This window comes from Ochotona curzoniae, unplaced genomic scaffold, assembly GCF_017591425.1.
Source record: "Ochotona curzoniae isolate NIBS_2020 unplaced genomic scaffold, NIBS_Ocur_1.0 contig_3819, whole genome shotgun sequence".
NCBI lineage: Eukaryota > Metazoa > Chordata > Mammalia > Lagomorpha > Ochotonidae > Ochotona > Ochotona curzoniae.
Window position 1 is genome coordinate 29,883,003 of NW_024466004.1, and position 72,089 is coordinate 29,955,091.

At 38.3% G+C, this 72,089-nt stretch overlaps 2 pseudogenes; one reads left to right on the forward strand and one right to left on the reverse strand.

Annotated features, from left to right (window-relative positions):
• Positions 1-31,922: 31,922 nt before the first annotated feature.
• Positions 31,923-50,874, reverse strand: LOC121158460 (annotated as a pseudogene).
• Positions 50,875-67,539: 16,665 nt separating this feature from the next.
• Positions 67,540-72,089, forward strand: part of LOC121158461 — a 12,392-nt pseudogene continuing 7,842 nt past the window's right edge.

Sequence of the window (72,089 nt, forward strand, 5' to 3'; positions counted from 1 at the left end):
GCTGGCCAGTATCAGCATGATTAAATAGCAGGAAAAAAAAAAAAAACTTTGAATTTTGATTTACCGTTATTGTTCTTTTTAAATGTGATAATTATAAACAAAATTGTGATATCTATGGTCAAATTGGTGTTTCATATCTCGAAATGAATTGGGATTTATATTGAATATAGTTCTTTTCTCCTCTTATCTGTGTTGTGCTCTTTTGTAATTCACATTTTACTTAAATTGTGTGTGTGTGTGTGTGTGTGTGTGTGTGTACGCGCGTGCATGTGCGTACCTCCTTCACAAGCTGTTCTCAAATCTTTCATAAACATGTAAGAGAAGTGGCTGACAGCTTGAAACTTCAAATTACAAGGCAAGGGGCCCGGCCAGCGTGGCCTCGTGGCTAAAGTCTTCGCCTTGAACACGCCAGGATCCCATATGGGCGCTGGTTCTAATCCCGGCAGCTCCACTTCCCTTCTAGCTCCCTGCTTGTGGCCTGGAAAGCAGTCGAGGACGGCCCAAAGCCTGGGACCCTGCACCAGTGTGGGATACCCTGAAGAGGTCCCTGGTTCCCGGCTTCGGATCGGCATAGCACCGGCTGTTGCGCTCACTTGGGGAATTAATCATCGGACGGAAATATCTTCCTCTCTGTTTCTCCTCCTCTCTGTATATCTGACTTTGTAATAAAATAAATAAATCTTTTAAAAAATTATAAGATCAAAAAGTTCTAAATATTTTTCTTGTCCTCAGACCATCAGTCCATATCCACACCTATGATGACACAATTTCTCTAAGTAACTTAATGAGATTTAAATCAATTTTATCATCTATTCACAATGCAGTGGTTCTTCAAGTCCATAAATGTTATTCCAACAAAATCATATGTAAGAAAGACACACAAGGAATGAGTTAAGAAAATGTGGTTATTGAAATATAATGGTAATCCCTTAAAAAAATTTATTTCCTTTGAGCCCAGTACAATGGCCTAGTGGCTAAATCCTTGCCTTGCATGTGCCAGGATTCCATATAGGCATTGGTTCCTGTCCTGGCTGATCCACTTCCCATTCAGCTTTCTGCTTGTGGCCTGGGAAAATGGTCAGGAAGTGGAGCAACCTGGATATGAACCAGCTCCCATATGGGATCCTGGTACTTGATATGTACGGATTTAACCGTTGAGCCATTGCATGGGGCCCTGCAATGAGAATCTTAACAGGCTCCTGCTGTTGGACAGGTAAAAAACTATTACCAATGTGGTAACATGTGATTTAACTTTCTGACTCTTCTAAAGATGTATTTCCTCTTCCTGAATGAGCCACCATCCCATAGGGGCAATGCTTTGTTGCTGCTCCACCTGCAATCCAGCTCTCTGTTTAAGTCCCAGGAAAGCAATGGAGGTCCTTGGACCCCAGCACCCACGTGGGAGACCTGGAAGAAATTCTTGGTTCCTGCCTTCACATGGGCTCAGCTCCAAGTAATTACAGCCATTTGGAGAATGAACCAGCAGATGGAAGATCTTTCTATTTGTGTTTCTCCTTTACTGTAAGTCTACCATTCCAATTATAATTAAATATATTTTTAAAAAATCATTGGAATTGTGTTTCCATAACAAAATAACTGTAGATCATTAAAAAGGCTTTGAGACAATAATGAGAAATACAGTTAAATACACAACACGTGAAACTACAAAACCATTACATTGAAACTAAAACTACTATGTAGGCATGTTCTGGCATAATAATACGCTGCTGGAAACCTTCGGATACCTGAATCCCGCATGAGAGTGCCTGTTGAAGTCTTAGCTCTGTGTCTAATTGTAGATTCTTGTTAATGTACAATAAAATATTTGGGTCCCCACCACTAACTTGGGAGGCCTGGTTGTAGCCCAGGTTCCTGGCTGCGGGCTGGCTGACCTAGCAAATGTGGCAATTCTGGGAGTGAATCAGTGAATGGGTACAACTCTTTTTCTGTCTACCAAATACACAAAAATGCAATTTTTAAAAATAATAAAAACTATTGTAAAAAGAAAACAATCAAACAATAAAACCTGTCAGATCTCTTTTGCATGAGAAGTAAGCGTTACTGATTTGGTTAGTCACGTAGTATACGTTCATGTGCGGCTGCTTGTTATGGTTGTGCAATTCCGGTTATACTCAGCTAAGAAACTTGAGTGATTTCCAAAACGTTTTCTGTTTTACTACCACGGCAGTACGCTTTCACTTGTATCTCATGAACCCAGAGGAAGAACTTCTTTTCTAAGTTGTCACAGCAGAGGGCAACTCTTCCTAGTCACAGTGACAGTGGGGAGCCCCATCTTTACAGTCATTTCACTTTCAGTAAAAACCAGTGCAAAAATTTCCAATAAGGGTAGGGATTTTGCATAATAGGAATCTGAAAAGTTTTCTATTTAAAAAGACTTTTAGGAAAAATAGTGGCAATTTTGATATACCTTGGAAATAATCACAGAAATAACCAAAAAATGAAATCAATATAGAAAGAAATTTATTTATTTTTCTCACGGCTCAGAAGTGCTTCTATCAGTCCATTGTGAAGGTTATCCAATGTCCAATTTGTTTCAGGATTTGTGCCTGACTTAATTTGAATCTTTTCCCTACTATATTTTGATCCAGCCCTAAAAAAGCTTGGGGTCATTCTCTTCCTGGTATCATAAATGATGAGGTGTAACGTTTGGAAATCATCCACATACTCTGTCACGTGGTTAATATGCTTTGCAGCAAAAGAGAACAAAATTAAATAACTAAATACCAGTTACAAACTTGTCTCTCGTGGTGTTTCATATTCATTTTTTAAATTTTATGTGCCAATCTATTTTTAATTTATTCTTAGAGCCAATTAAAATAAAGAAATCAGTCTTCAGTATATTATGAAAGCAAATAATTTATAGTAGGTCAATTCAGATTTACTTTTACTTCATTAATTTTTTAAAATTTAGTTTAGGTCAGTTTAGTTTTAGTTCTATATATTTCTTCTTTAACTCAACTGATGCTTACTAGTATTTTTAATGCCTCAATTGTTTCATCTGTGAGTGAGGGGATTGGATGTTAGTTTTCAACTCAAATAAGGCATTGAGGTTCACCTGAAGCTTTCTTTCAATGTTGAGACTTCAATTCCTATACATTTTTTTTAATTTAAGCATTAAAGTCTATCATTTTTACAAAAAGATTTATTTCATTTTCCTTGCAAAGTCAGATATACGGAGAGACGGAAAGACAGGAAGATTCCCCATCCGTTGATTCACTCCCCAAGCGGCTACAATGGCCGGAGCTGCACTGATCCAATCTCAGGCATTTCCTCCAGGTCTCCCACACGGGTGCAGGGTCCCAAGGCTTTGGGCCGTCGTCCACTGCTTTCCCAGGCCACAAGCAGGGAGCTGGGTGGAAGCAGGGCTGCCAGGGTTAGAACTGGCACCCATATGGGATTCTGGAGTGAGCAAGGTGAGGAACTTTAGCCACCAGGCTACTGCACCAGTCCCAAAGTCTACCATTTTATGATTCAACTTGAATAGCTATCCATTATGTTAAATTAACTTAAATATGTTATTGAGATGAAAGATTGAAATTATATGATAATATACCTACAGTCATGCCCAAAATCTGAGAAACAAATTGTTAGGTAGCTTTGTTGTTGTTTAAACATCTTGTAATGCACTTACACCCCTGGATAAGCCAATTTCTGGTGGCTTCTTATGCAGTCAGAAGCATGGCAGCATTACAGTATCAACAATTTATTTTCTCAAAATTTTATGCATACCAGTGAAATAGAAACCTTTTGATTTGATTATTACTTATGTAGCTTGCCAACATTCCTGCTAAACTATAGTTTTTGTACCTTATTCCTGTTGAACATTTTGTGAAGCATTGAGCCTTTGATTAACAATGCAATCTCCAAAAGGAAAAATCAAAGACAAGGGAAGGAAGATAGGAAGGAGGGAAAGAAGGAGAGAGAGCTAAAAGAGAAAACAAAAGAAGAAAGAAGATGAGAGAGAGAAAGAAAGAAAGGAAGAAAGGAAGAAAGAGAGAGAGAAAGAAAGAAAGAAGAAAGAAAGAAAGAAAGAAAGAAAGAAAGAAAGAAAGAAAGAAGAAAGAAAGAAAGAAAGAAAGAAGAAGAAGAGAGTGAGGAGGAGAAGAAAGGAAGGAAGAAGAGGAAGAGGAGAAAGAAAGACGAAGAAAGAAGAAGAAAGAAGAAGAAGAAGAAGAAAGAAAGAAAGAAAGAAAGAAAGAAAGAAAGATAAGAAAGAAGGAAGGAGGAAGAAAGGAAGGAAGAGAAGAAGAAGAAGAAAGAAAGAAAGAAAGAAAGAAAGAAAGAAAGTTTGCCTCCTATCATTAGAATTGTATCTGTGAGGCCTGGCCAGCGTGGCCTAGCAGCTAAAATCCTCACCTTGAACGTGCCAGGATCCCATATGGGTGCTGGTTCTAATCCTGGAAGCCCCGCTTCCCATCCAGCTCCCTGCTTGTGGCCTGGGAAAGCAGTTGAGGACGGCCCAAAGTCTGAACCCTGCACCCGTGTGGGAGACCTGGAAGAAGTTCCTGGATCCTGGCTTCATATTGGCTCAACTTCAGCTGTTGTGGCCACTTGCGGGGGTAAACCAGCAGATGGAAGATCTTCCTCTCTGTCTTTCCTTCTTTCTGTATATCTAACTTTGCAATAAAAATAAATGAATCTTAAAAATAAAAAAAAGCATTGTATCTGTGGGAGTCAGCATTGTGGCATAACAGTTTTAGCTGCTACCTGTAATATCAGCATACTGTAATGATACAGATCCAATTCCAGCTCTTCTACTTCCAACCCTGCTCCTTCTTAATGCACCTAGGATATCAGAAGCAATGTCCAATTCCTAGTACCCCTCAGATGGGAGTAAACAGTGAAACTTTCGTTCATGTCTATGGCCTGGCCCAGCCCTCATTGTTGGGGCCAACACTCTCATTCTCTCTAAAATTTTATCTTTCTCATAAATTTAAATTAAAAAAAATTCGTAAATATGTGTGCTTTCTTATTGTTTTCATAATACAATTTGATACTCAGAGGATTTCCCCCACTACCCACAACACTTTCCACTTTTTCCTCCATATTATTACAATAGTATAGAGTCCTTCAGCAATAGTCACAAGTCCAACACTCTGCCATTGAACTCTATCATGTGATTATAGGTGTAGACCAAGGTAAATCTGGTATTCTATTGTCAAGATATTGTTAACAGCTTCACTTTCTGTCCCCCTTTTATTCAGGAGTAGAAATGCATACTATAGGGGATCTTCACTTCCAGTATATTAATCTCCATTATGTAGTTCATCTATGAGAATATATGTATACATAGGTTTACTTATATGTCTATTTATATTGTGGTTTGCATGGATTTTGCCTTATATCAGAGAGAACATATGATATTTTGTCCTTTGGGGATTGGCTTATTTCACTGAGCATAATGGTCTTTAGTTGGGACTTTGCTGTTGCAAATGGTAGAATTTCATTCTTCTTAATGGTTGGATAATATTCTATGGGGTAGATGCACCACAATTTTTTATCCATTCCTTTTTTATGGTAATATACGTTGTATCCATGTCGTCACTATTGTGCATTGTGTTGTCATAAATACATGCTTTGTTTGCATGTCACTTTCTCCTATGCTGAGTTTGCTTCTTTTGCATATATTCCCAGAGGTGGGATAGCTGAGTCATACAATAGATCAATTTTCACGTTTCCTAGCACTTTCCATACTGATTTCCATAGGGACTGTACAAGCCTACATTCCTACCAGCAGGGGAGTAGGGTAACTTTCTCCACATCCAGGCCAGCAGGTGTCGTTAGTGGAGTTCCTAATGCAAGCCAATCAATATCACTGGAATTAGTTGGAACCTCAAAGTGGTTTTCATTTGTATTTCCCTGATAGCTATAAAGCCTGAACATTTTTTCATATGTCATTAGCCACTTGAATTTGTTTTTAAAAATGCCTGTTCATTTCCTTAACCCATTCTTCACAGGGTTGTTTGTTTTGTTGCCACTGAGTTTCTGAAGCTCTTTGTAAATCCTACATATTTGTCCCCTATCTGACCTGTAGTGTGCAGATTTTCCCCACTTCTACTGGTTGCTGTTTCACTTTGTTGATCATTTCCTCTGCTATACAAAATCTTCTCATTTGCTATAGTCCCGTTTATTTATTTTGGCTTTGGTTGCCTGTGCTTTGGTAACTTTTTAAAGAAGTCTTTACCATTACCTACATCTTGGCAGTGCTTCTTGTGTTTTGCTGTAATACTTGGATGGATCTGGGGGCAGATTTAGGTCCTTGATGCATTCAGAGCTGATTTTTGCACAAGGTGAATGTGGGGTGGGGTGGGGTGGGGTGTCTTGCTTCTTCCCTCTTCCATTCTCCCATCAGCATTTGTTGAAGAGACCAACCTTTTTCTCTGAATCATTTTCAGTTTTCCTGTCAAAGATTAGCTGGCTATGTCTGTGTAGGCTCACTTGGAGTTTCCATTCTGTTCCATTGATCTTCTCTTTCTATACCAGTACCAGACTGTTTTGATGATCACTGTCCTGTAGAATGTCTTGAGGTCTGGAATTGTGATTCCTCCAACTTAACAGGATAGCTTTGGCTACTGGTATCTCTTGTATTTAAAAAAATTGTTTTGATGAATAATGTAGAGTATGTTTTCTTTGTATTAGCATCACATTAACACGGCAACTGTGACATTCAGTTGCTGTGATCCTGAGAGTCTAATGAATTAATAAGTCCCCTGAAAAAATAAAAAGCAAAAGAAACACAATAAACACAAGTGGAATGAGGTTTCCAGCATAACATGGCATGCTGTTTTACAGTAAACTATTCTTTTGTATGTATAAGCTATGAAGTTTAAAGTAACAATTACAGCACAGCACAGCAAATGCTCAAGACCTCAAGTATTACACATTGTGCATTATACGTGACTGGAAGCACAGTAGCTTTTGCTTACACCAGCATCAACACAAAGCAAGCGTAACATAATACACAACAGTACTAGGATGGCGATAATGTCAGTAGGTGGTAGGAATTCAGTTCCGTTATAATCAATGTGACCATAATCACCTAGATGTTCCCTTCTGAACCAAACATTGTTATGTAGCTCAAGTGTGTGTATATATGTGTGTGAGCTAATTTCTCCATACTTCAATGCTGTTAGTCAATTCAAAATTAGTTTTTGTTGTCAAATATCATAATAGCTAGAAGAGAATGAAAGTACCTTAAAGAAAAAATACAACATACAAATACTAGCAAAGCTGAGATTTAAAAATTGTGGTATTTAAGGAAAATTTTGCTATATAACTACAAGATTCTTTATAGAAAATAATATTCATTCCAATCATCTAGAAAGAATTCAGGCAGTTTTTAAGTGTGTATTTCATCTTAGAAAAGAGCCATAAAACAAACAAACTTGCTCTTTGTGCAGAGCCTACCAGAACTCCAGCCTTGTGTTGGTACCCTGCAAAGGTCAACACATGCATAGGTCACAGCCTTCTTTCCTGTTTCCTAACAAAGAAAATAGAGAACATCTATCTATTTCTGCTTTTCATCCAATTCTTGGTCATCATCTCAAATTTTATTTGCCAATAAGTGTGTCATTATTTTTATTAATAGAATCAATTAAGTATCAACAGGGTACCCCTTGTAGACAAAGAAAAATAACCAACTCTAAAATTAAAAATACAAACTCTGCCTTATTCTGAATTCATGAGGATAAAATATGTGCATGGAAATACACTCTTTTCTCTTGTCGAATCCATCGCTGGCTCATGGATTACACAGTGGCATCATTTTTCCCAAGAGCCTTTTGCGTTTCTTTTTTGTCACCCATGTGTTGGTTACTCAATGGCATGTTTTTTCATGATGCTGTAATTTGTTGTTGTTGTTGTTGTTGTCGTCGTTGTTGTTGTTGAGCCTGTTGTTCTAACTCATACCAGTGGTTGACCTTGTTTCATGGCTTTCAATTATGGAAATGTATAATGATGGAGTACTGGGGTCTACCATATCCAGATGTGGGGATATAATGCTTTCAAAGGATGGATTCCCAATGAAACTGTTGGACAAGTGTAGACAATGGCATGCGGACTGTCTGACTTTATCTGTACCAGCAATGTTGTGGTACATTTAAATAAAAGATTGATGGAATTATAATTCCTTATGAAGTATTATGCCATTGTAGTAAAATGAGGAAAATCTGTCAGGGGTGGGAGTTTGGGCGGGGGGAAATTCCAGTCTATACGAAATTGAATTACATAATTCAAAAATTAAAAATTAAAAATATATATATCAAAAAATGTGGATATCAGAAATATTCATACATAAATATGAGATGAACTACAAAGATTAAAACAATCAAACATAGAAGCAATTGTGTAATGGAGAATATATGTTGAGATTTTGAATTAAGTTTTTTCACTCTAATGCTTGGTGTAATTCTAACAGGTTGTTTCAACTTCTTAATTTTAAAATGAGAACAATGTTACCTATTTCAAAAAGCAATTGTAAGAATTAAATAGGTTTGTATATGCATTGTGTATATCATAATACCTACAGCAATGGTAAACATTAAGAAAAGGAATTGTCTTATCCAAGTCTACTTTGATAATAAGTTAAAGAAAATACATTTAATTTTTAAACAGGATTATCTTGAGAAAATTAAATAAAACAGCTTCTGTAGAAATTAACAAGAACAGAAAATAACAGCCAAGTCACTCACACTCTAAGCAAATATAATCACACTGGTTTCCTCTCTCCCTGGTCACATAGTCACAACGCGCACACACACACACGTATATATATATATATATGTATATATATATATATATATACATATATACACATATACATATATACATATATACATATATACACATATATATTATTCGTCTATTTGAAAAGTAAGAGACCTTCCATCCACTGATTCACTCTCCAAATGGCTGCAATGACTTGAGCTGGGCTGATCCATAGCCAGAAACCAAGAGCTTCTTCTGGGTCTGCTGTATAGTGCAAGGGCCCAAGTACTTGGGCCCATCTTCCACTCTTTTCCTGGACTTATTACCAGGAAGCTAAAGGACAAAAACAGCTCCCACATGGAGCACTACAGTGCTGGCCTCAAATCATACATTTTGAAATGTTGAAGAAAACTTTCAGCTATACATTATGAAGTTTCTGCATAGATGTGATTTTTTTATGGTGTTCACATATGCTACGCAGCAGAACTAGCCCTCTACTCTCTGTATTTCCGTAGACACATAGCACACTTTGTGGTGTGCTTGGTGTATGCTTGTCCTCTTTAAGAAGAATGAGAGTCCAGAACTCAAAACCCAGGCCACTGACTGCCAGCTTGATTTTCAAACTACTGCTTCTTCCATTTCCTGAAGTTCATAGTTGTTGCTTTCCTTATAGTTCACATTCCTCCCCTTAAGTTATATATAAATAATGTGCAAATATTCTAGATATCTATCAGTGTGCAACAAATTGTTCCAAGATTAGGTGCTCAAAACATCAACGGTCATTGCATTTGCTCACAATGCCTGTGGATCAGGAGTTTAGGAAGAGCTCAGGTAAGGGTTCTACCTCACAAGTTCTGCATAGTTGTAGATAAATGCTGGCTGCAGCTAGAATAAGTAACTGCTTATGTACCTATTTCTCTGAATGCAGTCTTACAGATTCTCCATTTGGGCTCTCTATTGGAGAATCTTCTTTGGAGTATCTACATGATACCAAGGACAATTGCACTACTTTCTGTTAGTTTGGGGTATTAATGATATTTCTGCATAACAAACTCTGCCAAGGAACATAAAACAACAAAAATCACCATCTACCATTTTTTAAATTTTTTTCTTAAACTTTTTTGAGATCTATTTTTATTGGAAAGCCATATTTATAGAGTGAAGGAGGGACAGAGATAAAGAGCTTCCATCCACTCGTTCACTCCCCAAGAACCCACAAGGTCGGTGCTGAACTAATCCAAAGCCAGGAACCTGGAGCATTTTTTGGGTTTCCCACATGGGTGCAGAGACCCAAGGCTTTGGGCTGCCCTCTGCTGCTTTCCTAGGACACAAGCAGGAAGCTGGAAAGGAAATGGAGTTTCCAGGATACAAACAGGTGCCCATATGGCAACCCCAAGCATGCAAGGAAAGGGCTTTATTCACTAGGCTACTATGGCAGGCCCAGTTTTTATTTTTCATGATACAGTTACATAGGCTCAGTGGTTTCCCTTCACCCCTCCCCATTTGTCCTCCCCTCACTGTTTTCTCCAATACTATTATTATAAGACCATCATTCTTCTATTTAAGTGTATCATGACATCACAGGAATAAATAATGGTAGTCTAGCATAATATTGTCAAGATGTATTTAACAGTTTCATTGGGAATCTCTTTTATTTAGGAGTAGAGGTGCACATTGCTCTATATCTTTCCTTCTCACTATGATAGTCTCTATTATACAGTTCCTCTAGATGAATATATACATACACATGTATATACATATACATGTATATACATATATATATTGATCTTGTGTTGCATGAAGACTGTGATATTTGTCCTTTGGGGATTGGCCTAGTTTATTGAGCATAATGATCTCTAATTGACAGCATTTTATTGAAGATGGTGAAATTTTATTCTTTTTTAATGACTGAGTAGTATTCCATATTGTAGTCATTACTTTTGAATGACTTTAAATTGCATAGTGTGAAATTGGAGCTGGACTAAGTGTGCTGAGATATTGGGATGCTAAGAGACTTCATTTTTAAGATCTCTCTCCCTCTTTCCATCTTACTTCCTCTCTCTCTCTTCTATTCTCTGCAAACTACCCTTCAAATAAAAAATAAAATAAAATCCTGTCTTACCGAATGATATCTTCTCATATGGCTGGCACATAAATACAGGTTCCTACCTGAGGTCTCAGCTGGGATTGGGCAGTTGTTTCCATGTGAGCCTTTCATCAGCTTTCTTGGGATTCCTCACCAAATGGTATCTGTGTTGCAAGAGGATATTCATATCCTGTGTAGTACACAAACCTAGTCTTAACAATTCAGATACTATAACTAATGTCACATTATCAGTCATGAGAAACCTTATTTATATGCCAAAATTCAAGCAAAAGTAACTAGGATTTACTTGTTAAGATTTAACTGGAGAGTAACAAGTTTCTGGAAGAATATGTGCAAGTCTTTGGAAAATACCTTATCTAAAATATTTAAAGCTGGATATGTTTTGGTATATTTAATCTTTTAACTCCCCAGTGCCTCTGGGGAAGGAACAATAATAAAAACATGAATTGTGTTTAGACTTCGGTGTAATACTCATTCTAAGTAAAAGAGCATTACAAAAAAAAGTGCATGAGTTTAGATCAGATATACCCATCAAATGAGTTTTCCAAGTATTAGCAACAATCCAAAATTTTCAGGGCTTTTTGAGCTTTATATTTGCATAGAAGTTGTTACACAACAGAAGTTTAGGAAGAGATTCACGTTCATGGCTATTTCTGATTTTTAAATTTTAATTTAGTTTTTAATTTATTTTGGGTGTTCATAGATTTCTCAAGGAGCAGTACCGATATGTAACTCTTACATCTTGTTGGGATGAAATGAAGAAAAAATGTTTACTTAACATGCAAGATTTCCAAGGACCAGAAGAAGAATCTCCAAACTCATTTTGACAACAAACATGAAAAGTGCCTTCTACTCAGACATAATAAATGATATAAAGAAGAAAACAATGATGTATTAGAATACCCACCAACATCAGTTTAATACAAACATGGTTTAGAGGAATCGCAGGAGCAACTTGTTGTTGACAGTGCTGAGAAAATATTGCTTCTGCAGTTTAATTTCTTTAGTATGCTTAACTATCTAACATTTTTAATGACAAACTTTACAGAAATTAAAATTTCAGGTAAAACTTTCACTTTCCTCTGTGACCCTTTATGTTATTGTATGATGCAAATATTTTCAGCTTCAACAAGACATTGGTTTTTAAAAAAAGGTTGAAAGGGTGAGAGTGAAAGAGAGAATTTTTCAGCCATTGGTTCACTGCTCAAATGCCTGCAATGGCCATGGATGCGACAGGTTGGATCAGAACCTCCATCCAGGGCTTCCACATGGGTGGCACTGATCCATTATGCACTGCCTTCTCGAGAGCATTAGCCAGAAACTGAATTGAGAAAATAGCAGCCAGTGCTTATAAAGGAGTGCCTGCCTCGCAAGCACTGTAGATTAACTCCTGAGCCAGACAGTCAGACTGATGTTAATCCCCAATCTTTCAGCATCTGACCAAAATGTGTATTTTATTTTCTCTTTAATACGAACAATCATTACTCATCATGTAAGAAATCCTGTTAATCACAAACGCAAGATCAGAGGAAAACACAATTTAATCTTCAATTATTTTCATTCTCCATAAATGGTGCTAAACTATCCATTTTATAATACTGCATAGTGTATTTTTAAATAGGTTTCCTTTAGATAAGACAAAAAACAATCATTATATGTTAAAGCCCAGACAATTTTACAGATTAATGCAATGTCATTTTATGTATAAAATGCTGAAGGCATAGGACAGTTGATTGATTTTCCCAAGCAAGTTTTTGTCAATGATACAAAAATTTTCCCCATTTCATTTTCATTAATAAATCTATTTAAAATAAGCCAAGTAAACCCCTTCATTATGGAAAGCAGTATAAGTTTTGCAATTGACTTACACACATACAATAAAAGAAAAAAATGAATTCTTTTTTCAGTTTTTCTTCCACAAAATATTTGTATCTTTCGATCCAATAATTATTAGCAATAAGCTTAGTTTTCCTGATAACTAAGTGGTCTTTCAGATCATTCTATTCACTATATTTAACAACAAAGTGCTGCTCTGAAAACAAAAAGCAATTAAAATACTGAGTGTTTAAAGTTCAAACTACAATAGGAAATACAGCATAAAAGAATTTAATTTTTCAATCTCCTAAATGGGTGTATAGGGATTTGTATTGTCTGGTTCTGATGTTTACCTAGGCAGAATCGAATGACACTTACACTCTATACTACTACAGTCTTATCAATAAAATATAAATTTTAAGCCACACACCCACTTCCTCCCCCAACTTCATTTCCCAGAAGAAAAACAATGTAAATTTCCCTTAGCTATGTCTGCAAGAATACAAAGTAATGTGCTTTTGTTTTGAGGCTTTTCTTTCCCCTTTGGAATGTGAAATATTAGTGTATGTCTCAATTCTGTCTAGAATTAAGCACCTGTTCTTTTTTTATGTGTCTTATAGAACACACAGTGTCTAAGAATGTGGCAGAGAAGCCCTTCCATGTCTTGGAATGTGACAGGGAACGTATTGTATCTATTTTTAAATCTTCAAAATTCTTGTAATAGCTGAAAGCTGGAAACTTTACTTGAATTATCTCATTGTTGGACCACACCTAACACCAAATTATCCTTTCCCTCATTTTGTATTCTTGGACATTGTTCCTGTCATTTATACCCTCCTCACCATCGTCATAGACCACCATCACCTCCACTTGCGTTCTCTAACTGCTCCGTACCACAGTACACTCACCAAATGATAACCTAGAGCTGGAAAAAGTTAGGGCAATTTCCTCAGGGCCAAAGCAAATTCCATTCAGTAAAGTAATTGAATGGTATCTTTGTAAGGCTGAATAGTTAAATAATATCTAAAAGTGTAGGAATGAAGACAAGCAGAATCTGAGTGGAGGGACAAACCAAGAAACCAGATCTTTACACTTTGGGGAGACAGTCTGAGCTTCTTGTTTCTTTGGCATTCATACACAGAGCATAACCTGAAGATGTCCATGCATTTCCAGTTGTATTTTCAGCTAACTTTTCATATAAACTTCAACTGAAGACAGGTTTATTGAATTCCTCCTACAAGAAAAACTTTGTCTTTATTGACTTTTGTGACAGGCTCTGTGATAGCCTCTAAGGGAAACAGACAAAGAAACTCAGTGCACTCCAACCTTAAAGGCCCCTCAGTCGATCAAGGGTAACAGACACTGGCAGATGTAAAGGAAACAAACAAACAAACAGCTGTATTAAAAATATGGTCAGAATGAGTTAATGGCTCATAAAAGGGACAGCAATCCACCCTCAATAGGAGAGATGCCTGGTGGGTGACTGCTGGTGTGTGATAGGTGAAGAGGGATAAGAAGAGACCATTTTAGGTAAGGCAAACAACGCAAATACAGGGTCCAGTAAGAGCACTTCAAGGACCAAAGAATTTGTGTGCTGGGAGCAGAAGCGAAACAAGGTAGAAGATGACATAAGCCTGGGACTTAATATTGTTGAGTAAGATCATGGAAGGTCTCATATTATCATTCATTAGAGTGTGGATTTTGTCTGCTGACAATGAGGAGCCTTTATGCCATTGAATCAAGGGATAGGAGAGATTTGAGTTGAAAAGAGAACCTCTGGAACAGGAAACTGATGAGTTAAACTTCTGTATAAAGTAAATGAAAATGGAGTACTAGAGATTTGAGAAGGATTCAGTGCTTTGTCATGTGATAGAAACAGAAAGGCATGTGATGACATTCATTTTTGTAACACACAATGCAAAAGAGGGTATTTGGGGAGAAAATGTATTTTAAAAAGATTATTATTTGATTTGGAAGTCAGAACAATAGAGAGTTAGACACAGGGCAAGATGTATCATTCCCCCAAAATTGCAATTGTTCTGCTACAGGCCAGGTTGAAGCCAGCAGCCAAGATCTTGGTGTTCCACTTGGGTGGCAGGAGCCCAAAGAATTGACCCATCTTCTGCTGCCTTGCCAGGTCCATGAGCATGGAACTGAACTGAAAGTGGATAGGGGATACAGGTGTCAAAGAAGCAACTTAACACACTGCACACAACATGGGCCCTAGGGAAAAGTATTTGGGGAGAGAAAAGCTTCGCTTTGATGAAAATAAGGTTGAAATACCCAGATTTGTCCAGGGAAAAGGTGACAATAGCTGAGTCTGTTCCTAGTTATTCAGCACCCCCCAAAATTATTTGGCACTAAAAAGTGAGTTCATGAAAACATGAACAAAGCACAGGGAAGTTCATGGTTACCCTTGGGATATGTTTTCATTCAAGAAGGCATTTGTTCTATCACATTCATCGAAGGCAGCTAAGGGACAAACTCTGTAAGGCTGAGTATGCTCAAAATGAGTAAAACTCAGGATCTAGACTCAAGGTCTCACAGATCAGGAGACAAATGCTGCATGCTCTCCCTCATACGTGCCCCACCACAAATATAGAAACTGTGTCAACAGAGCTAGAGGTTGGGAAGAAAAGCAGAACTAGAGGAAGTTTGGGTTACAAAAACAGGACAAGTTAGGTGTGATTTATATGTTGTGATAAATCTACCATACCAATAAGATATCAATAACTATAGTACCGGGCATTGGACTGTATGAGCAATCTTCATACAACTCCACAATTTTTGCAAAGTTAAAACTATTCTAAAAATTAAAGTCCCATGTGCCTGTTCTATTTTCTAGTAATTCTGCATTTTTGCCTACTTTTCAACATTATCTTCATCTTTCAGAACTGACTGAAATTGTCATCTTCCAACTGATGAACAATTCACCTTCTATTTTGTCTCTCATCCGGTTAGCACTACATGATTTGATTGAATAATATTTCTATCTTATTTTCTTTTTATTTTTATTGTGTTTTGTGTGTGTGTGTGTTCCAGTATTAAGGTTACATGGTATTGCCATCATACTTTATTGTATTGAGATTTCTTTCACAAAAAAAAGGAAAAAAAAACACTAGGTATGTTCAGTGGTTGTGGAGGGAATGCACCTGGAAGATTTGTATTGAATACACATGAAAATGAGAAAAAAAATAAGGAAGCTTCCTTCATAAACACGACATCTTACTCTAACTCTGCTACCAATGAAAACATAATGGAATGTATTGAACAGGGCTGAGCCCTCTGAAGCCATTCTTTCACAAATCATTTAACACAATATGTGTGCAAAGTACTAGTGCACTCAGGTCATCAGGTAAAATGTTCTGTCCCCACCTCTTTGGACACATGTAAACTTGAGAATGTCCCTGACCTCATCTAAGGAAATTTTAGAACGTTTTGTTTCAAGAGGAGCCAAAGGAAAACCTTGTTGCATTTCAAAGACCTTATTTAGACATTGAGTAGTAAATGTTTTATTTAGAAAAATGATTAATCACACTGCAAGACTTATGAAATACATCTGAAAGGGGGAAAAAAAAAGATCTTCACGTTGGAAAATTCTTCTCTAAGGAATTCCAAATTTCACAAACACACTGAACCAATTTTTTTTTCTCAAAAATTCGCTTTGCATCATGGCATATAAGTCACATCTGGGTTGCTGCAAAGGAGAGGAAACTGTTATGGTCCATCACGATCAGCGGCCAGAAAATGTTCAGCGCAGTCAAGCGGGGCCAGGGCAACAGAAATCACCAGCAGATTTCCACATCGGACGCACTTGAACCCAGCCTTCCATTCAATCCTCGGAATCGGGGCCAGGCCATGCAGCATTTTTGTGCGAATGCTTAGCCCCCTTTCCCACAGGACCGCCTGGAGAACGGTGACTTCAGAGTTAGCGGTTTCTATTCAGTTCATTCCCTCCTGCCAGTCTGCTTCTTAAACACTTTACAAGGTTAGGCAAAAATGAATGTATGTCTATGAGTCTCCTTAGAAGCCACAGAAAACACACTACAATCCTTTCGCGAAAGTGAGGGATTTACAACTTCCTCCCAGTAGTTCAGGTTTGTGTTCTGGACCTCAAGGCAAGATTTTAGGGGAAGCTTTCTTGCCACCATAGCCTGTTTTTGCTACATATCCTCCCACTGGCCTTCCTGAAAATCCTATCTTTCCAAACAGAAAGTCCTTCCAATTCTAGTCCCTGGGGGAAACATGGCCAGACTGGGAGGTGAATAAGACTTTTGTGGGAAGCTCTGCATGGATTAGAAGCAGGCAGGAGGTGAGGCACGAGGGGGAGGATGTTAAAGAATTGAATTGCGTTTTGCCAAACTGCTCAGCAGCCTGTCCAGTTGTGCTAAGCCTCTTTTTTCCTTCCTCTAATCCCCACATGGAAGTACTGCATTCCTTCGTTCCCTTTCATTTTAAATGCTCTGCATTTCAGCTGCCACAAAGAGGGAAATAAATCAGACTAGACTCCTGCCAGAAGAAAGACACTGCTGGGGAGAGTGCTGGGAACAAGAAGGGAAAACCAGAGGCCTGTCTCCCCCTGAGAAGCTGCCCTCCATTTCTGGGTCCCTCAGGGTTCAAGGAGGCACCACCGATGCTCTTACACTTTATTTTCACACTGACATGAGCTTTGTGGCTGTAAATATCAAGAGCCAGCGAAGGAACAGGCTTGTAGTGTAATGATTCAGAAACTTATGCCCCACGTTGGAGTGCCTGGTTTGATTCCTGCCTCTAGCTCCTCCTTTCTGATAAGGTAGATGCTGGAAGGCAGTGGTGACAGCTAAAAAACTGAGCTCCTGCCACTAACATGGGCGCTCTGAGCGGAAAGCTCAGCTTATGCCCAGCCCAGCCTTAATCATTTTTCATTAGTGGGAAGTAAACCAAGAAATAGGAGCATTCTCTCTCTCTGTCTCATATACTCTTTTAAAACAACAAAGCTAAACAAGGTCTTCCTCTCAGGAAACGTGTTCCATACTCACAAATAAAAGGAGGACTCCCAATGAAACTGTTAAACATATCTTGGCAATTGGATACTAGACTATTTACCATTGTCTATACCTACAATGCCATGATAGAGTTAAATAACAGAATGTTGGACTTGTGACTGTTGCTGAAGGACTGTACTATTGTAATAATATGGGGGAAAGTTGTGGTAGGGGTGGGGAATGGAGAGGCAGGAGGTGGAGGTGGGGGCGAGCACTACGCCTATAAAACGGTATCACAGAAATAAACAACCTCAACAAAAAAATACAAAAAAAAAGAAACAAGATCTTCTCAATGATTCTTCCGCAAAATATTTGTTGAGTGAACAGCCAATCCAAAAATAGTAATGCAATGGACTCGATCTTTGCAGACATTTTAAAAGATACAAGCAATTCTGGGAACATAGAGGATTAAAAAGAGAGCTTAAAATTAACTCAGGATTTATTTACTTTCATAGCTTACAATACATTTGCTTTTAGTCTGGTGGTTATTCTTTCCTCTAAAACTGAAAGACTACTCTATTTGTGAAACGACAGATGCTTGAAAACATTCAACTTCCACTGTCATGCTTTCGAAATTTACATCACACTGTCCTTCCAGTCCACTATATTTTTTATTGCTTTATTAGCAGTGTTGTTTCTTTTTCCTTCTGGCCACAAAATTTATTTATTTGTTTATAAAGATTTTGTTATTGGAAAGTCAAATTTGTAGAGAGAAGGACAGACAAAGATCTTCCATCCACTGATTCACTCTCCAAGTGGTGACAAAGGCAGGAGCTGAGCTGATCCAAAGGCAGGAGCCAGGATCTCAGTAGTATTCCATACAGTTGACACACCCCAGTTTCTTTATCCATTCTTCTTTTGTTTTTTTTAGATTTATTTTTTTTATTAGAAAATCAGATATACAGGGAGAAGTAGAGAGAGGAAGATCTTCCACCTGATGATTCACTCTCCAAGTGAGTACAATGGCCAGAGCTGAGCCGATCCGAAGCCAGGAGCCCGGAGTCTCTTCCTCCAGGTCTCCCATGCAGCTTCAGGGTCCCAAGGTTTTGGGCCGTCCTCGACTGTTTTCCCAGGCCACAAGCAGGGAGCTGGATCGGAAGTGGGGCTGCCGGATTAGAACTGGCGCCCATATGGGATCTCAGCCCATGCAAGGTGAGGGCTTTAGCCACTAGGCTACTGCAGTGGACCCTGTTCCCTATTTATTGGGACATCCCACATACACAATTTCTTGAAAAGTTACAGGCAATTGGGGCTTACAAATTTTAGTTGGTAAATTCAATCTTATTGATATTTAAGTTTATAGGCCTTTTTTGGGAGAACTTTGTATTATGTTCAAAGTACTTTCATGTTTTCCAGTGACTTCTTTTAGATTTTACATGATTGTTTTAAAGTTTTAAATTTCATGCATATCTATAACATGTCTTGGAATGAGTTGCAACTTTATAAAGACTTCAATTTAATATTTCTCCAGATTGATTATCCATTACAGAAACACAATGTTTTCCCAGTATGAAGTGCCTTCTTCACCTGATAGAAAACTGACCATTTGGAGACCCAGTTTTCTTCTATGAATCTCTATTTTCTTGCAACAGTTTTCTTCTAATCATGTATTCGCCAGCTTTTCTTGAGTGCTCACTGTGTTCCAGGTTCTTTTGTTTTGGACAATGCAGATACAATCATACAAAATATTTTTAAAACAATAATAGTGATTGTGAAGAAATAGGAAGATGTGGGGAATAAAGGAAAGGAAGGAAAGGAAAAGGAAAAATAGCAAGAGTGCCTCCCCCACCCCTTGGCTCTGGCATTCTACTAAACAGAAACAATAAAACAAAGAAATAAAAAATACTAGAAAGTGCAAACTGTTGTGAAGCAAAAACAAAAAATGGAGGGGAGAGAAGGAGTTGAGAACGTAGCTGCACTAATGTGTTGATAGGTAAGGCTTTACCGACAAAGAGGCATTTCAGCAAATGCCAGGGGGCAGTGAGGGAGTACACAGTTGGATTTCTCAGAGAAAAAGTTAATAGCAACTGACTGAATAGCTGACAAAGAATAACAAAAGCAACGTGGTTGTAGTGGAGCCAGTGCAGAAACCTAGAAGGAAAGGATTTGAGAGGGATAGAAGAGTTTAGAATGTCCTGAATTACAGAGTGAAACAGGACTTTATTCAGGTCTCTAAACAAAGAATCTGTATGATATGCTTCACACATTGGAAGTGTTACTATGATTGACATGTTAAGAATAACAAGATAGGCCCCCGCACGATAGCCTATTGGTTAAAGTCCTCGCCTTGAGTGCGCTGGGATCTCATATGGGCGCCAGTTCTAAACCCAAAGGCCCAGCTTCCCATCCAGCTCCCTGCTTGTGGCCTGGAAAAACAGTCGAGGACGGCCCAAAGCCTTGGGACCCTGCACCTGTGTGGGAGACTTGGAGGAAATTCCTGGCTCCTGGCTTAGAATCGGCACAGCACTCACTTGGGGAGTGAATCATCAGATGGAAGATCTTCCTCTCTGTCTCTCCTTCTCTCTGTATGTCTGACTTTGCAATAAAAGTAAATAAAACTTTCAAAAAAAAAAGAAAAAAGAATAACAACATAGTGTTAAAATGCAGAGAGGGAGAGATAGAAGCCATAAGAAGATCAACAGTAAAAGTACTGGGTGTTAAGTGGTAGGAATAGTGTGGATACATTTTAAAGGTTAAAAAACAAACAGGATTGATATCAAATTGGACGGTGTATTTCAGCAAAGGAGAAAGTGGAAAGAGAACATAATTTTTCATCTCCAAATGTATCAAGGACCTAAATCTGCACACAGAAACCAACAAAATTCTAGAGGAAAACATAGGAATGACTCTCTGAGAAATAGGAATGGGGAAAGATTTCTTGGAAACAACACCAAAAGCACAGGCAGTCAACACCAAAATAAACAAATGGGACTACTCTAACTAAAAACGAAGCAACAATGGAATGGAAGAAGATCATTGTACACTATACAACTGATAGGAAATTAATATCCAAGATCTCCAAAGAGCTCCAGAAACCCAGGGGCAGTAAAAATAACAACCCTGTGAGGAAATGGGCAAAGGAAATGAACAGACTTTTTTTTTTCAAAAGACGAGATTCAAATTGCTAACAGACATATGAAAAGATGCTCAGGCTCCCTAACCATCAGGGAGATGCAAATGCAAACAACATTGAGATTCCACCTAACTCCAGTGAGGCTGGCCTACATTCAGAACTCTACTAACAACACCTGCTGGCATGGATGTAGGCAGAAAGGCACCCTTCTTCACTGTTGGATGAAGTGTAAACTAGACAACCACTATGGAAATCAGTATGGAGAGTGCTTAGAGAACTGCAAATAAACCTCCCACATGATCCAGCTATCCCACTCCTAGGAATATATGCAAAATGTTTGAAATCTGCATATGAGAAGGGGATCTGTAATCCTATACTTAGAGAAGCACAATCTACCTTAGCAAAGACAGCAACAACCCAGATGCTCATTCAGATAGTAGTGGTTAAAGAAACTGTGGTTCAGCTACTGCATGGAATACTACTCAGTCATTAAAAAGAATGAACTTATTCAATTTGCAACCAAATAAACCCAACTAAAAACCATTATTCTCAGTGAAATAAGTCAATGACGAAAAAGCAAATACCATATGTTCTCTCTGATATAAAGCAACCTGAATGCAAATTATAAGATCAATAGCCCTTTCCATACTGTTTTTGCTGCAACCAATGGGTTTTGATATTGTGTTTACTTTCATTTCTTCAGAATAACTTTTCTCTTATTAAGTTCTTCACTGACTCATTGATCACACAGTAGCATAATTTTCTCCAAGAAGCTTTTGTGGTTTTTTAAATTTTTTTTTTCATTTCTTCAATGACACATTGGTTATTCAGTGACATGTTACTTAATTCCATGGTGGTGCAAATCTTTTGTTTTTGTTTCATGGCTTCTCTTAATGGAATGTACAGTAACTGTGCAATAGAGGCTATCATATTCAATTGTGAAGATACAATTCTGTACGCATCTCTACTTCCAAATCAAAGATGGACTCCCAGTACAACAGTTGGGTGTATCTTGACAATAGGATGCTGGACTCTGCCATTGTCAGTGCCAAAATCTCAGGATATACTTAAATAAAATGATGGACTTACGACTGCTTATGAAGTACTGCACTACTGCAATAATATGGGGAAATACGTTGGGGGAAGGGAATAATTGGGAGACGGGAATCCCAGAGCTAATTGAATTGTACCATAAAATTAAAAATAAAATAGAGGGGAAAAAAAAGTAACATGATTCTTAACCAAGCAGCAATACTAAAAACTTGCCATTAAGTAAATTAGAATATGGGCAAAGTAAACTTGGAGGAAATACCAAATTGCTAAGAATTCTTATGTATCCCTTCTCTGTGTCTAAAGAAGAAGGTTGAAACAGGAGAACTAGAGCTACCTGTCATTTAACTACAGTGATTATGCTAGTCCTTCAGAACATTAAAAAGTAATACAATTTTCTTACTGGGCATCTGATATTACAGTTGTCTGTTTTAGTTGAAGTCAGGCATGGTCAAATTGCTTTGTGTGGCCAATAAATGTTAGTCCCAAAAAGCCTCCATTATCTGAGATCTTTATCAATCTGAATTCCTGAACAACTATAATGAACAAACTTTTATGTTATACATTCAGCCAGACCAAAGAAATAAATAAGTAAACTCTTTCAGACTAAGGTACTTCAATTTTAGAGACAATGTTATTTCATCAATTTTTAGTGAGTGCTACCTAAGATATTCTGATTGATATAAAAATTAGCACCTAATGTGAGGTGCAATCATATTAATTAATATAAAACCATAAAAATAAAACATTGCTTAATGATCCAGGGGTAACTACAAGAAAATTCCCACTGAAAATTAAAAGGTTATGATCAGTAATATCATCCAAAGATACTTTCCATCCAAATGTAACCTGTAATGAATTTTCATGAAAAAAAATTAAAAATGTTTTTATTAGTGTGTGGCGGTTGCTGCAGGGTTAATTTAATAGGGCATATGTGAAAGAGAGGAGTTTCAGAATTTATTTCAGGCAGAAATAAAAATTGATAAAATAATGAAATCCACAGAAAAATTTAAAAAGAAAGAGAGTTTTTCAACTTATGTAAAAAAAAAAAAATCTTCAGAATGGCTTAGAATGATCAAGTTCATTTAGAATCTATCAAGAATAAGATCAAAACTGTTATTAAAAAAAAATCTGTAGGTGAATTAAAGAAACAAAAAGTATAAGGTACAACCGAAGATTTATTACCATTTCTTTTTATTGGAAAAATTGCTTAGGAGAAAAGACAAAATTCTGGTAAGTTCATAATTAACTCAAGGTAAAGTCAGAAGAGAAATAAAGCAACTCAAGTTAATATGTCTAAAAATGAGCTATGTGAGGTTGTTGGTACATAGTTCTAACAGCAGATAAAAAGTCCAGAATCTACCTTAGATTTTTCTAAGAGTTATGGGGATCGTGGGAGGGGCACTCCTCCCAAAAAGTAGAACTGGGATTTGATCAAAGAACATATCGCACAATCGAACAGGCCTGGCTGAACTTCAGAATCGCTCTTCCACATTTTGGTTGCCCTGTCTCTCTTCCACCATTAAATGGGTACAAGGGAGGTAAACACTTTCTCCTTTTACATTTAGAGGTCTGCAGACTAAGAGGAGCTGTCACCAGACCTGGCAGGGACTACAGAGCATCACTTAGAGATCTCAGAACGGAGGCTGACGCAATAAATAGATTTAGTTTGGGAGATCAAAGAACTGACTCTGTAGGGACCAGAGAGGGGAGGTTTGGGCAGTTATTAGCACTGCTTAAAGTATCTCTATTCTTTTCCTGGAACCTACACTCTAAACCCTGGTACATACAATTTACAACCTCACACAACCTGCTTTGAAGGCAGGCAAGAACATGGTGCACTGTTTGGCCAATAAAACCTTAATGAGTCACTCCTCGATGGCAGCTTTAGCAGTGTGAGATTCAGCTCACTCCTGTCTCTATCTGGCAATAAGGAACACTCTGACAAATTGTGTTTTTTACTGTCTTGGATTCCTGACAGACTATGACAAACAAAACCCTCCTGATCATCAATGATGGACATGCAAGTGAATACAAAATAAACACTTCAAGAGATTTTGCAAATTTTGTTACTGTAGCATAATCTATCCTATTGTGCCTCAACCAAAGTTTTTTGTTTTGTTTTGTTTTGTTTTGGCTTCTCAGAAGCCCAAAATCGCCATCCATGGCTGATATTGACTATACAGACACAGGAAATACCCAGCCTCCATACTCAAGTAAGCTACAGTCAATCAGAGCAATGTCTGGTCTTAAGATGTGTGCAGATTTGCTACTCAGGAAGACAGGCTGTGGACTGAAGCAACTCCAGTGAAGTCTGAAAGCAGTGGGAAGAGCTGGAGTTGCGACCAGATCTCCCACATCAGAATTGCCACTGGGCAATGCTGGTAGCAATGCTGGTCATCGCCAGCACTGCAAGACCGGCAACAGCAAGTCACTACTAGCCACAGAAACGGTGATGACTAACCACAGTAGCTGAGTACTAATGTGGCTTGCTTTCCCTCTTTTGCTCCTTGCTCCATGTACAATGAGCTACAGGCTAGAGAAAAGAGAAAAATCATCCCTCGAGGAATTCTAGTTCCCGTCATCCTTCCTGACAGTAAAATAGAAATGAAGAGCAGGGCCCAGCACAATGGCCTGTAGCCTAAAGCCCTGGCCTTGAACACGCCAGGATCCCATATGGGTGCTGGTTCTAGTTCTGGCAGCTCCACTTCCCATCCAGCTCCCTGCTTGTGGCTTGGAAAAATAGTCGATGATGGCCCAAAGCCTTAGGATCCTGCACCCACGTGGGAGACCTGGAGGAAGTTCCTGGCTCCTGGCTTCAGATCTGCACAGCACCAGCAGTTGCGGTCCCTTGGGGAGTGAGTCAGTGGATGGAAGATCTTCCTTTCTGCTCTCCTTCTCTCTGAGTATGTGACTTCCCAATAAAATTTTTTTTTTAAATTTTCTAAAAAAAAGAGACGTAAAGAACAAATCATGCCCATTCCTTATTCCAGACACTTTTGAGAGAAAGGAGGAGTTAAAGCTTCAATCAGATGGGAGAGTAGATTCTTTTTTTTTTTTTTTTTTAAAGATTTATTTTTATTATTTTTTCATTGGAAAGGCGGATATACAGAGAGGAGAGACAGAGAGGAAGATCTTCCGTCCGATGATTCACTCCCCAAGTGAGCGCGACGGGCCGATACTATGCCGGTCCGAAGCCAGGAGCCTCTTCCGGGTCTCCCACGCGGGTGCAGGGTCCCAAAGCCTTGGGCCGTCCTCGACTGCTTTCCCAGGCCACAGGCAGGGAGCTGGAAGGGAAGCAGGGCTGCCGGGATTAGAACCGGCGCCCATATGGGATCCCGGGCGTGCAAGGTGAGGACCTTAACCACTTGCGCCACCGCGCCGGGCCCGGGAGAGTAGATTCTTAACATGTACTTACTTTAAATAATCAAAAGTGATGTAAACTTTAATCTAAGTTGTTGTTAAGATACTAGAAAGATTTATCTGAGCATGGTACCCATCAGGGATTGGGTTTCACGTTTATTTTCCAATAACTTCAGACTTTGCAAGAAAGTAGTGACAGCTCTGATTCTGTTGGAAAATGATTGTGCAAAAATGAGTGCAGACTCAAAAAAATATATATGTATGTGAGAAATAATGGTGGATGTGATAGGACGGAGCTGGAAAGCATATATGGAATGCTCTCAATGCTCAAGGAGAGTATAGTACAATACTAAAAAAAAATGTTTAGAAAGAATATAAAAATGTGTGTAGGTTTGACAGTTTTCCCCCAAAAATGGCTTTTTCTGTCATTACTAGAGAAATGCCAAAAATGGAGCAGACTGGAAATGTATGTTTTTAATTTATTTCTTTTCTCTTCTTTTCTTTTCTTTTTTTCGTTAAAGTTACAAACAGAGATCTTCTGTTTTGTGGCTCACTCCTCAGATGGCTGCAAAGAACAGAGTTGGGCCATCTGCAGCTGGGAGCTGGAAGCTTCTTCTGGGTCACCCACAAGGCCCAAGTTCTTGGACATTCTTCTGCTAAATTCTCAGATCAATAGCAGAGAGTTGGATCAGAAATGGAGCAGTTAGTAATAGAATGAGTGTCCATATGGGATGTCAGAGTCACAAATGGAGGATTCGTTTGCTATGCCACTTCCCTGGCTCAGGAATAGATCTTTAAAAAAATTTTTTTATTTATAAAAAGGATACAGATTTAATGTATCCAGCCTAAAAGGCATAATACTACTTTCATCCTGCATTCCCTCCCTCATTCCTACCCTCCCTCCTTCTTTTCTCTTGATTTTCCTTTAAAGATACATTCCTTTTGATACAAAAATTAAACAATGAAGAATTCATTTCATTTTCCAAGATTGACACTATCATTGTAATCAAGAGACATTTGTACTGGGGCTAGCATGAGCTATCAAATGCTTTAGATAGGCAGTTGATGAGATGTATTGAGAAAAATCGTATAAATGTTCATGCTCTCAAAGCCATTACTGCTTTAGTAAGCAAGAATGAATGCCTCAACTTAATAAAATAAACTTTTGTATTTAGTTGAATATCTAAAAACATATTATTTCATGATTTTGGTTAAACATAAGCAAGCTGATTGAAAAAGTATCTGTGTATTGATAGAGGACCTAGCTGAAAGGTTCTGGATAAGGGACCTGCCACAGATAAAACGTTTGTGTCACACAGACAGGCCTGTAACAGATTGGATTATAAACCTTTAACAGGCTAAAACCAGTGTTCTCTGATTTCACCACATGAAAATACAGTGAGAAGACAGCTGTCTATAAACCCAAAAGTGTCCCTCACCAGATACCAAGTCTGCCACTTCCTTAATTTTGGAATTCTCAGCCCCAAGAACTTTGAAAAATAAACGTTGTTATTTTGAAGTCACCTGGTGTATTGTAACCTGTTATAGCAGCCCAACAAGCATAAAAGAATTCCATCAGCTCAGATGCTATGGATGAATCTCTTTAAAACCAGTGTAGTAAGGATGCATTTGGCAGCTAACTTCTTCTTGGGCTCAATCTGGCTAAATTTTGACTCTTCTTTCCTGTTCAGTTAATGCAAAATCAAGGCAGGAATAATTTAAAATAAAGTCAAGCCAGTTGGCTCTTGAAAACCGCAAACTAGCTAGGGAGAGAAACTGCCAGGTCTTACAAAAAGCTAGCCTGTGGCCATGTTGGGAAAGAGGAAAACCCCGATACCCTCCGTAAGGACAATCCTGGGTGGAAGAGAGTGTGATTTGCAAGCATCAGCCACTCTCAGACACAGGAAGACCATGCTAGGATCACAACGTGAATTCTGTTGGCCAAGAAAGCCACCTTGGTGAAGAAAGGGCATCACAGCCTGAAAGACAGACTCCCTTAACCAACCTATTGGGATTCTGAGAATATAGAGGCCATGAACATTTTGTTAAAACATTCTAATTAGAAGATCAGCCCAAAATTTCATTCAAAATTAAATACAATGAGAATTCCACCAAGACAAGGACCCTTTTTCTTCATGTCTGATGGAATCAGAAATGACATGGGAAGCAACCATGAGAAAGCAAAGGGCTCAGAAAGTCATTGCCCTAGTTTCCTAAACAGTTCAACATGCCGAATGCTTGTGAAGGCTTCAGGAAGAACAGAATTCTCTCCAAAAAGTGGAATTATACTTAGATTTCCCACTAATAAAGCATGATGGCTAGAGGCGAGGCTAAGATGGAATAATAGAAAATATTAATTTTAATTTGTCTCACAACTCAATTTCAAGAAACTAAATCATGCCCAAATGTGCATGAGTATAAACATAAGAGAGTCTCTAATCACAGACTGTTCTTTGAAACAAAACTATTTTTGCAACACTTGAAAACTGTGGGCTGACAAAGACAAAAATGTTAACAGGTTTGCCACTAAAATTTCTCACCATTAATGACTATTTGGTATATGATTTCAGCCAAAAAAAAAAAAGACATTCAAATGGATGAGATAGCATTATGTACCTCCTAAAATAAACATTGGAGTTGCTCAAATTTTGTTATGCTTGCCCAATCCTACTATTTAAAAACCAATATAGATTCTGATAACTCCAAAAATTTGATTTCCTCCTAACCTTGCCTCAGCTCCATGTATCCATTTGCCCCCCCCCTTTTTTTTATCTATACTCGGTGTTCACAAATCTAACTTTATACACACAAATGTCCTCCTACACTTTTATTCTCCACCTTAGCCAATGCCACCTTAACTATCGACCCAGTTGCTCAAAGAGGAATTTTAGGAATCAGAATTGGTATTTTATGATTGCTCATTTTATGTAAGAAAAAAAAATCCAACGCAAGTATCTCTAGTACTATACATTAAACTGAGTTCAAGTACATCCACTTTTCACCAATTTCACTGTATCAATCTACTTCCATCGTAGGGACCACTGCAAGTCTCCTGACATGCCTCTCTTCTTGTTCTCACAAGACTTTCTATACCATTCAATACTATTTATCTGTTACTTTGATTTTTTCGTTCTCTTTATTATCTCCCAATACTTTCTATGACTCATGTCTAATTTATACCTTTAAGTGATAGTGAAGTAGTACATGGGAGTTCATAGTGTGGAACAGCATGTAAAGTTACCATTTGCAACGCCACCATTCCATATGGACACTGGTTCATGTCCCAGCTTTCCACATCTGATAAAACTCCTGCTAATGGTCTGGGAAAGCAACAAAACATAGCCCAAGTGCTTGGGTCTCTGTACCCATGTTGGAGACTCAGACAAAGCAACTAGCTTCTGGTTTTGGCCTGGTCCAACTGTGACCATTGCAGACACACAGGGAGTTAACCAGCAGATCTCTCTCTCTCTCTCTCTCTCCCTCTCTCTCTCTTTCCTCCTCCCTCTCCCTACATCTCTCCACAGCATTTAACAAAGCTTGCCTGTTGGTTAAAATATTTTTCACAAGGGGGAGGCTGCAGTAGGTTAAGATGCTGTCTGAAACAGAGGCATCCCATATCTATCAGAGTATCAACTTGAGTCTACACTGCTTAGCTTCTGATTCAGCTCCCTGCTAATGCAGCTGGGCAAGCCTCAGCCGATGTATCAAATATGTAAGCCCTTGCCACATTTAGAGGATAGCTAGTTGGTGTTGTAGGCTCCTGACTTTGGAACAATCCAGCCCTGGCAGTTGTAGCTATCTTGGGACTGAATCAGCAAATGGAAGAGCAGCTCTCATATTCTCTCTCTCTCCTCTCTCTGTTAGTCTGCCTTTGAAATAAGAAAAAATTAATATTAATAATTTCCTAGAATGTTCTTTCAACTGAATTCACTTTATCATGGTGTTACCAGAGTGTTCAATATTTATCACATAAATGAGACGATATTCATCCTCCTAGAGCTCTCACAGCAATAATGTTGCAAGAAAATGTATAAGCTATTTCTTCTAATCCATTTGTTTCAGGGAATGGAATTCAAAAGGAATCAAATGTCTTTGTCATTGTTACATAACTAATCAAAAGACTGACCCAGAGATTCTGGTCCTTAGTTCTGTGCTAGGTTTTACTACTTAAGCATAATTAATCTTAAATATTAATCCAGTACTTCTTTTCCTTTTTCTCCCTAGCCATTCCTTCAAAACTTACAGTGTTGGCATGAGAATCGCAGTGAAGAACAAGATAGACACTGGTGTAATAAAGCTTTTGGTTCATGGAAATGTGTCTTTAGAAGGAAATTTTAGATAAACAAGCATATTTGTAAGAATCCAATAATTAATTGGTAGTTCACATGAATTTAATAATAGTCTATGTCTTCAAGTTGTAATTTGTTTTAACTGAATTCCAGAAAAAATTAAGTTTAGTGACATAATTAAATATGACCATTAATGAGATTAAGGCAACAGCCAATCGCATTTTTACTGTCTTACCCTAGAAAATCAATAACATTTATTATAAAAAGGAATATTAAATAATCACGTGAATATTTTATTACTTTAAAGTCTTTGTTATCATAGTAAAGGATTATCTAAGTTCAGAAATTGCAATTGATCATCATCTGCACATTTTAGATCACTTAGGATTCTAATTTTTTTTTATTTGTAAGATCATTATGTCCTCTCTTTGTCTTCTGCTTAGTTCTCAACTTTTAGATTGCTGGTTCAACTGCTTACAAATCTCTCCAGAAGATAAAGTTTCCTCCTTCATATAACAGCTTATCTTATGATTATTTTTAAATGTATATTTATTTATTTGAAAGAGTTACAGGGAGAAGAGATCCTCTAGCCTCTGCTTTACCCTGTAGGTGTCAAAAATAGCTTGCAATTTGGAAAGCGAAAGCCAGGAGCCAGCAGCTTCACCCAGATCACCCACATGGACAGCAGGAAGCCAAGCAGAGACCACCTTTCACAGCTTTTTCCAGTGGATGAACAGGAAGCCTCATCAGAAATGGAGCAACTGGAACACAAATCAACTCCCATTTGTGATGCCAGCATCACTGATGGTGGCTTTACCCTCAGGTCACGACTTCACCTTGTTCTTTGACACTTATCTTTACTCTAAGAAAGTTGTTTTAATAGAATCTGCAATGTAACTCCTGTTGCAGAAAATGTTAGTAAAGAAATCTTTATCATAGATAGTGATTTTGACTTTTAAAACCTATAAAAAAACAAACTCGATATATTTTGCAAATTTCCATAATTTCTGACTGCTAGTTTCATTGAAAAGCAAAACATTTGCACATTAGAGAAGTTTGCCAAGAACAAAGAATATGCATTGCATTCTAAGAATATTAAATAATTGTATGAAGTTTGAGACTATATTTATCTGTAGATTTATACATAATCATGTATAACTTTATACACACACTTCAAAAGACTTTCATTAATAGGATAAATTCTAAAAACACCTAATAAAATAAGATGTTTATTTATGAAAACACTTTCTTTGAATTAAATCCAAGCAGCTAAAGTCCACAAGGCTGGAAATGATTAGCCCTGGTGGATGGTTGGCATGGTTTCGTTAGAGGACATTTCTCAACATATGAAAAATGTTCAGGGAATAGAAATATTTGTCAGCCTTAGAATGGAGAAAAAGAAACATTCACAAATTTGAAGTTGGGCAGAAGGCATATAACAGTCTATTTCAGTTTTTGAGTTAGACTTTGGTCAGCCTATTTTAGCACATGCTTTGCAGAATCCCCTCGTGGCAAACTCATGTGAACTGCTTCTTTAACATCTTTGGTGATAAAACCCCCAAAAGTAGAACAGAACAGGACACAAAGATTCACTAGTGAACTGCTACTGATGTGGCACCATCAAAAGGAGGTAAGAAGAGAATCCAGCTGCTAGATTTTGAATTAGAAGAAGAAACCACTGTGGACTGTTTATGGAAGCACAGATGGCCAAGAGGAAAACAGCCTCGCGAAGCCAGCTTGCCAGGAGCAACACTGCAGGACACAGTTGCACTGTGTGAACCTTGCTCTCCACTGTGAAAGGGTCCTGATTTCACTGCTGGACAAGAGTTTATACCTTTCATATAGGACTTGTGTATAGACTATGGCAATATAAACTTGAACTGAAAACATCTGGAGAGAGAAAAAAGCGCTTCACCTAGCAGGAGGTCAGGGCACACATTGACCTTCTGGAACCCTTAAAAGGATTACACAAGTTTAGGAATGGCCAAACACAAAATGGACTGCCAAACATGGCCAACGTAATTCAAAAAGCGTGGTGAGATTATAGGTTATAAAAAATAAAATCAGAATGAAAGGATCCATTTGTGAACATTCATGATAACTGCCTATCAAAACAAAAAGAAGGACTCACACTGCAATTTATGTTACACAAAAGCAATTTGTTTCAAACAATCTAGATAATTTAATCTCTACTTCTTAATGTTTAAACTTTTAAAAAGAGTGATTAACACAGCACAAATTAATACAGCATTATCTTTGTTCAGCTTGCTCTCATAGGAAGCGTTTTCTAACAGACAATAGCCCGATCAGAATTAATCTGTATAAATAGAGAGAAAGGTTACAGTAATAATTCTTTATTGGCTTTTAACTATCACAAAAGTTTATTTAACTTAAAAATGTACATGACCCAACTTTCACATCTTAGCAAAATAGACCCTTTGGAGAAAGGACATGGATTTTTCTTTGCCAAACACTTATTGTACTTGTTCCCTGGTCTCTAACATGATGATGCTCTTTCTTCATATTATCACCATTCCAGCATTGCTCTGCTGTCCATTATTTGCCAACTCCACGCATTCGCCCATCACAAGATTCATAAAGATATCAAATCTTCACAGTATTCCCTGGTCATGTCTGGCACTAATTAATTTCAATGACAACTGCCTGTCCACAAATTTTTTCAACTTGGAGAGAGTTTTGCTCACGGCGTCTGCTCAGAGCATTTGTGATTCCTGAAGACAGAAGGCACAGGTTCCTCACACTCTCTCAGCCAGCCCAGTGTTTTGAGTCTCTGGGATAATAATTCTAAATCTTCCAGTGTTTACTTAATTTTATAATTAGAGTTGTTCATAGACCCTAGTCTCTGTATGAGAGAATGCAACCTCGTGCGCACACAGACACAGCCCAATTAGAGGTGAAGATCATCTTCCAACTGAGTGTCAGACACAAAAGGGTTTTGTTTCCATGCATGATTGCCTTTTCCTGCTGTCAGTCTGCCTGAACAAAAGAATGTGGAGACATGCGACATGTAACCCATCCTCAACCGTGTCCTCTCAGGTCTAAGTTTAATTACATCAGTAATGTTTTATTAATCTATGTTAATAAATGTATATTCAGTCAACTGTGACACTAAACACTTAAAAAACAGTTTCAGAAAATCATTTACAAAAGTGATACTTAGAACATAGACTCTACACTGATTTTCAAGTATTGTTTAATTTCTCCCTGCTCAGAGATTCTTTCAACCCATGTATGATATTCTGTGTATCAATCTCTTTTCATTGATTTTTATATGAAAGCAGCTTGTTGATTCTCAAATTCCATTTTGGTGGTGCTAATCACTCTACTAAAGGCAAAAAACAAAATGTGTTTAGTTTTCAAGATGTTACCTTTTACTTCTCCAATGTACTTGATTTCTGACTATACTGGTGCTATATTCTTCTCTGGACTTAACTTGAATAGTTTAGGGCAATGAGCTTATGTATGTTCCAGGGCATCAGTATCAACATCACGTGACTGAAGTGTGAAGTGGCCAATGGAAAGCCCTGAACTCCTTTTGATCACAGCACTTATACACCAAGAGGGAAACAGGTGTGCCTAAAGAAAGGGCAGATGCAATCGGATGCATCAGGGGGCTTTGGGTATTGTCTGGTGAGTGTTGCTGTCAATCTGGGGAGGGGGGAGCTTTTGTAACAGAGAAGGAAACAAATAAGCACCTGAAAACTGAAAAATACAGGATTTAAGATGCACTTAATAGTGTCTGGTGCGGTAGCCTACTAGCTAAAGTCCTGGTCTTGCACATGCCAGGATCCCATGAGGTGCCAGTTCATGTCTTGGTGTCACCACTTCCCATCCAGCGCCCTGCTTGTGGCCTGGAACAGCAGTTGAGGATAGCCCAAAGCTTTAGGGCCCTGCATCCATGTGTGGGAGACCTGGAAGAAGTTCCTGGCTCCTAGCTTTAGATCAGCTCTGGCAGTTGCAGCCACTTGGGGAGTGAATCAGTAGATGGAAGATCTTTCTCTCTGCTTGTCCTCCTCTCTGTATATCTGGCTTTCTAATAAAAAAAAAAAATTTTAATGCTCTGAATAGTATGAAGTGGAATAAGGAGAAAGGATAATGGTGGTTTTGTTTGTAACTGACGGCCGAGACAGAGTTGGTCAAAGCTTTGGCTCTTCCACTTGCTAGCTGGCTGACCTGGGGTCAGCCATTTTCTCTGCTGATCCCTAAGTGCCTCATCAGTAATAATGTTGTCAACATAATTTCACAAGCGAGTTAAATAAGATCATATATAATAAGGATTTGCCCAAAAGCAGATGCACAATGAGTGCTCAGTAAATCTCACTCTAGATTTCTGGCCTAATTTTGAAAGAAGGAATAGTGGAAGAAAGAAGAAGTAGAAGAGAAGAAGAATAAATCTGGCATTAATACACTTCTGAAAAATAAGCATTAGATATTTGTTACTGTAACAAGATTATTTCCCCTTCTGCATTCTTCACAGATGATGGTATTTTTGGTACATGGTCTCTTTTCTATGAATTGTAATATACATAAAGGATGCTTAGTCTTCTTCCCATATAACCAATCTTGAGCAAAGTACTTCTGGATTTTGTGAACTATTTGTTAGGATCCTCCTATGCTCCTCTGTGTTACCACTGCTGCTTTCTCATTAAAAAAAAAAAAAATGACCATCATTTCCCTTGTGCTCAGGTGGTTTTACACACGCAAATCCCTGGCTGTATTAGGGTTAGGGTATTAGGGTTAGGGTTAGGGTTAGGGTTAGGGTTAGAGTTAGGGTTAGGGTTAGGGTATAGGACCATGTTTGTCTCTCCCTTTGAGCCCTTTGAGCAGTAGTGTTATCAATCTTTCTATTCTCATTCTCCAGCCTAGCACTTGGTACAAAAAAGTACTTCACAACTTTATTTCTATAAAAATAGATATTTGACTGCCAGATATAAATGACAGTATCTTCTTAAATCATCTTAAATTTAGTCAGATTTGCTATGTACCAGAAAGTATAACAGAGACTCCAAGGAAAAACGTGTGCTGCACGTTTTTGAGGAACCGAGAAAGCAATGCAAGAGGTAACACATAGATATATGAAACATCAAGTAGCAACAGAGCTATCAAAGTCCAGAATAACAATGACAGTTATGTCGTAATTCATGATTTCCCAACGAATTAGTCACTGAAGGGAAGAGCTATAAAAGATCAGAACATTACTCCCATCTACCATGGTTAAGAACAGCTTTGCAGATGAGTAGAATTGACACTGTCTTGAGGAGTTTATGGATTTGGATGGATCGAGAGAGGAATTACACAAAGAACTTACTCCAGGTAAAACAAACAGAATGAGCCAAAACAGAAGGGCACAAAAAGATGGAAAAGCATAAACCAATTTTCATAAACTATAAAGGATCTGGCTGGCCTAAGTTAAACATTCCAGTGTGCAGAGAACAAATTGCTGAGTTGGTAGCAGAGGAGGAATCTTTGTGAGCCAACGAACCCTAGGTAGTCCAGGAAGGAGAACAGTCAGCTGGAAGTTGCTTAGTTAGACTGACCTGATGGCATTACACTTGGAAGAGAGGGGAGCAGCCAAAAGGAAAATAATTCAGTTCATCATCTTAGCTTTCCCTTTCAGGACCTGGTTGTGTGCCGTGTAATGCTTTCCACACATTATTTTTACTATTTGCCCCAGACTTAAAAAAATGAATTTACCAGCCCATTACCCAGGCTGGTAAGTGAGAGAGAATTTGATCACAGGATGTGTGACTTCAAAACCTGTTTAATTATGTCACATTTACAAGTGCTTCAGACATCTTTTGCAACGAAGTGGATGGAAACCATTATGCTTAGCAAAGTAAGTCAGTTCCAAAAGATAAATATCCTGTAACTTTTCTGATCTGTGGCAGTTAATCTAGAATACAAAAGATAAATGGGAACAAAGTGGACATTTTATTATTTGAATATTATTTAAGCCTTTGTTTATACTTCTGCGGAACTACGGTTGAATATTATGTTTAGTGATACATTAGCCTGTGATTATGGATAGAGCTGGCTGAAATTATGCTTTTGCAAAAATCAAAGAAAAAAAACAAAGAATGAAAGGAGGAGGTAGATAGAGGGCAGATGGAGGGGAGACAATATGGTTATCTTGTCAGAACTGTGCTATGAAATATATCAGATTGATGTAAATAATAAGAATTAAACGTTTTTTAAAATGTATTAAATTAATTTAATGCAGATTTTTAAAAAGCTACAGCTAGAATAACGGTTACAAGGGACAGACACATGCTGTAGAAGAGAATGGAGGAAAAATCAATAGGACTTAGCGACTCATTGTAAATGAGAAAAAGGCAGTCAAAATTAATTTCAACACTTCCTGTTGGAGGGATGAGAAACTGATGGTGAGATTCGTATGCTAAAAAGAAATGGAATAATTTTGTAAGGGCAGCGAAAAGGTGAGTCCAACATTAAGTCAGTTTCCAGGCAGTGTTGAGGTCTTCAAGACGATATGTCCTGTAGCTGAGAATTCTGCGTGAGACCTGCTTGTGCTTTCATCAGCTACAGTCAATATTCCCGCGGTGGCCACACAGAGACAGAAGAAAACACCTGTGAAATTGAGTCACAGTCTAGGATCTCAAGATCAGCTTTGTTCCAAATGTTTCCATTGAAGCTTACTTTTAAAATATGGACGATTGGGGCGGGGGGAAGTGGTGTATATTATTCTGAAGAGCTCAATCACTGAATTCAACAGAACAGACTTTTTTCAACCAACCAAGACTTTCCTGCTTTTGGATGCCAACTTGGGCTCAAATACTTTTTTCCTCTAACAACCTAAAGTGTGAAAACATATGCTTTCCTTTGCCGGCACCCAGTCCCCAGCACATCCTGTAAAATTCCACCCTTGAGCGGCTAACTTACAGCTTTAGAATGATACCAGTCTAAAAATAAAAGTTTGAGGGCTCAAGGAAAATGTTGGGCTCCAAATGTAAATATAACACGAAGCCAAATACTTCAGAAGCTATCCAACTTCCATAGTTTCACTGTCCTTCAAGGAAACTTCTGAAAGCTACTGCTTATTCTTTAACATTAAAAAAATATATATATGAATGTTATACAGCGATCATTTGCCCTAGGGCTGCAAATATAAGAAAGCTGTACTTGGCCCACAAGCAAAGGCACGCAAGTCTTAACTTTTTGGAATACTCTGGAAAAAGGAATCATTTTCTAAGAAGACAGTGCGGTGTTGGAATAAGCTTAAATAACAAATTTAATGTATGCCTCACTCTGGAAGAGAAAAGGGGAAAAAAATGTTAAGCCTTAGTAATTTTTTTTTCTTTCTAGTATGAATATGATCCAAAAGTATATAGCATGGCGTTTTTCAGTAGCTGAAAGTTAAAAGACAAAATGAACCACAGCCAGGCAATTCTGTATGTACACTACAACCACAGAAACCATCCAATGAGTAAAATGAGTGTGGGGATGACATATTCTTTCAAAACCTGTAATAATGAAGGTGGTAGGCTGGATGACAACTGCAATTTCAGTGCAGGAGGATTTAGTTAGAGGAACAGTATTTTTCTGTATCCAGAAATTACAAGAGAACATTTTAGATCTTGTGAGTGGAATTTAGTTTTCATCCTTTCTGATAATTTTTTTTAAAGATTTTTGTTTATTTCTATTGCAAAGTCAGATATACAGAGAGGAGGAGAGACAGAGAGGAGATCTCCCATCTGCTGGTTTACCACCCAAGTGGCTGCAACAGCTGAAGCTGAGCCAATATGAAGCCAGGATCCAGGAAACTCTTCCAGGTTTCCCATATGGGTGTGGGGTCCCAAGGTTTTGGACTGTCCTTGACTGCTTTCCCAGGCCACAAGCAGGGAGCTGGATGGGAAATGGGGCCTCTGAGATTAGAATCGGCACCTATATGAGATTCTGGTACATTCAAGGTGAGGGTGTTAGCCACTAGGCTACCGCGCCGGGCCCTCTGATAATTTTTAAAAATTCATGTACATTTTCAACAATTGGAGGTACTGACTCTACAGACAAATCCAGAATGCTCACAAAGTGGTATTATGTATGTAAACCATTTTAATGTTTAAAATGGAGAATTTTTAAAACTTACCGCATTAAAATGCTCATGGACAGGTATTATATGAAGAGTTCAAAATAATATAAAAATACAAATGTGGAGAGGAATGAAGTACAAATATACAGTGCTTTAAGAATACATCCTGGCTCTCTCTGAGTGTCATTCTGTCTTTACAATTATTGTTTATTTCCACATAAGGTTTTGGAAGCCTCTTGGCAAACACAAAGCAAATCTCATACACAAGAAGTACTCTGCAGGGAGCTGACGTACGCTGCTGGAGAACAATCACTTGGCAGCGCATGGAAATGGCGAGGGGCGGGGAGACAGAAAACACTAGACTAATGTCACTGTTACAGTAGTAAGGCGCATGAACAATCACCCTAAATATCAGGGAACTAAATCCTCCAATTAAAAGAATGAATGGATTTCATAATATCTGTAGACCTACAATGTCAGGATACACCAAAATAGCAAAATGATGCAGTTGTGACTGTTGATGAAGGACTATACTACTGCAATAAAGTAGGGGAATCAGTGGGGGAGGAAGGGAACTACAGATGGGGAAGGAGAAGTCCCCTCGCCTATGGATTCATATTAAAATAAATCTAGAAAATAAATGAATAGGAAGGAGAAATATCCTGGTCTACAGAATTCTATTAAAATCAATCAATCAATCAATCAAATCTGTAGAACTAATGGATTTTTTAAAGACTGGATCTAATTATATGCTCCTTAAAGAAACTCACTTTGTATTTCAAGCACACATACACTCAAGCGCTTCGCCGATCATGGATATACAGAGTGAAAGGGTGGAAATCAAAAGAAAACAGGAGCAAAAATTACTCAATAATGTTAGTAAATCAAATATAACAACACAAGGATCATTTACTTAGACCAAGTGGGATTTATCCAGGAATGTTGAAATTGTTAACACATACAAATTAATTAATGGGATACAGAAAACTAACTGAAGGATAATAACTATTTGATGATCCTCAATAGGTGCCACAGGAACATTTGATAAAACACAATATTACATGATAAAAATATTTAAAAATTTGGTATACAGTCCAGTGCAGTAACCTAGCAGCCAAAGTCCTTGCCTTGCACTCTCTGTGATCCCATATAGGTACTGGTTCTAATCCCAGCGGTCCTGCTCCCCACCCAGCTCCCTGCTTGTGGCCTGGGATAGCAGTCAAGGACAACCTAACGCCTTGGGACCCTGCACTCACATGGGAGATCAGCAAGAGGCTTCTGGCTCCTGACTTCAGATCAGCTCAGCTCTGGCCAGCCAGCCCTTTGGAGAGTAAATCAACAGAAGGAAGATCTTCCTCTCTGTCTCTCCTCCTTTCTGTATATCTGACTTTGATAAAAATAAAATGAATCTTTAAAAAATGTTGGTATGCTAAAAGAGGACTTGGTTGCTGACAGGATTTTCTGGGTGCCCCAGCGGTGGCTAGGGCTTCTAGGGGCAGCCCTTCATCATGGGGCTATGGCTGCGTTTGTGCTAGATCTACACCTGTCCTGGAATACTGTTCCACTTCGGAGAACTTAGGGATGTTTAATTTTGTCCTATCTGATATTCACTCTCTTGTATGATCATTTTTCCATTCTGTGCAGATCAACGCATAATTTTTTATGAAGCTGACACATTACTTATTGTACCAACGAGGCACTCCAAAAATGTGAAATCCTTAGAAAAAGTTCTCCTAATTCCAAAATTTAAAAACTAAAATGTAAAAACTACTAGACATCATGTTATTATTTGTTCATTTACTCCTTTCCTCTGTTACTACAATTGAATGTGTTGTTTTGAAGAATGGCAATTTGTTGAAAAGTTTTGAGGCCTGAAGTTTCAGTATGTCATTTATTAAATATTTTAATAAAAGATTTACAACACATTTGAAACAAAACTCCAGCCAATATTTAAAGAATGCATTACAAAATGTGCAATGCCACATTCAGGTCAGTTCAGTCTCAGCAACTCTGTATCTGGCTTTGGCTGGCAGCACAGATGCACATTTAAGGATGTTTTAATGCAATATCATTTTCCTATAACTTGTTTCTGTTTTTATGGAATTTGGATCAGAAACTTTGACAAAAATTCCTAAATACAGGTGTTTTCTGTACATGTCTGAATTTCGTAACAACACTATGTCTACAATAACAGGCTGCACCAAAATCTTCATTTATAGTGTCAGATATTCTATATTCAATGCTGAATTGTTTCTGCAAATTTACATATGTTTCACCATGGAAACTATTAGCTAAATTCTAACACAACACTGCCTATCCAAATTCTTCATCAGAACCTTGCTTCAGCAGAATCTGGAGAAATCCTTAAAATTACTTTTATGTTACTATAAAAAGTTTGGATTTTGTGTTTATAGCAAATCTAAGTTTTGTTTTCTTAAAAAATAGATAAATTGGAACAATGTTTTAACTTGACCTTACCATAGGTTTTTCATTCTTCTTTACAATTTAACTGTTTGTTAATGTTTCTTAAGCTCTTTAGAAAGAAAACTTCATCTGAAACCCAACTACTCTGTTTAGCAGTTGCTTTTTAAAGTAACTAAGGTAGAAAAGTGCATCGCGATGGGGCCAGCACCACAGCAGAGTAGACAAAGTCTCCACCTGCAGTGAGCGCCTGTATCAATCAGGCTGCCAGTTTCATTCCTGGTTACTCTAATTCTGATACAACTTTCTGCTTATGGCTATAGTTCTGGGGCTCCCACACCCACATGGGAATCCTGGAAGAAGCTCCTGGCTCCTGGCTTCAGATCAACTCAGTTCCAGCCACTGCAACCATTTGCAAAGTAAATCAGCAGGTAAAAGACCTCTCTCTGTCTCTCCTTCTCTCTGCAACTCTGCCATTCAGATAAAAAAAAAAGTAATTCTAATAAATAAATCTTTTAAAAATGAAAAATAAAGAAACTATTGTTAAAATACTTCGGGGTTGCAAGTAAAGCCAAATATTTGCTACAATGTAAAATTGAAATAACTAAATCTGCCCAAGAAATAAATTTGAGATTAAAATTAGTAAGCTTATACTAGCATGGGTCAGATTTAAAAACTTTTTTTGTAATGGGTCAGATAAAAGACACATTTCTGGAACGGAATTATTTTTAGCTATATTACATCTATATATAAGTATTGTGTGTGTATGTATGTGTGTGCTCACGAATTGTGTGTGTGCTCTTACTTAATAGGATATTTCATATTGCTATTTTAACTCAAAACCTCCTCTATATTTGTGGTATAAGAAATGGTCTCAAGAAAAAAAAATGTAGACCCCCACTCTAGTGAGCATCAGTAACTCCCCTTCCCCTCTCAGCACAAATATTTCTTCAATCATTTGTCACAGTGGTCCAAGCTTGAACAAGCCAATGTTCAGGCACTCAAGGCTTCCACACTGCATATGGCATTAACTACGGCATGACACCCAACCTCTGTCACCACGGATCCTGATTTACCACGCAGCTTCCCTCTGTTCCATGTTATATCATATGGCAACGTCCCCACTTTTTTCCCCATTGCTTGTGTTCTCTGCATCAATGCCATCTTTCCCAACTGAGCAACTAGCTGTTACTCGGTATTCAAACATAATCTCCTTTCTATAAAAAAAATCAAGTCTTCATTTATAGTCCTCTAATGCCTGATTAGGTAACTATTCTGGAGACTCTTTGGAATTTTAAATATAATTTATTTCTTTAAAGGGTTTATGTATATATTTAAGAGAAAGGGAGGTGCAGGAAAAAAAAGAGAGAAACAGAAAGAAAGATCTTCCATCTGCTGATTCATTTCCCCAAATACTCTCACAAAATCTAGGGCTTAATCAGACGGATGCCAAAAACTGGAAACTCCATTCTGGTCTGTTTCATGGGTGGCAAGGGGCTGGACCTTTGGTTCGTCTTTGACCATCTTTTCAGGGACACTAGCCGGAAGCTGAACTGCAAGTAGCAGCAGCATCCCAAATCAGGATACTGGTATGGCAAGCAATGTCTTAACTCATTGTGCCGCAACACTGACATCTAAAGATTGGTTTTAGATCATAGCCTGGTCATGCAAACAATAAATTTCCTGAGGCAGGGATTTCTATGTATCGATTTTTAATTCCAGTTGCTACTCATTTTTTTTCTTTGTTTCAGCTAAGTAAATAAATGGTAGAAGTTTTTCTCTGTTTTTTTTTTCTTTAGAAACTTAATGGTATGCACAAAGTCGAGGCTCAGAGCAGAGACTCCTCACTAATAGGTGGCATCAATGGTTGCAGCAGAGTGTTACAGAATTGGTCATTGCAGATTTCAGTAGGTAATGTAGTTTCTGTTTGCTTGGCTGATTTCATCCATTCCAAAGGATTAAGAATCTTATAAGGTCCTCTAAGTAAAAACATAGTGAAGATGTCAAAAATACTTTCGGATTAAGGGATAGAATTATAAAGGAAATGAAGGCAAAAAAAAAAAAAACTAAAAATAGTCAAGTATGATGAATACTACAAAGAACGAACTGTGCAACAGCGAGTATAAATTTGGAGACAGAAGCACAAACTGTATCAGCAAAAGCTGTTCCCCAGCTTTACAGTGATAATGATCCAAAGAATCAAAATGTTAGTCCCATGGGGCAGAGTCCACAGTTTGTTTTTCAGCTTTGTTCACACCGTCTTGCATACAGTGATCAGTAAATATTCGTTCAAGAAGCGAATGAGTCAGTCAACCAGAGATGAGAACGTGAAGCAAGCGCAAAGGCATGCTAAGAGCATGACTACCAGCACCGGGAAAAGCCGCTGCTGCTCACAAGCTGTGGCTACCCAGGAGTCACTCACTAAGCCCAAGGTCCTGCCAAGTTTCCAGGACAGGGTTGTGTGATAAGGCATAATGCCCAACACTACGGAGCTCGTTAGCACATTAGAAGAAAGTGGCCTATGGGAAGGTGATCATACGTCTCACTGTTGTCCCTTACTAGAATTACTGAGTTTTGACAAACTGGAAAAAAAAAATGTTGTCAACAAGAATTGCAAGACTACATTGGTTTAAAAGTGAAAAATTATTGTCTGCATTTTCTCATAAATCCTCACCCCAAACTGGAAAAGAGAGGCGAGGTGCTAACCTTGTGTGCTAGTGGTATTTCTAATTCTTCACGATAGACAGTAGTTGAACTGGCAGATTTCATTGTGGCAGAGAAACAGCAAGGCAAGCATCCAGCTCTCTGATTTCTGGGGTCCTCCCTCCCTGGTGCAGTCCTTGTCAGCCTGGTGACTGACACCCTGAGAGACCCTCAGTAGCTGCTGGGTCTTGCTTGAGCATCGTTGTGACTCAACTCTACTTCAGTTATTACTGGCACCACAAACCTTGTGTGAGATTTGTCTACAACGCCCAATCAAATATTTTCCCAGCTTATTTGGAATATTAATTTATCTATAACAAATAATCCCCTCTGGAAAGTTTATCATTCAAACTGTCAAAAACGATTCAGCTTTCTCCTCAGCATGTGTCAGACTATTGGGAGGGCTTTCCAGAATATCAGATTCCAGGATTATCTTGAGATAACAGTCTGATTTATCCAGGCATGTCCTGCTACCGCTGCACTTGGGTGCAATGTCATTGCATCCTTGTCATGTGTATCTGAGACCATATCAGAAGCAGGGCTCTTTCTAAGGTTATTGAGCAGCAGTGATCTAAAGTATTCTGCTTCAAGTTTTCCTCCTCAACTAAACACAGTTTTCCCTGTGAAACTTGAGTCCAGAGTAGGAGGTCTTCCTTTTTTTACAATCCACTAGAAGAGCAAGTAGTTCCCTATTTCCTCTTCCTGTCCAGTAGAACTTTGTCTATGTCTTGCCCTCCTTCTCTAAAAAGAAGACACATCTCACTCTTCAATAGAAAGTTATCATTTGTAACAATTAGAAAAGAAAAAATGTGATCTGGATTAGTCAACTAGGTGCATTCAAAAAAATTGAATGAGAATTATACAAATTAGGAGTGATGGCTCCACTAGCTAACTCTTCCTTTGCAAGCACCAGGATCCCAAATGTGCAACAGTTCATTTTCTAGCTACTCCAGTTCCCATGCATCTCCTTGGTTGTGGCCTGGGAAAGCAACAGAGGATGGTCCAGAGCCTTGGGACCCTGTACATGTATAGAACTGGTGGAAGAAGTTCCCGTACGGCTTTTGATGGGCTCAGCTCTGGCCGTCGCAGTAACTTCAGGAGTGAACTAGTAAATGGAAGATCTTTCTCTGTCTCTCCTCTCTGTAATCTGCCTTTTCAATAAAAAAAATAAATAAAACTTTAAAAAGAAAAAGTAGAATTATAGAAAATAGTAAATGTATAAGTCAAATATCTGTAAGATGTTTGTCCTCTATGTTGCAGTTTTAAAACAGAAAAACAGCTCTCACTCTTACTTGGCATCTAGCCTGCAGTAAAAGGAAAGCTCTTTGTAAGTGGTACAGTATTATTTGTGAAATACAGGACACATAACTGACTTGATAGCTCAGAATTTACTATATAAAATGTAAATAATATCTAATTGCTTTTTATTAAGTCAGAAAACTAAAAGTTAGGTGACCTTTTATTCAAACAACATACATAATTACTTTTCAGTTGTGTTTATACATAAACTATGGAGAAATAAATGATGTTGAAAGCTTTGGCTATGATATATGGCAATTTTTTTTTAAAGATTTATTTTTATTATTTTTTCATTGGAAAGGCAGATATACAGAGAGGAGAGACAGAGAGGAAGATCTTCCGTCCGATGATTCACTCCCCAAGTGAGCGCAACGGGCCAATACTATGCCGGTCCAAAGCCAGGAGCCTCTTCTGGGTCTCCCACGCGTGGGTGCAGGTTCCCAAAGCTTTGGGCCGTCCTCGACTGCTTTCCCGGGCCACAGGCAGAGAGCTGGAAGGGAAGTGGGGCTGCCGGGATTAGAACCGGCGCCCATATGGGATCCCGGGCGTGCAAGGCGTGGACCTTTAACCACTTGCGCCACCGCGCCGGGCCCGGATATATGGCAATTTTAAAATGTGTACAGAAAAACATGTGTAGTAAAAATTATCCTATCAGGTAACCATTTACTAAATAGGTCAGTAGATGCTCAGGGTAATAAATTATGCTTCTATTAAGAAATTCCTTAACATAATTTCTAGCTTATTTTAACACTGAGACATTAACCCATTAATGAAAAATTAACTCTTAAGAATGTTTTATAAATTTTACCTGTTTTATTGATATTCTATGCTTCACAATGCATTTTTCATATTTCTTTCTCTTTTGTTTTCATCCTGTGCAGTAGATAATATGTGTAAATTATGGATAGTTTAAACTTAATAAAAACAGACATGCTCTTTTTGATTCTAAAAAAAAAAGTCTTACTATCTTACAAAAAAAGATGCCTATTCACATCACTTTAAGATCAGCACAATGCTAAGAGTTGAAATAGAATGATTTTTGAAAACTCATTCTTAGTTAAATAAATTAAAAGTAAAATTTAAAAATTTAATATAAGGGAGTTAATACATGAAAAATAGATGGCAGCCCTCACAGACAACACTGTACTAAACAACAGCTCAGTGTCTGGCTGCAAAGGAGAGGCCGCTGTGTCACACATAGAGGTGACGATCTGATCTGAGTTCTCTCATGAGTTCAGTAAATTACCAGATGGAAGATCTAGGGAAGGTCCTTAGATGACTCTGGGTCTGTTTGCTTTTCCATAAAATGAAATCATAGCACTCTTTGGGGTTAAATGAGATGCCAACATGAAGGCTTATTCCCAGTGATTGGCAAAGATAAAACCTTTTCTCTCTGAAGGCCCTGCAAGGGTGACGTTCTCCACCTTGCCTTCTCCCCAGCCTCAGGGAACCCCGTGCATTAGCAGGCTGGCTCTCAGATAACTCTGCAGCTTACTTGTCTTAGAATGTATTTCCCTTTAGATTAGAATAGAGGAAATGAAGCACCAGAAAGAACACGACCAAATAGATTGCAGAATCAGCTGGTTCACAACTGTTAACTTCTGCTCCAGAATCATACACAATGTAGTGCTTTATTTCTGTGTCAGAACAATGTAATAATCAAATACATAATTTTCACTAAATCACAATTTTTATACTACTTCTATGGGTTAAAGCCTTTAATCTGTTGAGCTATTTCAGAAAAACAGTTCAAATATATATTTTGCCACTTTCTTAGCATGTTTTATATGGAATCTGTTCATTTCTGTTTTTCCCATCTGGGGACTCAGGGAATTTAGCAAGCGAATTTGGGTTTTTAAGTCTACTTGTTCACATTGGTTTAATCATGTAAAAATGTCAGAAAAAATACATCACTGCATAAAACGATTTAGCCACTTTAAAATTATACAATTAATAAAATATATTCCACTTACTAGTACATATAATTATATGTACTATAAAAATTATTGACTTGTAAAATTATAGGCAAATAACATTTAAATTAATTGAATGAAATTCACCTTAATAAAAACCGAATCCGGTTGAAAACAAAGATCCAGAATTTGCAGCCTAGAATAACAGCAATGACTGCCATTTGAAAATGCCATTCTTTTTTCCTCAAAGTGGTGGTTTTACCACCCACTGTCTGACCTTATACACGCAATTCCAACAGCTCCTTTAAAATAAAAATAAAGAAGGTAGGAAAGATAGATTTATATTCTGTTGAGTTACCTGGCTTTTTTTAGACATCTTAAACTTTTTTCATTATGACAGCAATTTCTAAGAAAAGTGGATATATGTCTGTCTGTATGCGTCCATCTAAAAGATCTTAAATATGTTTAGAGGAAAGGTCTAGAATTACCTTTAGCTCTTAACAGTGCTCAACTCTGAGAAACAAAAGTGCTATAGGAGAATAGTTTTATTTCTAATCTACTGGTTTGTTGTTCATATTTTTCCATAAATAGTACACTTACAATTTTTGTAATTTCAGAAACACATTTTATTGTGCTTCGTACCACACCTCTCCTCTTTCATTCTGTCTCACCTGCTGTTCATTTAACACATAAAGCTCCTCTGGTATGCATTAATGTTTGGTCACAGGGACTACTATCACAGATTAAATGATTTAAACAATAGAAATGTGTTATTCTCTCACAGCACAATGGATCAGGAGTGGAGCGGGTCTGACTTCTGAGGCTTCTCTCCTTGTCTCGCATAGTGCTGCTATGTCCTCACACAGTCCACTGCCTCATTTCTGTGTCCAGATCTCTTGCTATATGATATGGGTCATATCATCTTATTTTACTTTACCCATCACTTTCAAAGCTCTATATCTAACAAGAGTCACATTCTGCGGGCCAGGGAATACACATACATTTGGGGAAACACCATTCAGTCATTGAAAATAAATTTCCTTGGCATCAACTCTCATACTTTCTTGTATATCAATTCCTCTTCTACACAAACGTCTTCTCTTCCTACGTGGGTTTTTCCATCCATTTACATCAGCACATATCCCTTCTTCAGTCTATGCTTTATCCTACTTTTGTTTTCTTCATAACACATCCATCACTTTGTTGCAAAATACAATCTTTTAAAATTTCCATTGCTTCTTCACCCTACTTCAAGAGTACATGCACAAACTCACATTCCCATGAATCTGCACACTCATGCAAACACACTTATCCACGAGTACATGATTTATGAAAGTGGGAGCTTGTATCTCTCATTTCTTTCTGTAATCTAAGTAGAATTCTAAGTACAACCTAAGTAGTAGAATTGTAAAAGGGTTTTGTAAGACTCCTGCAAATATTTACTTAATGAGTTCATAATATTTCATACATGTAAAGAAATATCTACAACATCTTTTTAATATCAAGAAAGCACAGTATGAAAAACAACTAGCAATGAATAAAATCAGAATTAAATGTTATTGGTAGTCATTTTTCTAAATGCAATATTTGTTAAAACTACTAAATAACATAATGTAGTGCATTGTGATCAACGTAGTTTATAAATTGCGTGCCAAGTTATACTATCCATCCTCAAACAGGGGCAATTGTCTTCCCCCACAAGTCACTTGAGAGTGCCTGCAATATATTTGGTTGTCAAAACACAGTAATAATATTATTGGCACCTAATATTAGGTGCAATGGGTGTTGTTAAATATCATAAAATTCAAAGGAGCACCTCCCATAATGAAGATTTATCCATCTCAACATGTCCATAACACTGAGATTGAAAACCCCTGCCCTAACAACACTTAAAGAAAATACAGTTCATCCTAATTCAATCCATGTATTGTTACATAAACAATAGTTACTATACAATAAAATGACCACATATCAGTACAAGTTTTAAAGGTAATTTCTATGCAACCCCAGACAAAATTGGAAATTGGTGGAACTTGTGTTTGGAAACTTTTTGTTCATCTTCTCTGCTTTACTGCCCGTTTGATGCTTCTGTATCCTTTAGTGAGCTCCCTTCCAGATCAGGTTGTCTACATTTGTGATCTTATTCCCTAGAGTGCAGAGCTTTGTCCAGATACCATATCAGAATCTATCCTTACTCAGGCCAAGCCCCACCCTGTCCATCAAGATTTGTCACAGCTTAAGTTAACTCAAAAGGCTACAACACTGTGAAAATACGTTAAAATGTTGCAAATGAAGAGGCAGGTTTCTTGCACTTAATTTTCAGCAACTAACTTTCTCCAGGACAAGGCCAGGGAGATGATTTTGCTCAAGTTCAATTTGAAAAGATTTGGAGTATTTTATTGACTTCTCCAAGTGAATGCTATACTGGGAAGTTAATGCCTGGATCCAAGAATACAATAGGCCAGTCATACTTGAGTTTTAAAGTAATACCTGAAATACAATAGAGTAGCGGTTAAGGTCCTCGCTTTCAATGTGCCGGGATCCTATATGGGCGCTGGTTCTAATCCCAGCAGCTCCACTTCCCATCCAGCACCTTGCTGTGGCCTGGGAAAGCAGTCGAGGATGGCCCAGAGCATTTGGGCCCTGCACCCACGTGGGAGACCTGGAAAGAAGTTCCTGGCTCCTGACTTAAAAGGATCGGCACAGCACCAGTTGTTGGGGCCACTTGGGGAGTGAATCCTCAGACGGAAGATCTTCCTCTTTGTCTCTCCTCTTCTCTGTATATCTGACTTTCCAATGAAAATAAATAAATATTTTTAAAAAGTAATACCTGAAATACATAACAAGATGGATTAGATGGCCACAATGATGTGTAAGCATCCAATTCCAGGAGCACATTGACAAATATCTATCGTCAGAAGAACTACTGAAATTATGGGAAATCTCAAAGCCATATTTTGCATGAATAATTATAGAAACTTGAAATACTGATATTGTAGAAGAGTACACTTAGGATACACTATATGATCCCTAAGATTTCTTTCAATTTTAATTTTCATGATTCTAACATGATAAAGTCATTACCAAAACTACTAATATTTTTCTAGAAAGTTCCCAAGGGTTAAAAAGATAAGAAAGGTCAGGAAATTAAGGAGAATAATGGTCTTTAAGGAGTGGACATTATGATGGACAGAATAAAAAGCTGTTACTTGGAAGACTCACATCCCACATTGGAACGGTTGGTATCAAGTCTCATTTGTGCCTCAACTTCCAATCCAGCATTCTTGATGATGTGACTGGAAGGCAGTTAGGTGACAGGCTAAATGTTTAGAATCCTGCCACATAGGTAGGCTGGGATGGAATCCCGTCTCCTGGCTGGCCTGGCCCAGTCCCAGCTGTTATAAGCATTTAAGGAGTGAACCAGCAGATGGAAAAGTCTCTTTGTAATTGTACTTTTCTGACAATAAAAAACAAACCTTTAGTGAAAAAATAATACTCTGCAAATTTTTGTTCAAAAACTTAAGAAAAATAAAGAAGCAAATTACTCTTTTTCTACTTCAGAGAGAATTACAGGATTGGGAGGGAGTGGGAGAGTGCTGATTTAGGCGTAATATGGGAATTTTTATGGCATCTTGGCAAAAAGCACTGCTTCACAAATAGTATGTTTCTCATTACTAGAAATATGTAAGCAGAAACCACAAGATTGCTTCTTGAGGACACTGCAGGAGACACTCCTATTTGGGGCAGATAGAATAGGAATAAGCACAAGTACTTCCAATTCTGGAATTCTATGAAGCCAACCATTCTTTTATTAAAAACCAGATATTTGAATAATCCAGGAAAATATGTGAAAAGGAGTTTTTTTTACCTTAATTCTCAATCGTAATAAGAAATTTTTAAAGAAAATTATTATCTACCACATTTCAAACACTAGATCACAGGATTAAATAAGTATCCTAATTGGAAATTATAAAAATTTTGACACAAAAACAGAGCTTACTTTAGGCATTAAGAGTATAAATATATATATATATGTGTGTGTGTATATACATACATATTTAAAATACAAATTTTACTATCAAAACTTTGTTCCATTTGCCTATTTTATTTTAAATGTTCTCTTAGAAATACATTTTTTAGATGGATATGAAAAGTTTCTTGAAGAGTTACTAGAGAATAATGAAAACCAACCAGACACCAAGAGATAGAACCCAAGTTCTGGCCACTAATAACCATGTCCTCTCCCCAATTAATAGCTCTGGATTATATTTTCTTCTTTAAAATTAGATTTTGGGACTAGAAGATCCCTACGATTTCTTTTAATTTTAGTTTTCATGGTTCTATCATGATAAAATTACTGTCACAGTGATTGGCATTATAGAGAAGCCAGGAAATCATGCAGAAGAACGAATCCTTACTTTTTCTGCACTCTGCTATTTCATGTGCTACAACTGATATTTAAAGGTCTAAACAGCACTGTGATGCTAGCAATTACATCTGTGAAAGCTAACAGTTCATGCAGTAATCAAGAATAATATATTACACATGTGAGTGAAATATATACATCTGTTTTTTTTTTCTTTTTTCTTTAATTCTGGGTTTCCCAAAGATTTCTACTCTGCTGCATTCAAGAAGAACTGAATTTCTCTTTTTTTTCTAACAGTATTTCATTAAAATTCTTTTCTTTATTGACAGAAAGAGAGAGACATTTAGAAATCTCCCATATGCTGATTCACTCTCCAAATACCTACTTATGACATCCAGGAATAGTTTAGGCCAAAACCAGGAAGAAGGAATCAAATCAAGTCTTTTACATGGTGGCAAGGATCGCACTACTGGAACCATCACCTGGGTGCACCTTATCAGGGAGGTGGAATTGAGAATGAAGCCAGAATTCAAACCCACTCTAACAGAAGATACAGGCATCACAATTAATATCAAAGTTACACCAAATGCCTGGCTCAAGTACTGGATTAAGTGGCCAGAGGAAAAAGCCGTTCTGAAATACTTACAGAAGACCATCATGTCGAGCCACAGCTAATATTTGTTGGAATTACTGATAACTGCTTCACATTTGAAGCTTTTCAATGCCAAATCAATTCACTGTAAAATTACAGAGTGGCCATAGCCAGTGTTATGAGTTGGCTGATAAAATAGAAATTACCATTAAAGCTGTTGTTTTTCCCTTCTTTGCCTGATCAGATAATTTTTCTTTGATCATAATATAATTTCAACTTATTTCCTTTGGCTTTTTAAAATTAAAAAGTTTTAATTGGGCTCTTGAAATTTTCTCATTTAAATCACCCTTATATTATTTTATAATATCTTATAACTTTTTATTTTTTAACTATTTTTATTTATTTTAAACTCAGAGAAAAGGAAAGACTTGAGGGAGAATGAGATCTTCTTGCACTGGTTCACTCCCCAGATGGCTAAAACTACCAGGTTTGGATTTAGCAGATGCTAGAGTCAGGAGCTTCAACCAAGGCCATACTCCACTATTTTTCCCAGGTCATTAGCAGGGAACTGGGCAGATAATGGAGCAGCCATGGCATGCACTGGAACCCATATAGAACACTGCATCACGGATATGCCTTTACTTTCTGTGCCACGATGCTGACTCCCAAGTTATACTCTTGACAAGAACAAGTTACCTTTTCACTTTACCAATTTTTTTCAACCTACTTATGAAAAAAAAAATTGTTTTTTTTCCTACCAAGAAAGCCTGTCACTGTTATTTCAACATGTGCCTAATGCTTTTAAGCAATGATCTAACATTTGCCAGCATGTGATATGTTAGGAGCATTGCTTGGGACTGAGAATTCACATCCAAAGTCTGGACATGCACTGAGTACCTCAGGTTGTATGTCTCCTGAACGCCAGGTGCCTGTCAGTATGAACTATAACAGTGAACTTCAAGATCTGGTTTCCACTGAGCTTACCAATGGAGTGTCCTGGAGGGTTACAGAAAAGAGTAAAATAGACTAAGCTGTGTATTTCCCTACTTCCCTCTATGCTAGGTCATTTTAGGTTGGCTACGACTGCCCACTAAAGGTAGCCTATGATGGTGTTTCTGCCCAATTTTGTCTAATTTCTGATTATAGATTCCTCTCCTGGTCATTTTAGGAGCAAGTGATGACAACAACTCTGCTATTTATAGCCTGAAACACTACACGACTCCTTTTGATTTTTTCAACTCTGTGAGCCTGTCTCAATATACAGAAAATGTCATTTTCAATCTATCCTGAAACTGTTTTCATTTGAATAAGCCTTATCTTGTTTGTTTCTGCTATAGCCTGTTCTCAGATAATTTTGGAAGTTTAACAGAAGTGTGTAATTCTCTCTCAAGGAAGTGGGAACTAATTATCCTTTTAATGGCTTTTATGTTCTTTTTCAGTAAGTTTAAGTTTTTATCAGTTCCATTTTCAATTTCTCTTGGTTTATTTTATTGTTCTTCACATTTATTTAGGTGAACAGCTATTTTATTCCATCGTGAGATATTTTAAAATGTTATTTATTTTTTTGTGAAGCAGAAACAGAGGCAGAGGAAGCATGTGTAGTCCATCTGCTAGTTCCTTCCCCATATACCTATAACAGCTGGAGCTGGGGCCAAAGATAGAGTGAGAAACTGAGGCAGCCCCTCAGCTCTCCCACAGGTGTTGCAGGAACCCAGTCCCTGAAGCTCCCACCTCTGCCTCCCAGGCTGGGCATTCAGAGAAAGCTGGAGGCAGAAACCAGAACTGAGATTCAAACTCGGGTTCTCAAGTGTGGGCTGTGGACATTGTAAACAATAGGCTAAGCATCTGCCCATGCTGCTTACTTAATAATCATGCTTGGTAGCTATCTACATTTGTGATTGGTAACTGTTTACATTTTTTTCCTCTGGATCCTACTGTTCTCTAAATTTCCTTGGAATTGAAAAACAAAATCCTTTTCCCATGGACTTCTAGAGTGCAAGTAAGGGAGAGTGACTGGAAGAAAAATGAGAGCTTAAGAGACTATTAACGTGAGCTGCTTCACAAACATGCATTTCTGAACTTTATCTTTTAAACCAAAGTAGCACCATCTATCTTTGACTTGGTTAATTCTGTCCATACTCAGTACATGTAAGGATATTGCTTTTTATTGTTTTTGCTTCACTCCATTGATTAGTACTAATTCATAATGTTTCCCAACTTTTCTCCCCTTAGGGTTTTTTTGTTTTTTCTTACTGTAATTAAACAACTACTCATTCCTCATTCCCTCTGTTAATTTAAAAATGGTTCTGTTATGTTTTTCCATTCCTTTAATGGGTGCAGTCTTTTTCCGTGCTCTCTCAGACATGTATGTTGCTATGATTGGTTTACAAACAAAAGTTTCCCTGATCAGCATGTTATAATCCTACCTGCTTCACCACTTCTCCATTATAAAAAGAATTTTAAAGATACTATTATAGCTACCACATTCTTCCCTACAACATATTCCAGCCTTTTGGAATACCTTTTTCCCTACTTTCTTCTCAATGTATATTGGTAGTATGCTGAGATTGGAAATGGTTCAATATATATCATATCAAACTTTTCCATACAGAATGTCTCTTCTATTTCAAGAGACTGACATTCACATTATAAATCCTCAGATAATATTTTCTTACACAAATATTTAGCAGAGCAATGAGATTACATTTATTGAACTTGCATTATATGCTAACCTTCTTTTGAATGTTTCACATTTATTCACTCAATTCTTTACAACCAAACTCTACCATTATTTCCATTTGTTGTTTTGTAAATGGAGGAAAATGAGGCAAAGAGATGTTAAATACTCATTTAATTTCACACAAGAAATGAGTGTCATAAATCTAAGTACATATCTCAGGTCCTGTACGAATGTCTATATTATTATCAGATTGAGGCCTTCCTTGTGTTTGCTTGGTGTTCATATATAGTCATTTCTCAAGCTTGTTGCTTAGATGGAGAGTTGCGGTTGCATTCTTCTTTCAGCTCTTGTCTGTCTTTTTAAAAATGTATTTATATTTATTGGAAAGGCAAATGTGCAGAGAGAACATAGACAGGGAGAAAGATCTTCCATCTGCTGGTCCATTCACCAAATGGTTACAACAGCCAGAGCTGGGCTGATCCAAAGCCAGAAGCTAGGAGCCAGGATCTGCTTCCTGGTTTTCCACCATGGTGCAGGATCCCAAATCTTTGGGCCATCATCCACTGCTTTTCCAGGCCATAAGCTGCGATTTGGATGGGAAATGGAGCAGCCAAAAACACGAACCAGGGCCCATATGGATCCTGGTACTTGCAAGGGAAGGATTAGACATTTGAGCCATCATGCTGGACCATCAGATTATCTCTTTAAATTTTACATCTGAATGAATACTGCTCCATGTAAGAGTTCAAGGTGATGGGCATTTTGTTTTCTTCAAACCTTCTTCACCTTCATTTAGCTAAGAAATTGTGGGACAGAAGATACCAGAGAGACTATGTCCAGGAAACCAACAACATCCTGTCACCCACAGAATTGTAAAACATATCACCAAGGCAGATTTTCTAGCAGTTCTCCCACCATTTCAAAAATTGGGTCCTAGTTCCAGTGTTGGTAGGGAAAAAAAACAATGTTCACCCAAGAAGCCATCACAGCCTAAAAGAAAAAGACCTGGCAAATAATTTGATACATACCACAGGAACTGTTGCATGAGACAGATAATCATCTGAATAAAAGTTACTGCTGAATGCTTAAGGTGATACAAATACAAAGTAAATGATGATTGTAGCATTTTAAGGCTAATACAACTCAGTAGATAAGTGTCTGCCCACTGTTGAACCAATGTCCTAATTAAAAAAAAAAAAACTTAAGACACAAAAATATTGCTAAACCTTTACCACACAGAAAGTAGAGGTCATATATATTATAGAAGATCTGTAAAGCAAATAATTTGTATTTTTGAAAGAAAAAAAATGGTACAAATACATGGAAAACTAATATTCATCAGTGTGGGAAGGATCTGAATCTTTACATTAAAAGATGCTGAGGCCTGTTCTGCTTTGGTGAAAAAAAATATGCATGAAGGCATATTCTGCTGAACAAGAAAATTATCCTTATAAACTTCTTGATATGGGCCCAGCATGGTGGCCTAACGGCTAAAGTCCTTACCTTGAATGTGCCAGGATCTCATATGGGCACCAGTTCTAAACCCAAATGCCCGCTTCCCATCCAGCTCCCTGCTTGTTGCCTGGAAAAGCAGTCGAGGATGGCCCAGAGCACTGGGACCCTTCACCCACATGGGAGACCTGGAAAGAAGTTCCTGGCTCCTGACTTAAAAGGATCGGCACAGCACTGGCCATTGCGGCCACTTGGGGAGTGAATCATCAGACAGAAGATTTTCCTCTCTGTCTCTCCTCTTCTCTGTGTATCTGACTTTGAAATAAAAAGAAATAGAATCTTAAAAAAAAAATCACCTTCTTGATAGAAAAAAACAAGTTGCCCTTCAGTGAAACTTTCATTATCTGCAAAGAGAATGTAAAACAGAAAATTTAGGAACAAATAGATCACATTTCAGAATAATGTCAAAAGTTCTTCCCCTGACTTTTCAAGAAAAAGAGATTCCCTTTGCAGGATAGGGTCCTGGTTTCTGACTGAATCAATGTCATAATTTTTAAAAAGCAGACTGTTAGTACAATCACTATGGAAGTCAGTATCACGAGCGCCAAGAGAACTGAAAACTGACGCTGTTTGACCCAGCTATCCCACTGCTGGGAATACATCAAAAGAATTGAAATCTGGGGCCCAGCGCAGTGGCGCAAGTGGTTAAGGTCCTCACCTTGCACGCCCGGGATCCCATATGGGCGCCGGTTCTAATCCCGGCAGCCCTGCTTCCCTTCCAGCTCCCTGCCTGTGGCCCGGGAAAGCAGTCAAGGACGGCCCAAAGCTTTGGGACCCTGCACCTGTGCGGGAGAACCGGAAGTCTCCTGGCTTCGGATCGGCATAGTATCGGCGGTTGCGCTCACTTGGGGAGTGAATCATCGGACGGAAGATCTTCCTCTCTGTCTCTCCTCTTTGTATATCCGCCTTTCCAATACAAAAATAATAAAAATAAATCTTTAAAAAAAAAAGAAACCGGTATATCTACTCCACAGGATACTACCCAGCCATTAGAAAGAAGGAAATTCTCCCATTTGCATAAATGGTCCCAATAGAGACCATTATTCTCAGTGAAACAAGTTAATCCCAAAGGAACAAATATCATATTTCTGTGATATAAGGCAGCCTTCATACAAAATACAAAACCAATAGCCCAATATTGTTTTTGCTACATCTCAGGGGCATTGATATTTTGTTTTTATTTTCATTCATTCAAAAAAAGCCTTTGTTTTTCTTATCAATTTCCTCACTGACTCATAGGTCACACAATATCAGCATTTACTTCAGGAAGATCTTTGATTATCTCTTTCATTTCTTCGGTGGCATATTGATCATCAGTAGCATGTTATTTACCTCCACGGTGCTGTGATGTTCTATTTTTCTCTCTGTTGTTTATTTTGCTTTATGGATTTTCATTTACAGGGAGGTATAATAACTGTGTAGTAGAGACTGTCATGCACAGATGTGAACATACAATGTAGTGTGTATCTCCACTTTCAAACCAAAGATGGACTCCCAGTGAAACTGTTGACTGTACCTTGACAATGGGATGCTGGACTCTACCATTGTCCATGCCAACAAATGTCAGCATATGCTTAAATAGCAACATGATGTACTTATGACGACTGATTGTGAAGGACTATACTGTTGTGATGATATGGGTGAAATCGGGGGGTGGGCAGGCAGGGACTTGGGGAGGAAAGAAGAGAAATCCTGAAGCCTAAGGACTAGGGCTGGTGTAGGACAGTCTAGGATAGGTCTCTGCCCCTACTGAGCCATGTGTGAGCTGTGTCTGGGTGTGGACCAGCCTTGGTTGGGCTGTAACATCCAACAGTAAGAACTGGAATGGGTTGAAGGCCTGTTAGGAAAGGCCACTGTTCCTGCCAGAACAGGAGGTGAACTAATAGGACTGGCCCATAGACCCACCAGTATATGTGAGATCTGGTATTGGGAGAGGTCCTGATGAAAGAGCTTGGGAAACCCCCTGTCAGGACACAGTCCCTGCAGTTGAGTGCAAGAACCAAGAAAGGGAGCAACCCAGACCAGGCCAGGGAAAGGTACCCACTAGTATACATCTGACATAGGTCGGGGGCAGACCAGGCTGAACCAGGTCACATCACCCACTTACAAATCCAAGCACAGAACAGAGTGTGGGTCAGGTCAGGTTCCGTTGCAACACATACCAGTATATATTACAGGTGGGATTGGGTGCCTGCTGGGTTAGGCGAGGCTATAACCCCCCGCTCCCATCAGCATCAGCTGGAATTAAGGGATGAGCCGGGCCCAGCCAAGCTACAACACCCACTGGCAAATGCCGCGATGAGTAGGCCATGCCAGAGTGGGTTGCAGTGCCTAACCAGCACACATGAAAACCAGGGGGGGAAGGGATAAAACCGGTTGGGGAATGTGGAGGGTTCCACTGCTGGACCACCACTCCCTCTGGAGAGCATGAGTTGGGATGGGAGCAGACCATACCAGTGTTACAAAACCTATGGGCCTCATGTGAGCTAGATTAGGGAAAAACCAGGCTAGGCTGACTGTTCCTACTGGGAGAAGCATAAATCAGAGCGGGTGAGGGTTGTTTGTGCTCTCCTGCAGCATCAGCAGTGGATGCTGGCACGGGGAGCTAATTCTGTCAAGTTAAGTTGCAGAACTATCCAGAAAGTACACTATCTGGGAGTGGGAGTGGCCTAGGAGGGAATTAGTGCACACCTCCCTCTTGGGTTACCATTCCCACTGGAAAAGCAGGACCCTGGCAGGCGTGGCTGGACAGAACAGCGCCCACCAGCATGTGTGTGGGCTGGATAGTGGAGCTGGTTGGGTTGAACTAAGCTTCAATGTCCATTGACAAGTATGAGAGCTGAATGGGATGTGGGACAGACCAGACCAATCTGCTGTACATACTGGCAAGCATGGGAACCAGGACAGGGGTTGAGTCTGATGAGGGTTATTGGGAATCATCCCAATTGGGCTGCCGCTCCCACAGTTTTACGTGGCCAAGTGTGTAGTGGGCAGAATTGGGATGGGCTCCAACACCCATTGGTTCATGTAGAAGACAGGGCCCTTGACCATTTGTGCCGTAATCAACTATGTAAAGATTATGAAAATTAAAAAAAATGTTTTTAGAAATGGGGATGCTGTTAGATGATGATGGATTTAGTTGTCAGATGCTAATTGTGACTTGATTTGATACTGTTTTGAACAAACCAGAGATGAAGGTCATTCTGGATACAACTGAAGAAATTTTAATAAAATTTTGAATATCGTATGAGATGAAAATTTACCGAAGCAGTAGAATGCAGATAGCCAAAAGGGGGAAAAAAGCATATTGTAAGACATTAAATAACACATACACATATATGGATATTTATTTGGATATGTGTGTAAACACAGTATACAATATAAAGGGAGATACAAATAAAATCCATAAAATGAAGACTATATTATTAAAGTTACAAGTGTATGTGGGTGTGTAAATGAATTAAAAACTTGAAAAGGACATGCAGTAGAGCTTAACATGATGTTTGTATGGTTGGTGGTAATAAGTTTATTTCCTAGTTACTAATATTAAAAATTGCTACTTCCACAAGTTTAAAAAACATATGGAAAATGGAGACAGAGGAGAAACAAAAAGGAAACAACATAAAAGAGAGAGGTAAAAAGGTCGGTGCTGTGGTGCAGTAGGCTGAGCCTTGCCAGGAGCCATCATCCCTTATGGGCCCTGGTTCATGTTTCAGTTGCTCCATTTTCAATCTATCTCCCTGTTTACGGCCTGGGAAAGCAATAGAAGAAGGTCAAAAGCCTTGGGATCCTTCACTTGCATGGTTTTGGCCCTGCTTCAGAATGGCTCCTGGCCGTGGCTTCAGAATGGCTCAGCTCCAGCCATTGTGACAATTTAGGTAATGAAGCATCAGAAAGAAGCTTCTGCTCTCTAGTTTTCTTTTCCAACAAAAGTAAAATAAATCATAATTTTAAAAGAGGAGAGAGGTGAGAACCAATCTAGTATGAGGTAGAAGAATGGGAAGAGGAGAAGAAATTTAAAAACTGGAAGGGAATTTCTGAGAACACTTCCATGGACTGCCAGGTAGGAGGACAGAGACTCAAGGACAAAGACAGTCACACCAAATGATCTCGGCGGGTTTCTGGTACACAGCAGCAACAGAGACGCAGACTGAGGAAAAGTCTCACCTGGTTCAAGTTACCATAAACTACTACAGGAGGAAAATATTTGGTTTTCCACACAGTAAATTATGTCATAATAGGTTTTGAAAGCACAGAGCTAGACTCAATTTGAAAAATAATTCTAAAACATAGATTCATTCTAGTTGCCTATCAATTATAGTATACTGGTAACACAATGAGTTGTATAATTGACTTATCTACCAAACTCTAAATTTATTAAAAATGAACCTATACTTTGTTTTATAACATCCACATTTTCAACAGTTAGTAATTCAGAGTCCACAATGTTGGACAAAAAAAAAATTTAAGCTGACAAAAAACAATGTTGATTCATAGTGTCCATGACAATGGGACTTCTGAGCAAGTCCATCATGTATATACCGCTGCATGATGAGGCATGGATGTTTGCCTCAAGGGTTAAAATGCCTGTTAGTAGCACAGTTTCCATATGGGAGTCATTAAATTAGAATCCTGGCTCTGCTTTCAATCTAGCTTCTTGCAAATGTACACCATAGAGGCATCAGTAGTGGCCCAGGGAGTTGGGTTCCAGTCACCAAGGTGGGTGATCTGGATTGAGTTCTGAGGTTCTGACTTTAACCTGGCCCAATTTCTGCTAACTGTGAGCATTTAGGGGATAAACCAGCAGCTGGAAGAGCCTCCCTCTCTCTTACCCTCCATTTCTGTGTCTTTCCTATCTCTCTCAATATCTCTACCTTTCAAATAAAGTAAAAATAAATAAAATTCAACACTTTGAAAAACACCTTCAGTGAAGAACTTATCATACTGTATATAGAGCAAAGATGCTAAGCTCAGTTAAATTCCAATATACATCAAATTGCAAAAACATTTTTTTCCAAACTCTTTTACTCGTATCTTGACAAAATAGGTTTAATCTTATACTAACCCTCTCTGCAATTGGTCAAAATTAGGGAGTCTTGAATACATTTTTAGCTAAAAGCATTAACAATTTGTTTTTGTTTATTTCATGAAGAGTTACATTCAGGATGTTTCTTCGACCACATACACTGAGTCACACTCAGGGCCTGCCTATGCATACAGCTTTGATGTACTCCTTCATGCATCTGTTGATAAGACTGTGTAAAACTATTGACCATATTGTTTGGTGGATTTTCATCTGCCAATTGATTGATTCCAAATACTCTTTCCCCATTTTGAGTTCTATATCAATGAATACTTCTTAATGAGTCCCAGGAAGTAACAAATAGCCATGGAATTAACGTAATAAAGAGTACTGATATTGTTAAGCACTGAATTTTATGTATATATAATTTTCTGCTGAAGTCAAACTTTCTACCACCAATGCTTGACCTCCGAAACATGAGGGAACAATTTCATGTTCATATTGGGCGCTTTTCTCTTAACCCTTTAAATTGTGTCTATTTGGTACACTATTTTCAATGCAGCTATTTGGAGTTTGTTAGAAAAATACTGAATTAACAAATAATGTTACCACGAAAAAATTTGGTCCTTTTTCTACTTAATTACTATTTGTCAAACTATATAAGCATATTAACAATTGATTTCAAATTCTTTTTCTGTGTATAAAGTTTTTCCAAAGGTATTCAACTAAATATGGTTCTAATGAAATGCTGGCAGGAAAGTCAATAAGTAGCAAAACCTTCCAGGCAGTCTGAGATTTTGTTTTCCAGGAAGCATGAAATATAAACAGTTGGAATGTATCTTGGGTTGAGGAATATCAGCAGCATGCTTACATAAACAGAGCAGATATTTTTTCCAGTTTGCTAACTAGGTCCACGAGAGAACATGGACACAGTTGGCAGTATATAATATTCTCTTTTTCCCTGTGTGTTGAATTGGACACAGTGTGCTCTGCTCCAAATTATCAACTCTTTCCCATTCATGGTTAGTCAGAACACTTTTACCTAGCCACAAACCAAAAATGCATACAGGCACACCCTCATGCCATTTCGATGAATGTACTTAAAATTTTCAGGAGATCCCTTGTTTAATCGCTTAACATTTTCTGCTGTCAGCCTGTGTTTTACCTTCAAGACAAGCTGTTCATGTAACTTTGAGGAATTAAAAGTGTGATGTGCTTAACTCCAAATCACAGGTGGCAAGCAACCTCGTTAATTTTTACATTACCTCCTTTGCACATTCTTGAATTAGGACTTTGAATAAAGAAGGGCAAATATCTCCTGAAAGAAGCATTTGAGGACAAGTAACCATCACAGCAGGAGTTAACAATACTCAATTTTTTAAAAATTTCTCTGGTCATTCTTTACCACGCATTGGCCATCCATCTACTACCCTTTGGCTGGTTCATGCTTTCGTACAAGGCAGGTAGAGTAGCCTCTTCTACCAAAGGTCATGAAGCCAGTGGTGCAGCAGTGTCAGAACCCTTCACTCTCAGAACTGGGGAGCCACTGTGGTGTCCTACAGGAGCAGGTGCAAAGCAGAGGCCCCCTCATTTTGTTCTACTGAGGATACCTGTAGGCAGGTTGAAACTGTGATACCACAGAGGCCCACTAATGTCCACTCTTGTTATCTCATTCTCAGTTTTCTCTTAAGGTCAGTGTCTTTACCAATAAACCTAACATCTTCTCATTCTTATATTTTGGAATGTAATTTGGGCAGGAGCATTTCATCCAATGATGCTTCCACCATCTTCCATGGTAGAAACAACACAGAAAATGAAGATTTGGACTTGTTTGTCTCAAAAAGGCAATTATTGATATTGTCACTAATGATTTCTTGAACTGTTAGATTTCCACATTTTAATGGAAAAGGAAAGAGGGGAAAGGAATATTACAAAGAGGAAAAGGACTGAGGAAATAATAATTTTAAGTCAACACAGGAATCAGAAATGGATCTTCTTAATAATTCATTCTATTTGCTTTCTACCTGCTCATCTGCGCATAAGAATAATTCTGCTTTTAAATTATGTTCTTCCTTATCATCTACCTACTTTTCTTATTTTAGGAAAATTGAGATTCTCAGTAAAAACTGAGAAAACATAATGTGTAATGTAAAGAACAAAGAAATTACCTTTGTTCAATCTCTAAGGCAAATTGCCATAAATAAACCCAACATTCAGTATCTGTCTTCAGCCAAGGGGTAATGTGCACTGATGCTGAGCCTGCTCAGAGGCCCGACCAGAGTTATTGGAGAAACAACTTTTCCCTGAAACCAATCAATATTAGGAATTTTTTTTTCAGTGAAAGCTTATTATAGAATATATGGTATTTAGGGCCCAGCGCGGTGGCGCAAGTGGTTAAAGGTCCTCGCCTTGCACGCCCGGGATCCCATATGGGCGCCGGTTCTAGTCCCGGCAGCCCTGCTTCCCTTCCAGCTCCCTGCTTGTGGCCTGGGAAAGCAGTTGAGGACAGCCCAAAGCCTTGGGACCCTGCACCTGTGTGGGAGACCCGGAAGAGGCTCCTGGCTTCAGATCGGCATAGCATCGGCCCGTTGTGCTCACTTGGGGAGTGAATCATCGGACGGAAGATCTTCCTCTCTGTCTCTCTGCTCTCTGTATATCCGCCTTTCCAATAAAAAAATAATAAAAAATAAATCTTTAAAAAAAAAAAAGAATATATGGTATTTAAATATAACAGTCTAAAAACCTTCTTTGTTCACATTCAGTTGAATGTGAATGATGAATAAAGTTTTATATTTTGCTGTTTTGTTATAGGTAATTTTCATTACATTGACTTAATTAGCTTATTCTTTATTCAAGTATTTTTATAATGACATCTTAGGAATAAAAAATTATATAACTCTCTGGCATCCAGATTTAGAGTCATACAAAATAGCTGCTGTCTAATTGCATGAATGAATCTTAAAGAAAGATAGAAAAAACTAATAATTAAACTATATATTTATCTAACATCATACATAAATCACTTAAAATTAGGAAAACATTCAATGTTCAGTTATTGCCTTTTTGTATCTCTCTGATGTTGAATCTGTTATGAAACAATAATAATCGGCAAAGAAAAAAAAACAATCCCATGCTGATTTCAACAAACAACTTTTGATATCTTTAAGAAACTGCACACAGTGGATTCAAAGTAGCATATTACATATTACATATTACAGAAAATGGGTACCTTTTACGTCATTTCAGGGTAAAATCACACTCTCTCTAATTTGGCCAATGCCCAATCATCTCTTTTTCATTAATGATTATTGAAATCTCTTTTAACAATGCAAAAAGCATCCATTCTACACTCAAGGCATATTTTAATGAAAACATTCACATAAAAAGTTAACACAAATAAACAAAATACTACAATAATTCAGATATTCAGAACAAGACATAGGAGCCCCACTATAAAAAGAATTTGCAGATACAATCTTCTTTAGCTGTATGTGGTAGCTCCAAGTTTGATAGACATTTATACACAGGGATAAGTTTTTCATAAGCTTACTACCTCTGCTGTCTTGTGATTTAGTTTTCTGTATAAAACGTATATAGTATCCCACTTATTTATGAAGACCCAGGTATGGTTTTCATGCAGCATATGGTATATAACAGCATAAAATCATGAAGCTAGACAGATCTGTAAAATTCAGATTTGGTTACTTCCTAATTATGAAAGTAAAAATCATCCCTCTCCTCCCTACTCAACAAGAAAAGGAGAACTGTACTAAAAAAAAAAAAAATGCTTGCCAATTTGCTAAATTAAATTTAAAAAATTATGATTATGGGGAGAAGTGAGGATTCATGGTGTGAATAAAAGAGAAAAGATATTATCCAGGGTCGATAGATAAGCTAACATGCATGTACTTATTCATAGATGTACATACACATCATAAACACATTCCCACTAATCCCTTATTCAACTGGTGGTGTTTTGTTGCTTTTCACCTACTTTTAAATTTACAGCAGTAAGAGAAGACCGAATTAGGTTGTAATGATGAATAACTTCAATGGCTTACAACAATGAAGTTAATATTCACTCATGCTAACTGTCCATCACAGATCTACTCCATATGGTCTTCATGCTAGGGCCCAAGCTAAATGAGAATTTCCAATATGTTAAATTTAAAAAAAACACACATTTAGTTGTATAGAACAAGCAAGAAAGTTCTAATTTCCATAATATGTTCCTCATAAATTTTCATTTGTTTGAAAAAATTTAAAAACTGAGCAATAGAAGGCATTAGTAAGTATTACTTACAGATACCTATTTTCTAGATTGAAGATATTTTGCTTTTTAGACTAAGTCTATAGTCCAGGGCCAACTCTAATGTGAAACACAAATTAGGCCCCTTTGCCTTGACACTCAAGATCAAGATGAGTGACCATTCTAGGCCCATGGTCAGAAATTCTGCTTTCTCAGCAAGAAGAGTAGGGTAGCCAAACAGAGGCATGAAGCAGAGTAGAGCCATTGGGAAAGAGAAATATTACATAAATATCAAGACACAAAATAATCAAAAATGTGACAGAAGAATAGATAGATTTAATGAGTAATTTATGAGAAGACTAAATAAGTATTTTATTTCTTTTTTAATTTTTATTTTTCCTGATACATTTCCTCAGGCTCAGGGATTTCCTCTTGAACCCTCTCCATTTCCCCTCCCTCCAATTATTTTCACCTATGTTATAACAACAATATAATACTTCAATAACAATCACAAGTCCATCAATCTGCTATTTAAGTATATCATGACATCATAGTTATTGATAATTGTAGAAAGCCTTACACCCTATCGTCAAGATATGCTTAACAGTTTCATTGGGAGACCTTCTTTTATTCAAGAGTAGAGATCCATGCTGAACTGTATATTCACTTCTTAGTGTGCTAGTCTCTCATATACATAGTAATATTAAAATGTTAATGTATAGGTCACAGCGGTACTGATAACAAGAATTCTCAAGAAGTGGAGGCCCTCCGAGGTAGCCTAGCAGCTAAAATCTTCACCTTGAACATACCAAGATCCCATATGGTGGAGGGTTCTAATCCCGGCAGCTCCACTTCCCATCCAACTCCCTGCCTATGGCTTGGGATAACAGTCGAGGATGGCCCAAAGCCTTGGGACTCTGAAACCTGTGTGGAAGACCTGGAAGAGGCTCCTTGCTCCTGGTTTTGAATTGGCTCAGGGAGTGAATCATCAGACAGAAGATCTTCCTCTCCGTCTTTCCTCCTCTCTGTATATCTGATTTTGCAATAAAAATAAATAAATCTTTAAAAAATAAGAAGTGGTTGGAGTACAGCAGTAGTTGATTACCAGTGGCCAACAACATCAAGAAATCAGTAGTACCATAATCCTTGGAGGTGCACACACTCACAACAGGAACCCAACCAGGACTTCAGAATTTGGAGAACAGAATCAAACTCTCTACGTAGAGGATGATAACCACTAGTGAACACATCAAGGACCTGGTCAATGAGGCCAGCTTATTTTCAATTTATAAAAAAGACTGGCCTCTAACACATAGACACTTTCCAAAACTCTGACAAGGTCAACAAGTAGAGGAAGCTTCAGCTCAGCTAATGCCATGCCCAGAACAATCTAACTATATCCAACAGAAAGAAGATCCACCATGCCAGCTCACATTTGAGTTGGGGACTGGACTCTCTTTATGCCTCCATGGAGGTCCTGCAATAGTTCTAACCTAGAGAATTCAGACGTTAAAGTTAGAAAGTGATGCAAACACGTTAAAAATATTTTTTGCATACTCTGAGAAAGCCCTCATGTAGTGAAACTTACATTGTTGCAAAGATTAAAGATGTGGCAAAGCCATTTTGTTTCTTCTAAGTTTTCAGAAGGAAAATACAAATGCTAGAATATGTTTAATGGGAACTTTTGCCTTAGAACAAGCAGTGATTTTATTTCCCTTCTCCTATAAAAGTCTGACACTATTTTAACACTCAGGTTTGACACAATGATTACATTACAACAAAAGCCCAAACAATTCCAGTATCACTCACCTGATACTTAGAGTTTAGCATGTTGTCCCTCATTCACATCAGCTGTCTGTGAAGCTCATTGTAAATATTTAAACTGACCCACACTTGAACATCTTAAGAAGCTTTCCTTGGGATTGTGATTATGTATACAGAAGTTCTCCCTCAACTGTGGATGAAACAAAGGCTTCTCTAGAAAGCTGAAAGTTGAAAGCAAGCTAACAGCAGGGAAGGAAGAGAAGCCAGGGAAAAGTTAAGGATGTTTTCCCATCAAGAAGTCACATTTATTGGAGCAAACACACAAAGGTATGAGTTCTCTTTCAAATAAAACTGTGACTGTCCAATGGCTTAAAATATTATAGAGCAAGTGACTGTGCCTCAAGTTCTTTCTTGGCCCGTATGACATTTTACTGGTTTTATTTGTCAAATACATTAATTTTTCCTTTCTTATTTATTTGAAAAGGAGGCTGACTGAGACAGAAACAGAGCAAGAGAGGGAACTTGCACCCAGTGGTTCACGCTCTTAAATACCTGTTACCACCAGAGGGAGGTCATGCTCATACCAAAGGCATGAGTGCCATGGACACAGCCTCCCAGAGGGTGCGTTACCACAGAACTAGCTGGAAAGCAGACATGAGTCGAAAACCAGACACTCTGATATGTGATATGCATGTCCTAGGCTGTAGCTTAACCCACTGCATTACAAAATCTGCACTGACCTCAAGATTAAAAAGTAGAAGTGCCTACAGAATTGCTCACAGAACTGCTAATAGAGTTGAGCTTCACTGCATGTTGATAGATTACAGTACAGGCAGAATTCCTTGAAAACACATGGGCTTGTTGTGTCAAGTCACCAAGAGAGTCCAGGATTCGAGGAAATTTAATATTGTATGTCCTCACCCAGACACTACTTAGCATGTATGAATATGTCTGTGTAATACTGACACATGCTCAAGAGAAGAGAATCCACTCCAGGAGAGAACACCCTGTGATCACAGTATTGGAATGTGTATTTACAAGCCAGGGAGCACCAAGGATTGCCCACAGCACCAAGAGCTAAGGAAATGGATGAAATGGATTCTCCTCCAGATCCTGAGAGATCATGGGCTGCCTGACAGTTTGATTTTAGACTGTCATCTTCCAGACTTTGGACCACCTGATTTGTGGTACTTTGAAATAGTAGCCCTAAAAAACTAGTACAACTTTTAAACCAGGTTATCTGACCAGCAATTGCCCATGTCTGGTCATTTATGACCACATTCTGCCTGCTCAGCAGTGTTGAGACTTCCTCGCCGTCTGGATGACTGATAAATGCACTTTTCAGCAGCTACTTCTAATTTTCCCCCCCAAAAAATTCCAGCTGCTTTTTCCACATCTGGCTCACTCCAAAGAGTTCCAGAGGTTTATGAAATGTTTGGAAAACCAAAGGTCTCTTTTTTCAAAAGGAAAAAGAACTCTCTTCTTAAACCTCTCTACCAGTATGACCTTAAAAGGCTTGAAATTATGGGTTACTACGGGTAACTAAAAAGCTCATACTTGAAGACTTGTTTGGGAATTTTCCCTTCTAGGGGAAAGACAAGATGGATTCCTACTTTAGGTTGACTCTCAACTCTCAGGATATTTTATTATTTGAAAAGCTGAAATAACTCTTTGCAGTATCTGCTGCACTATAAATCTAATGGATCCTGCTGATACTGAAATGTTTGCCAACAATGTAGACATCCAAACATTGCTTGGTGAAAATCTCCACTGCTCTGTATTCTAACCCAAATTGGAGACTTAGATAGTTCTTTTTCCCAGCATTGGTACATACAATTTATTTCAGGACTTATTTGGTTCATTGGGCTTCCAATACTTCATTCAAGCTTTTATCAGAACAACCTTCAGCTGTTACCCTTCCTGATATATGTTGTGGCTTTCTCTCCCAGACTTTGTGTATGTGAATACAGATTGTATTTATACAGCCCCTTAATCTTTAGAACCTGAATGAAAGATACAGGAAATACTTACAATCCCTGCCATTGCTTTACTTGTGTTAGGCTGCAAAGGTAACAAAGAGATAACACAAAGAAGATGCCACCTGGAGGGAACAGTGAGCTTATTTCAACCAAAAGAAGTGATAAATTCGCATCAAAGCTTTCTCCCTCATTTGTAGAAATTTTGTGACTTCCTAGGATAGGGAACTAGGAAAGAAGGTGTTAGGGCTGTAACATTAACAATGCTGGTATTGGAGTGAGGTGCTCTGGAGAGGGTGGCAAAGGAGGCTCTGGAAGGAACGTCTTGCCAACCAGTCAGGAGAGGATCACCCCGGTGCCCACAGGTCTCAGAAGCCTCTGTCATGTTCATTCATTCATTATCTGTGTTCTCAGCCTCAAATGGAGAGGCTGGAATTTTGCCTTAAGCCAATCTTGGGAGACAAGAATGCACTCTTCAAGCAGTGTAGCTGCATATCGACCAAGAATGGGAAAAAATGTCCCAGAGTGCAGCCCCCAAATCAGAGAAGGGTGGGTGGGTGGGTTTCCTTCTTTGCAGAATATGCCTGTAAAAATGCCCTAGCACTTTATGCTCAAATAAAGAAAACCAACCCAGGGACTGTGGGTGAAAAACTCTTACGCAGGTTGAGCTCAAATGCTAAGACAGAGCTTCGCTTGCAGACTCCAGAAAGTAGCCTCATTGAAGCCAGCCCTAGCCTGGAAGAAGACAGCTGGAGTGATGGAGAACAGAAACCCAGAAACTGTGGATCAGACATGGAGATGTGAAACCTGACAGTGAAGCTGACAGAAGAGACTGTGATCAAGAAGATCCCCTAAAACGCGCTGGTATCTACACAGCGGGAGTGGCCCTGATTATGTGTGAGAGGCTAATTTACTTACAATCTTTGCACATTGATCAGTTGAAGCGACTTCAGCATTTACTCAAGGAGAAGCACCGCTACCTGCATAACCGCAAAGAGGAACACGAGGCTCTAGGGTAGTCTCCTGACCGGCCCAGAGGGACTTTTAGCCAGAGAATGAGGGAATTTTAAAGAATCAAAATGTCTCTGGCGATACTGCCAGCGCTATGGAGTGGAGGCGCTACTAACAGAAGGAACTGAAGGAACGTAGAATGCTAGCTACAGATGGTGCTGCTCAACAGGCTCATAGGACCTGCTCCAGTCAGACGTGCTTGGCGTCTGTGGATGACGTTTGTTTTTCCGATCAGTCTCGTCCAATGAGCAGACACTGCCTTACTCACATCCATCAGGATACAAATCAGGTCCTCTTCAAAATCCTGCCAGGGATCTCCCTATGGGAGAAAAAAAAGGAAAAGAAAAAAAAAAAAAGCTGTTCCTGTAAGCCTCTCTTAGGATCCCTGCTGCCCACTGCGCTTCCAGGTGGCTCCTCAGATGTATAAGCCTGAGCAGGTACTGTCTGTGCCAGACAGCCTGTAAGCCAGCCCCTGGATCTGTACCTGAGTGCTTCTGAGCTGCAGCCCACTGAGAGTTTACCTCTGGAGTTCAGTGATGACTTGGATGTTGTGAGTGATGGCATGCGATGCCCCTCCACCACCCTTGCTTCCTGATCCTTCACTAAGCCTTGAAGATAAATCAGTCAAAGAAATTGCTGAAGGCCCAGTGGATGCTTGGGGCCAGATGCAACTGGCTGGAGAAGGATGAAGATGCCAGCGATCTCAAAATCCTGAGAAAGCTCCTGCACAGTTGCTTCAGAGTAGATTGAGGTCTATGGTCATAAATCTTCACTTGGGGAGAATGGAACAATATTGTTCTCAAATACATTCTTTATAGGAAAGAAGTTACATGGCGCAGATCATGCTACACAAAGGTGATGTTGACATTTTGCCACATAACAAACCTGAATCTGCTCTTTTTACGTTGGAATATATGGTTATTTCGTTTTTAAATGTAAGATATTCTGACAATATAGGGAAGTATCACAAAATTAATAAACTTTGTGGAAAACACCTCCCCAGATACTTTGTAATTCTAAACCAGTTTGAATTTAACACAGCTTTTCCATTGTTTCCTGACAGAAAAGGAAGAAATCTCATGCAGTTCCCATGATATCTCTCCCTCACTGCCACCCTCCCTACTCCTTGTTGATTATTCCTTTACATTTTTCAATGGCATACTTTCAAATTACTTTATAACCATAAGGTTTGCCCTCCACCAAACAAAGAATGCAACATGAAGTAAGTAGAAAAACCAATGTTCTTCAAGAGAATAGAGAAAGACTATACTCAACTATTTCACTCATGGTAATTTTCCCAAAGGAAATGAAATCAGCAGATGAAAGATTTATCTGCATTTCCATGTTAATAGAAGTGCAACTCACAATACTTAGCATTTGGAATCAAGCCAGCTGTCCATCAACTAATGACTAAATAAAGTAACTGTAGTGTAAATACATGGTGAAACACTACTCAGCTATAAAAAATAACAAACTCTTGTCCTTGACAAAATGCATGTAACTGCATGCCATTATACTTAGTGAAAATAGCAGTATCAAATATATCATTTTTTCCTGATTTGTGTTAACTAACATGTGGAGATTTATTTAAGAATATATAGATGTGTGGCAGTGAAAAGCTATGAAATACTGTAGCTTTGTTTAAAAAAAACACTATTTATAGTTCCCTTTTTGGTGCCATGCAGTGTACCATATTGACTCAAACTGAACATATGTTTTGCTTTATACCGTATCATATTTTTGAAACAATTTTTTAAGATTTATTTATTTTTATTAGAAAGATCTATGGAGAGGAGAGACAGAGAGAAAGATCTTATATGTGCTGGTTCACTTCCCAAGTGGCTGCAACAGCCAGTGCTGTGCTGATCCAGAGCCAGGATCCAGGAACCTCCTCCAGGTCTCCCACGGGGGTGCAGGGTCCCGAGGCTTTGGGCCATCCTGGACTGCTTTCCCAGGCCACAAACAGGGACCTCGATGGGAAGTGGAGTGGATGGGACACGAATCAGCACACATTTGTGATCCCAGCACATGCAAGGCAAGAACTTTAGCCACTAGGCTGCCATGCCAGGCCCATATTTTAAACCTTTAAATAATGTCAAACTAGCAATATTCTGATGGCAGAGACATTTGTAAGTCAATTTCAAACCTGAGAAGCAGTGCCAAATCTTCTCCTAGCTGGTTGGTCGTAGTAGCAAAATCCCATTTTTTTTTTAATATTTATTTATTTTATTGGAAAGGCAGATGTAAGAGAGGAGAGACAGAGAGGAAGATCTTCTGTCCAATGATTCACTTCCCAAGTGGCCATAATGGCTGGTGCTGTGCCAATCCATAGCCAGGAGCCCCCTCCGGGTCTCCCACGTGGGTGCAGGGTCACAAGTCTTGGGCAGTCCTCGGCTGCTTTCCCAGGCCACAGGCAGGGAGCTGGATGGAAAGTGGAGCTGCCGGGATTAGAACCGGCGCCCATATGGGATCCCAGCACATTCAAGGCAAGGGCCTTAACCATTATGCTATCGTGCCGGGCCTGCAAAATCCTATTTTAAATGAGCCATTGCTCTATATGGGCCTGACTTACACATGAGTAGAAGGACATAACTTGTAAAAGAACAACAGCAATGGCTTAAAGTTGTCCTTATTTAAACTCTGAGATGCTCGATAAGTGAAATTCATCCAGACACCCTCCCGCCTTAGTATGTGTTCCCAATGGAAAATGAGGGTGACTCAGAAACTGATTATTTTTCTGATAAAAGAAAAAAAAATACATTCACTACTCACTGAGTCAGAGTCAGTAGCTTCTTTCTACATGAAATAACATATTTTTCATCTGACTCACTTAGAAGTTGGTGAGCATCAAAATACACTAAAAATACACTAAAAAAAATTCATGGAAGCTACTCGTGTTTCTAATGGAAGAGACATACTCTGTAAAAGCAACTTAATCCTCGGTCATTATTTAATGAGTAAGCACAGAGAACTGAATCACAATTCAGTATATGAAATGATGAGAAATACAAGACATAATTAAAAACTGCTGTGGAATAAGGAACATATATTAGAGGGTCTATGA